Consider the following 72,089-nt stretch of genomic DNA (forward strand, 5'->3'; position numbering starts at 1 on the left):
CACTATTCTTATTCTTGTTTTATAAAGGAAATGAAATTTGTCATGCTGCTATACATCATTTACACTGCAGTACCATGTCCCATCTGTGTGTCAAGTACAAAACAAAAGCATTTTGTGAAAAATTGCTAAAGTAGTAATGATTTTTGTCCTCAACTCTTTGTTTTGCCTTTCAATAAAGAAGGCGACATGTGCCACAAATGATATATTATTGTTTAAGTACAACCCTAGTAACACAGTGCATAACCAAAACCATGTTTCACAGCAGAGGAACTATAGTTTACTGCCCCTATGGCTCTGATGAGAATATAATGTTCTACAGTTTATAAATGCTTTGAGGTCAACACATGATTTACTTCAGCTTGTTCATCCAATGAGCAGGAGGTCCAAAAATATATCAAGCTATTAGACAGCCCACTGGAAGCTTGGCGGAGGCTCTCAATGATGGAAAGCATGCCATGGAAGCCTCTCTGTCAACTGGAGATGAGATAATTAGATCCAGGTAATACATTGGAGCCCCATCAGGGAACAGGACAGCAAACATGTCATCTTTATGATTTTTTCTCATCCTCCCCAGTACCACTGGCCTGAGATAGTAAAAAGTGTGAAGGATTCATCAGTTTCCGGCAAAAGTATAGCAGCGGGATAATCAAGCTATCATCTCTCCATCATCCTCATTTTCCAGAGACCTGGTGTTCTGAATAAACAGCAAAACAACATCAACTGTAAACTGAGGAGCCATGCTAGTTAGCTCCAGCCTTTGTTTTATGTTCCAGGGCAATGCCACACAACACTGTTGGGCTGGAATCTTGTAATGCCAAAAAGAGCTTGAGAGCCTATACTTAAATTATAAAAAACATTTTGTTCAAAAGTGTCTTTCTACTAATTAGAGACCTGAGGTTCAACCTTTCTACTAAATATTCCCAAATGGAATATTCTGGTGGATCAGACCATGTATGACTGCTGGGGTAAAATAGTTTTATACAGTACATTCAACTAAAACGGTAACACCCTGGCCTTTTCACACATGCACATCGCTACGTACACATTTTTTTGGAGGACCCACTAGCTAAAACTTGAAAGTGGAGAGTCGCTTCAAGGAGGATCCCAGTGCATTAGAATAGCAATTCCTTTGCTTAAGAGATGTAACTGAAAAACACCCATCCACGTGTTAGAACAAAAAAAAAATGTGTTTCAGATTCAAGTCAACAACTTAGAAGATGCTTATGCTTTCCTTAGACACTCATGCACCCTTGAAAACTAGGTGAAAAAAAGAATTTTGAGAAATTGTGGTCAGAAATCAAAATAACTTTGAATACAGTGTACTCTGAATACATAATTGTTTCCATTTTCCAGGCTTTTTATATTCACAGAAAAACAAAAAGGAGTTTCAATCGTGATGGATCCAATGTTAAAAAATCACAGTCTTATATGTGCTCATCGATTATTGCTAACAACTTTTTAATATAGTTATAGAAATACATACACACACATTATATACAATAGAATTCCTTTTCCTAAAACCATATAGATGACTCATGTTTCATTTTCTTTCCTGGTAGCTGACATTTAGAAAAGTCTTTCTTCTCCCTTCTTCTTTCTTTCACTCTCAGATTACACATAGGTAAAGTGGGGAAAAGGAAAAGAAGAATCTCTTATCTCAACTGCAGGAGTCCTTCACTGCTGTCAGTGACACGGCCTCTCACTGGAGAAACTGATGGACTAACTTCATGGGCTTTATCCACATTTGCACTATAACATTTTACTTTTCCTGAATATTTATATTCTGTGAAGACACCAGGAGAGGAAAACAGGAGGTGGCTCTTGCATATTGGGAATTGATTAGCTCCATTTCATATTTCAGTCTTAAACAATCTTGCAACCTGAAGCCGTGAAAATCCACAATCATCATGATCGAGTGTACAGCTTAGTCATGTAGAAGTTTAAATGAAATTTCTAAGTAACCTTTTAAATAAATACATCCATGCCTCAGAAAACATTTACTGCCATGGCAAATACCCATCATTGCTTTTAGTTCCTTTTTCAGAAAATATTAAAAGAAAAAAAAGTTTTAATGGAAAGAAATTACTAATATTGCAAGCATGAAGTGAATTCTAAAGAGAATCACAAAACTCAGAACTCAGACAACACTACCTCTAGAAAAGCAGGCTGAATAAAACATCCTGAAAGTAGAATGAAGGATAAAAATGTATTTTCTCCAATTGCCATCTAAGTAAAATTGATTTTTCTATTCTTCCCCTTCATAAGTATGACATTGAGTATCTTCATGGAGCTCCAGGAACCTAAGAGAGCAGTTGTGGCAACCATCATTGATGTGACCAAAGGTGAGTAAATTTAAGCTACTGAAAACACTAAAAGAGGAAAAAATAATGTCTAGCAGAGAAAATACTAAGATTAAAAATGAAAAAGCATGGGTAGGCTAGATAAAATCAATATAACTTTTCCCAGGGTGTTCTTTTATAAACATTACTTTGGTTCTTCCTTGACCACAATATATATACAGAAAATAAAATGGCATTTTTATGACTCATAATCCCAATCTTTACCTCCATGAAGTTGTTCACAAAGACTCAGAAGCTGAATGGATTTAAAACTGGAACTACAATAGCAAATTCTACCCTTTTGCATCACACAGGGAGACACATAGCATTTAGGATTCACATCTATAAAAAGGAGAAGCTAATGGCAAAGCCACAAAATACTGCTACAGTTACAGGATCCAAATTTAAATTCTGCACTAGTAGTCATGAAGAAAGCTTAGCAATATAGCTCTCAGCTACATGGGACACTGGGAAAATTACAGAAAATGCATGTTTAAGACCTTCCTACACATGAAGAAAATGTAGAAATTATGTACATGTTAAGAGTATTCAAGAAACTGCAGGCTGGACAACAAAAGCCTTAAGATTGGGCTCCATTTAGCTTTGATAATAGGAAAATAATATAAATACCCTTTTAACCCCCCATTTTCTTTCTTATTTGCTACTATAAAGTACAATGTCTATCTCAAGCATCCTAGAATTAGGAAAAATAAATAATCACTGCAGACCAAACAGATTTGCAGGCAAGACATAAGAAAAAACTCAGTTAGAACAACTGAGGAGCAACAGCCACACAGGAAAACAAGACATAAAGAGTAGAAGCTGACTGATCTTATGACTTAAATTAAAGAAGAGGAAGATATCTAAGAATTTCCTAGCAATGAGCTCTGGAATACGTGCCAACTTTTACAGATGCCGAACAATGACAGAGGAAAAAAAAAAGAAAGCTGAACTGAAGCTGGAATACTGTAACGAAGCAGAATTAGGACTTAAGGCAACTGCATAGCAAAAAATAGGCTGGTTTAGGACAAGAGGAGGAAAATAAATCCAGAAGGTCTAGGAAAAAATACACAAATGAACACAGGAAAAAAAGGGATTTTAAAAACAGGCAGAGATCCGGCGTGTCAATGAAGGGCGTGATGAGTGGATGTTAGAAGCAAAAAATGGTGCAACTGGAGGAAATCTGGATACCCAGAGACAGAACCACAGAGAAGAAGAAACATATTCATAGTTATCATGACACACCATAAAAATCCCATATTTAAATTTTTTTGTGATTCCAAGTTGAAAAAAATAATTCAAAAACCAATTTGATTCAGCATCTTGATTTTTTTTTTTTTAATGATTTCTAATAACTAATTACTTGGAATTTCCATCTCAACACTTTGCAACAGTTTTATTTTCCAGTATGACTGAGGAGACAGGCACAGTCCCCCCTGTTGGACCATGGCCATGGCCCTATATGGGACTTGCTGTCTTCAACCTCAGCAAAAACAGGACTGGTGAAAGACTGCAAATTATGCAGGGACGCTTTGAAGTACACTTTCCATTTGTTCCAGTGAGCAGGGCCACTGCAGATCCAGCATTTTACCCACTGGAAGCAAGCTCTTCAGACAATGGGAGCATTCTGTGCAAGACTTGTTTTCACTCTGGAGGTATCTCATAAAAGTTCAACAATATTTAATTTCCTCACAACAGTTTGTTGCCTACCAGAGCACTATGTCCTTTTTGTAGTACTAAACACAATTTCTTTTTTTAAAAGGCTAAAGGAAACTCATCTAGAAACTTTCATCTTAACTTTAATTTAGAACTTTTCAAGAAACTTCTGATCGAGTTTCACCACCACCTGCAAAACAAAAAGAAAAAAAGCACCCGAACCTACCCAAAAGAACATCCAAACAAAAAAACATTTTTGATATGGTGTATACCATACCTCTTTGAATGCATCTCAACTAAATGGGAAAAACTGCCTATGTCACAAGTAGTCCAGGAAAAAAAACAGGTTAAAATATGAGGAGATGATATCCTTTAAGTGGCAAGGATTGTGTTGTTGGTAGTCTTTTGGAAAGATCTGTATGGGGAAAAAGTAATTTAGATGAAAAATGAGCACTTAGAAATTAGGATGCTGTCAGGTAAGATATCTGGAATCAGGTTGCAAAAAATTAGGTGGATGAGTTGTACTGTCAGTCACCAGTGATGTACAATATTAGTATTGGAATCCATAAAAAAGGTATATACTTCATGCAGAACCGATAATGTCACAAATGATCATTAATCTGCTAAACAGTCGGAAAGATTCCCTCAAAATAACAGATTTCATTTTTGAAAGAACAATGATAATAGAAGAAATCAAAGAAATAAGTGGATCATATTTATCTTATGCAATAATATTCTTTTAATGATAACAACTGAATCTTACAGTGTACTCTATATATAAATTTCATACAAGCTACCTTCAAGCACTCAGTAGATCAATTTAATTAAACCATAGTTTCTCAAAATTGTAGAATAAATTTTATTCTGTGCCATTACCACAGATTAATACAGATGCATTTCTGAAGTGAAGTATACAGACTGTAGAGTAGATCTTCCTATAAATGTAGAGGTTACTCAGTCAAAAATATTAATTTATTTCCTTTGTCTTTGTTGGTGCAATAAAGTGTAATAGTAAGTATACTTTTACACTGACATCTAGCAATGAGAGGGTCAAGTCAGTGTAATAAAGCTGGCAGACTAGCAAAAGTGTCTCTGCTTGTGTTATAAATATTACATAGCAGATATTTCCTGAATGAGAATGTGAAGGAATATTCCAGAAAAGGAATGCAAATTTACCATGAACATCAGAAAATTGAAACAGCCATGAGTTCAAATACCCATAAGTGTAAAAAGTAAATCAGGGAGGTGTCAACACTTTGACATTGCTATCCCAATGCAGTTCAGAATACAGCCAGGAAACAAGTAACATGCATATACAAAGTGCTTTCAAACATATATTTTTATCAAAACCTGTGAAGATTATTACAAGACAATTATTGTATTTCTGAACTATTTTTAAACTCTCACAAAAAATGCAGATTAGACACTTGATTAGTTTGCCACATTTACTTGAACTCTTTCCGACCCCCTAAGAATATTTTGTATGTGGCATACACCTTATGACACATCTGAAAGGAGATTATAAATATTATGGCATGATGGAAAGCATTATAAAGTAAAACTAAGCCTTTGGATTGTGTCTTTTTCTTGTTGTTGTTTGCTTAACAACATGCCACTGGATCAGAGTTCTTATGCTTCTGAATCATCTGGTACTCTCCATTAGTGGATAGGTTACCAAGCTAATGGTCTCAGAACACATAAACAAGAAAATCTCCAAACCAGATCTCATCTTCTAATCTCCAGCCACTTCTTTTTCCTAGCAGAAACTGGGTTTTGGCTGAACTAGCAGAGATTTGGGTGACTGCTGTCTTTGTCATTGAACTTCATTGAACGTGAATATCGTTCAAACCCAATATTTGTCAATACTGTATAATGACTGCACCTGTTTGACTCTCCACATTCAAGGTCTTTTGCACATAGGCTATAGCCCTGCTAACACTTCCCAACACAACTGTAATTTGGCACATGGCAAAGGAGAAGGTAATGCATTTGCTTATGGTCAGACTGCTAAAGTCTAGACCAGAGACAATGCACAAGTTTCCCCTTTTGAGTGGCATGGGATTTTTGCTCACATTTAATACTTTGATAGATCAAGTGTTAGAGTTCATTCCAGATGCAGTGTGCTGCTGAATACAAATCTTTGGCAGCAGCTCATGGCAAACTTTGCAGACATCTACAGCAAAAAGGAGCAGATGTATGCATGCTTTCTGGCTGCCAAGATCAGATGCCCAGGTAATGCTCAGCACCAAGTTCCAGTCCCAAACACCCACCACACCAATGCTGCAGCAGCAAGTTCCCTTTGCAGACACAGGAAGACACCAGCACACAAAGGAAGGGAGCCACTGCCTCTTCATCCGTTCTCACACTGTGGTCATCTCTCGATCCATCAAACAGCTGTGACCAGAATTGTGCCAGAAACTGCACCATGGTGTTCCTGTAACTCTGCTAATTCCCTATGCTCAGTTTAATTATATGAACTGCTCTGGATACTAATCAACACATCACATTATGATGATGCTGTTATAAATGTAATTATGAAAGCAACATGAATAATTTCATTAACTACATTTCAAGCTGTCTCCTTCTCTCCACTCCCTTTGTTGGCAACATACTATGAGTCTGCTCAGATCTTCTGGGAATTAGGCCACACACGTATGACATGTTTGTACTGAAAAGCACAATCCTGCAGACCTGAATCAAGGAAAAAGGAACTTAGATGTCTGTTGGGAGTTTTGCCAGAATTATGACTGCAGTCTTCAGGCCACTCTGTGCCAAGGACTCTGAAAATAAATGCTTCCTTACAGAAAATAATGTTTGATTTTAAAATCCAATTCCAGTACCCGAGTGGCAGGAAGCAAGTCTGCCAGTGGCCCTATAAACACAGTGTCAATAACTGCCCATTCTTCTTTCTGCTGCTCACTCTTTGTAATCCAGCAGTACTTGGCAGGCTACAACAGGGAGAATGGCCACACTTGCTCTGTGCTCTAGAAATAAAGAGAAAGCACCAGTCTCAGACAACACATAATTTAGGATTATGAAAGGAAAAGACAGAAGGTGAAGAGTTAAAAGGACAAACTGCAAAAAAAAAAAAAAAAAAAAAACAACACCCACCAAAAAATTACACCAAAATGCCACAGATGGTTTCAACAGTGCTGGTGGATCAGCTTTTAAAAAATGCCTCTCTGCTGCCTCCTATCCTGGTACCCAAACCAGCTTTTCCTTCTCCCTTCTTCCCACCTGTAAGCCCCCTCTTCTTCTCAAGCTGAAACTAAAAAGTTTCCACAGCCTCTTGCAAGGAAAACCAAGCCAGATGCCCACCCTCCAAGACTTCTGCTGTCCTTAGAAGCTTAGCCTTTGTCATCTTGATTCCTGTTTTAGAGTAGATGGCACAAGTGGAGACAAGCAGAGCTTCACCGGAGCAAGTGGCTTTAAATTATAGTTATAGAGTGGTAAGTAACCCCAGACTGACCACTGACATTTTGCCAGGTGTCCTCAGGCTGTCATCTTTGTGCATTATACAGCACATTGAACACTCAGGCCTGTCCCATTTCCCAGGCTCAGACTGCTCTAAAGCTCAGCTCTAGATCGCAGCGTGCCCCCACATGTCAAGAATGCAGAGGGTCTGGAGTGTGATCAGCCATGTAAACACAACCACGTCTGACAGGGCAACAGTGATGGACACTTAGCACCTGACTGATTCAAGTCCTGAGTATCCCAGTCATGGACCTGTTGGGGTGGTTTCAAATCCTGCAGAGACTATAGTTAAATAGAATCTCAAAATGTTCCCACAGAAGTGCTGCTTCTCTTTGCAACTGATGGAGTTTTGCCGAGCTAAAAAATAGGGTGAAGCTTCTTTATTAGCTTCATATATGGGACTTTAACATGTACATGCTATAGGAATTATGAATTAAGAAGCTAAAATAAATATATTTTTGAGATGAACAAAGAAAATCCATGAGAAAAGAGAAGGAATAGTTGACACAGGCTATTGTTCTGAGTAGTATAAGGATATTAACAAAAATTTTATCCAGAGATCCCACATGGGAAGTATACAGAAGGTGATTTCTGAAAAAAGAAAACCTATATTAAGCTCATGAACATTTTAAAATCCCTCCTTGCATTTATATCCAATATAATGACAATTTTCTGTATTAGGAATGACCTTAAAACAGGAAGCCTGAATTACACATATAGCTGGGGGATAAGATTCAGATGGATCCTACAGAAGCATGAACTTACAACTAAATTAAAACAAACACATCATTAAAAGTATGTAAACAGTCTCATTCATTGAAGTACTCCTTTTCTTGAAGGCAGCTTCAGTTTGGAGGTCACAGACAGTGAGATTAGCTTCCTGCTCACTGCCAAGCTGAAGGAAAAAAAAAAGGAGAAAACAGTTATAATTGTATTTTCTAATGAAATACATTATTTCAGAATCATGTAGGGAATTCAGACTGTATAGCTCTGATTCTCACTTCTTACAGATACACGTGGTGTTTAGCTTTTACATTACAAATCTTACTTTTATGATTTCTAACTAGGCATAAAATCACACAGTATGACCAAGGGGGTCAGTTTAAGCTCTCATCTTGGAAGTACACTACTATTTGTTTCCTCTGTAAATATTAAAATACTTTTAAAGAAAGTTAAGCACTGTGATTAAGTTGAAGGGAAGCAACAATTAAAATCTGTCAGTCCCAAGTATTTTCTACTCCTGTGTAATGAATAAAGAACTCATGGGTCTAATTCTCCACCTTATTTTAGTGAAACTGCAATGCTTTCAGTGGAGTTATTTTGAATGACAACCACAGTGAAAAAAAGCATTAGGACATATTCCCCTAATATACAGTCCCACTGGATTCAGCTTTACAGAAAAATAACAGAAAAGAAGAAAAAGGAAAAAAAAAAAGGAAAAAAATCAAGCAAAGTGAACAACCATGAGAATTCTGAAAAAAAATTTAGGAGACAAATATCACTCTCAAATTCTGCATTTTCTGGATGTTTCAGAGGAACTGTTCTGAAGAACTTGGAACGCACATAGAAAAAGAGCATGTGGTGTCTTGGAAACACAAAGGCAACAGAGAAGTCAAACTTTGCAAAACTTGGAAGATTCTACGCAGAAAGAAAGAACACAGAACTGTCTTATGCTTAAACAGTAGAAGCGAGCAGATTCTGTTAAAACTTGTATGAGTCCCCTTAACGTTTCTGAAGTGTTGTGCTTAATAAGGACTTTTTTAGTAATCTCTACCATAACCTGAAGGAAAAAGTCAAATTGCTGAAAAGTTCATGTGTGGAATTTCTGTTTTATATTGGTCTGTTGATTTTGGTTTTGTTTTTTATATGACAAACATGAAAACATCAATTTATTTCACTTGCTTATGTTCTGATCAAAGTCAGGCATGATTTCTGCATGTTAAATTCATAAAGACAGTTTAAATTGGACTTTACAAACTAGCAGGGACCGTGTTAGGTTTTGAAAACTATATTCCTCTTCTTAATTTCACTCTCATATATGTGACAGCTGGGGAAGAGCTCAAGTAATTTCAAGAGGACATCATTTTCTCTGGAAGAAATACAGAACCAGTGATGTGTACAGAGCAGCCTCATTTTTTATCTGACTACAAAGACCAGGATATAAGGGCTCTCAAAATGCATTATTTTAAATTTGGAAAAATCACACTGACAATGCAGACCATTTCAGTCATAACTAAAAAATTACATATTAGAAGAGCTCTAATAAATCAGTGACATTTTAAACCAAACCAATTTGTATTTAAGATATATCTAAAACTAAAGCCCTCCTCTAAGAACTGGAAATTGAACGGCTCAAAAGATCTTGAGCTCACAGAGTTTGCTTTTTAGGAGGAGGTATCAGACAGTGACATGTCATGCCATTGAGAGGTTTCCCCTGAAAACTTTGATGCAATCACATAATTTCCCTGAAACCTTCAGAAATAGAATATCTGAATTCAAGCAGACTCAGCTCATTCCCAGGATTTGTAACTAAAAAAGATGCACTTGAATGAATTGTTTTCTGGAATATAAATCGAAATTGAAATGTCAAAAATTTCACTGGCTGAACATAATGTCCCTGTTACACATGAGCCTTTTTTCTTCTCCGAGTTGTGGTCTCTTTCATGATCACACTGAGAGCAGGTGGTCAGCATAAATATGTAGAATGTTTTGTTGTTGAATGCAAAAAATATTGAGCACTAAAAATAATACATACATTGTTTATATTCTCCAGAGGAGCTCCCCAGGTTTCATTGCAGCTTTTGAAACTCCAGTCCACAGTGCAGAAATAGTGAAATTAAATATCCTTTTATAGAAGCTCCTTGTCACCTTCTGATGAACAAATACTGGAACACAACAATCTTGAACATTTCCCTAGTGTCAAAATAAATAAATAACAAATGTAAATTTGCTTCAAAGACAAGCAAGGCCCTTTGAGTATGTTTTTCCACCTATATTTTGGTATGCATGATACATCCCTCAGAGAATATTTAGACAATTGAAGGACTTTGGCAAATATATGCAAATATGTTCACACAAAAATTTGCCCAAGGGATGACTGTCCTAAAACCTCTTCACAAAAGTCTCTTTGTCAACCTGGGGTAGTAACAATGCCCTGTACGGAAGGTGATCTGTCACAAACTGCAAACAAACAAGTAGATGAAAACACACACAAAACAGTTTGCAAAAAAATCACAGGCTTTAAAATGTGTTTCCATAAGGGTTTCCTGACCAATTTCAAACTAAGATTCATTTCAAACTTCTCCTTCCCCCTCCAAAAAAGAGGGGTGGATTCACGAGATGCATTATTTACCACATCTGTCACCTTGCTGTCAACTCCTAACACTTTTTTCCCCACCGCTAACAAAAAGTTCAAAAGGGGAAGATCATCTGATTTTTCTTGACAATCCCTTTCCTATTTCCCAATCTGCAAGCATATATATTTGACATATTTAGCCCTGGCTGGTTTGTTCCAGGTTTGATACTTTTCAGAAGCTTACTGTATGTGTGTTACCATATATGTCTCAATATGTATTTTAGAAAAAAAGGAAAGAAAGGGGAAAAAATCATTCTGTTTCAAATAATGAGCATGTGCACCTTTTTGCCTCAGGCCTTCATACACAATTTAGCCAGAAAGCCAGGGCAGATCATGATTTAGCATTTGACATCTCTTGCCTTCAGGCCAGGGGAGACTAATACAGATTTCTGACTCTGAGCACACCATGGAAAAAAAAAGTGAGAGAGAGAGGCCTTTTATTGACTAAATGATAAAGAGGTTTGTAATGATAAATAACAGTCATTTTATTGTGGAATTCCCCAGAAAAGATGCATTCTGCAGTGTCTGAAGAAGCCTAAAAGCCGAAGCTCGTTCCCTGTGGATCCAAACCTGTTAAGCTCCAATCTTTCCAGGCAGAAATAGAGGTCGCAAATTGCATAGGACCTGCACTATTAAAACTGTATAAGCACGATACATAATCACTGCTGCATCCAGGACAGTTAGCACTAAGAGGATTAGCTGAAGGCTGCTTCTGGCTTTCTCCCCCTCAGCCTGCATCTAAAACAAGCCTGGTACACACCCAGACTGCTTGAGAATTTTCTGCCAGCTTTGATCGATAGTTTAATTGTAAACTTTGGGAGCAATAATGGATAATTCAGCTTGAACCGTCCATTATATGCGCTGTTGCAGAGGATGGAGCTTTCAAAATTAAACAAGAGTTGTGTAATATTATTACATTTGTACTGCTCACCTACAGTTAAATTCCATTTACAAATACTGTCTTGACAATGTATGGAGTTCAATAAACATAGGCCCAGGTGGGTTGAGTGGGGAAAGGAAAGAGGAAAGAAGCTGAAGCCAATTATTTGCCATCTATTCCAGCAAGATTTTTATTTAACCTCACATAATAAAACACATAGAAATGGAAACAGGAAGACAAGAGATAGAGACAGATTCAAGCACTGAACTTAGTTGTGGTTACCGTTTTGACCGCAGAATCGTGATGGAAATATGCCTAAATGTCTGTGGAGGTATTGTGGTACAGCAAAACCAGCAGAAAAATATCCCAAGAAAGTGGGAAACATGCACTGCTCACCAGGTAGTCTGTGTTGGCATAATCAATTTTTTAATAGTACTTGCACCAGTTGGTTGAGCTAGACTGGAGATATTCATGCTATCATATGGGTCATTTTCTAAAACACGAGAAGACACAGCAGCATTCTGTGGGGAGAAATCATCCTGTCTTGAAAGATGAATAGACAAAATGGCCAGGAATTCGGCTATCAAGCTTTCTGGCAAACACAGTCTACCGTACTACACGTGCAAACACTTCCATACAATTCTAAAATGAGAAGTGAGGACGAGAAGCTTGTAAGAACATGGATTTTGAAATAAAAGCAGCAGTTTTGCAGGCACAAACTAAATTCTGTTTACAGAAACAAGCATTTTTCTAGTTTTATTAATAAATGAGTTGCTTGAACAAAATTCGCTGAAAAATTACAACATGAGGTTAGAAAAGTAGCTCATGCTACCAACTTTCCAATGAATTTAGGAACTCATGTCAAATTTACTCCATAAACCATTGCACACTTAATTTGAATTAAATGAATTCACTAATCATAAAAACACCTACGAGTTAGGAAAGAGTGTCAAGGTCACAGCGAGCTTTTCCCACTCCTCATCAAGGCCACTGATATCCACCAAAAGTGTCCACAAGTCCATCTTAGTTTTCACAGCCAAACTCTCATGTTTTGTGCTAATGACTGGGACTCATGGCCAGAAATATTTTGCCTTGGATTCCTCTGTTTTTGAGAAGGTGACATCCATAGTTAACTGTGTACTACATTAAAAAGTCAGCTAAAGCTCTTCCTACATGCTCTCTCATGCCTGACTAGCATGCAATTAAATGCACAGTATTCCTACTGCTTTTCTTATTACCCAGCTTATCATCTTGACAGAAAAATGCCCAGCATGAAGAAAAGGAGCAAAAAAGAAAAGGGGTTTTTTTGTTTGCTCGCAAACCCAAAGCTCCACTGGAAAAATTAGGCAAGTAGAAAACAAACTGGACAATTAAACCAGTGCAACTTGCAAACCAGGAAGCTGCTGGACTTGGCAGATTAAGCCAGGTAGCACCAATCTCTGCAGCACAACAGCACCTGTGTGTAAGCCATTCCCATAGAAATGCTCTAACTTTCATGGCTCAGTTATCTTCAAAGAAATCTTCATCTCATTCCACTCCTTTTCTTTTACAGCAAAGACACATTTTTCCATTTGCAATAAGTTCTTTGTAAAATGATGCAGATGTTGGAGTCATAAAGTATCGACACATTTTTAGCCTTTAACTGTGGTTTTTCCTCTTGGGAAATGAGGCAAATAAAAGTTTTCCTTGCTGATCATTGGTTTATAATGCCACCAGATTGCTGTCAGCTCCAACAAAGAACTCCTTGCACCAACAAAGACTCCCTCAGGCTGTAGGAAGAGACCAGAGTTTGCAAATGCAATCTGCATTCCAGAGAGTCAGGGAATTACCTATGGCTCTAACACTGTATGCTTAGAGAGAATCAAACTTCCATCCACCATCAGAAACAGTGTGGCCAGCAGGGCCAGGGCAGTGATTTTCTCTCTGGACTTGGCACTGGGGAGGCTGCATTTCAACTCCTGTGTTCAGTCTTGGGCCCCTCTACAAGAAGGACGTTGAGGTGCTGGAGCAGCTCCAGAGAAGGATAACAAAGCTGGTGAAGGGTCTGGGGACCAATGAGGAGTGGCTTAAGGAGCCGGGAATGTTTAGCCTGGAGAAAAGGAGGCTCAGGAGGAACCTTATTGCCCTCTACAACCACCTGAAAGGAGGTTGTAGCCAGGTGTAGGTCGGTCTCTTCTCTCAAGTTACAAGGGATAGAACAAGAGGAAATAGCCTGAAGTTGAATCAGAGCAAATGGCCTGAAGTTTAGATTGGATATTAGGAAAAACTTCTTCACTGTAAGGGTTGACAGACATTGGGACAGACTGACGAGGGAAGTGGTGGAATCCCTGGAAGTGTTCAAAAAAACATTTAGATGAGGCGCGCATTTTTTGCCAAATCTTTAATCTGATCTGTCAAATATGAGGAGAATGTTACAGTAAGAGTTATCAACTACAAGCACAAGGCAGCTTACAAGTAATGCTGCTTGGTAAAGGAGGTTTCAGCTTTAAAATCGTGAATGGACTGAAGCTATTGACATAGAACTGGTTTATTCAGGATATTGAGGCTAAAACTGAAATACTAGGAAAATCAACAAAGTCCAACATGTCTTCCAGCTTTCGTGGGTCCTTCACATAAAAAGAAATTAAGGCAAAGCTCTGCGTGTGAAAATAAGGTGGAATTTGTTAGTCTAGATACCGTGGTGATTGACAGAGTTTATCAAGTTGTGCACTGTGGTCACAAGCCACCAACCTGTGCTCAGCAATCACAGGTTCAAGGGTAAGTAGTCAGTGTCCCTCAGAGTTGAGACAATGTTACCCCAAGTATAGGTTTAATAAAAGTTGCCGATTTCCTCCTCCTTTCCTGAGAAACAGGTTAAGAACAATGTATTTGTTTGAAGGGAAAAAAAAGTTAAAAAGTAAGCTGTTCACATAAAGCTAAATCCTTTTGGTTGGGTAATTTACAGTACAGTTTGGCCTTTAGTAATCATTTGCTTTGCTTAAAATGGAGAGACCAAAAATCACATAACCCAACTGAAATATCACAATTCGCTTTAATGTCTCTCCCTCCCTTTTCCATTTCCCAGGGTCACCCACCAGACTATCTGTCCCATTTCCCCAATTTTTTAATTCTTGAATACCAAATTCCTGAAAATTATTTCTATCCAAAAGCTCGACTGAAGTGTAACAAAAAGACATGCAAAACCAAACCGCTGCAGATAAGCTCATTCTGTCAAGGGGCAGCGCTGTTGTTGCCCAAAGCTCTGGGTTAGTTTATGCAGAATGAGCTCTCATCCTTCAGACCCTTTGTCTCTCTCTTGCATTTGACATACAGTGAATGTCCACAGCCCTCTCTCACTCAGAGCTGGATATTGGAACAGTTATGAAAACATTTAAGAGGCACAAGAGTTCTGTTCTTTCTCAGCAGATTCATGTGAAAAGAACTAAACTAGCATTTCCCAATTCCTTTGGCTCTCAATAGCATTTTTTCTTGAGACTAATTTCATCCTGGTATATCTGATCAAAGATTTTAAAAAATACACATTTTTGGTGAAGATACAGTATTCATGTGGGCATCCAGCCATTTCTTTCAGAAAGACAAAAGTACTTTTATGCAAGCTCTTTAGTTTTCTATTTGTAGAAAAACTTCTTGGCAGATGCTGGTTAATTGATATGCACATTTCCAAGGTCACTTTTTACAGCAAAATAAATATTTCTCTCTGTTCCCTTTCTAAATGCCTGTATTTTCCTCATGCTGATATCTATGACAACAGGACTGTGTGTTTGAAGCACGGGGTCACACTCAATTTTTCGCAAGCATACACTTTTCCTTGAAAGAAGTTTGTGCTATCTACCAAGCAGTGCACTCTGATGGCACACAAGGCAGCAAGAACAGCTTGGGAAGAAAGAGTGGCAGAAACATTGTGCAAAGAACTCCAGTTTGGGAAAGGCTTCACTTGTTGGCAACAAGGTTTATAACCACAAGAAAACCATCACCAAGAAATTTCTGACACACTGCTTAGTAGGATCCTGCTCTATAGCCCCCAGCTCTGGCTAAGCTCCACTGCCATTATAAACCCACGATAAAACTCCTCTTGATTTTAACAGGATGAGTTATGCCAGTTATATTGCTTGCTTTTAAGCCCCCTCACACAGTGTCCTTATACCCAGATCAGATACACACAATCAGCTGGGTTTATTTAGTTACTTGCTGTCCTGGAAGATTTTGCAGCTGACTGTGGCCTGTGATTTACTAGGAGAGGTTCAGCTCTGTTGTCTCCATCACCTCTGAGCAGCTCCTGCTTCCAATCACTTGGTGGTGCTGCAGGAGAACCAGAAAGGGCATCTCCAAATCTGCCCATAGGGAACATATTGTTCCCTCTTTTCTGGAAATGATTAATGAAAAGAGTAGTCTGGAAATATGTTTTAGTCAGTCAGGGAGACAACTGACCAAACACTTCACCTATGTTCCAGTGCTCCATACTAGCTCCGTGGTTTTTAGCACCCATTGGTAAACAAGAGAATAAGTCCTTCAAGGCCATGGAGTGCTGACATCCACGTTCAGCATGAGCAAAAAACCCAGATGCCTTTTAAAATTAAATGGGCACTATCTTTGGGATTAAAACATCATTTACTGCCACCTGTACTGTAGTAATAGGATCAACCTGGTTGTAATGACAAGAGGCAATCCATGCCATAACCATCTTACAAAAGAAGGTGGGCAGTAGAAGAAACAAATATCAGTATACAAAAGATTTATTTCCAACATGAACTGCAAGAAGGGAGGTCACTACCACAGTTCTGATGATTCTGATTTCTCAGGAATTCAGAAAAGGCTCTTTAGCAGAGGCAGCAATGACACATTGCTTTGGATTTGTGTGGCCAGGTTTTGGTGGCAGCAGAGCTCCAGGGATGGCTTCTGAAAGAAGCTACCAGAAGCTTCCCCCAAGTCTGATGGAGCCATTGCCAGCCAGATCCAAGACAGATCCATCACTGACCAAGGCTGAGCGCATCAGCAACAGTGGTTGTATTGCTGGGATAATGTGTTTAAGAAGGAGAAGAAGTTGCCACACAAGAACAATTGCAGCTGGAGAGAGGCATGAGAATATGCGAGAGAAACAGCCCTGCAGACGCCAAGGCTGGTGAAGCAGGAGGGGGAAGGACGTGCTCCAGGTGCCAGAGCAGAGATTCCTCTGCTGCTGCCCCAGGAGGTTCACAGTGGAGCAGAGATCCACCTGCAGCCCACGCCAGAGCAGGTGGATGCCCAAAGGAGGCCGTGAGCCCATGGGAAGCACACACTGGATCAGGCTCCTGGCAGGACCTGTAGCCCCACGTAGAGAGGAGCCCACCCTGGAGCAGGTTTGCTGGCAGGACCTGTGACCCTGCGGGAGACCCACGCTGGAGCAGGCTGCTCCTGAAGGACTGCGCCCCACGGACGGGACCCTCGGTGGGGCAGTTCATAAAGAACTGCAGCCTGCGGGAAGGACTCACCTTGCAGAAATCCATGGAGGACTGTCTTCCATGGGAGGGACCCCTGGCTAGAGCAGGGGAGGAATGTGAAGCGCCCTCCCTCTGAGGAGGAAGGACTGGTGGGGACAATGTGTGATGAACTGATAACAGTCCCAGTTCCCCTTCCCCCTACATTACTGTGGGGAGAAGGTAGAGAATTTTTGAGTGAAGTTGAACCTGGAAAGGGTAAGGGAAGGTGGTTTTGAGATTTAGTGTTTAATTCTCATTATCCTACTCTGACTGGTTTGGCAATAAATTAAACTAATTTTCCCCTTGATTGGCAATAAATAAAACTTATTTTCCCTAGATCAAGTCTGTTTTGCCTGTGACAGTAATTGGTGAGTGCTCTCTCCCTGCCCTTATCTCAATCCAGGAGCCTTTTGCTATATTTTCTCTCCCCTGTCCAGCTGAGGAGGGCAGTGATACAGCAGCTCCGGTGGGCACCTGGGTCAGCCCACATATAAGTTAACATAAGTTAAAAGTAAGCACAATTATGATTCAGGGTACACCAAATTTCCACCAGGTCCTGCCTATCACTTAAAGAAAAGTCCTAGGGAAATTCAGATAAACAGAACACTTATAAATGTTTTGTAAAATTTTGTAGAGATGAAAATGCAGTTGCATACCGTGTAGTATACAGGAATATAGGACTACAGGAGGATAAAAAATCATATATATAGGCTATCCTCTATTATTTTGTGTGAGTGTAGGTAGATTTCCGTTAAAATGTGGGTGCTTAATTTCTAAGACATTAGTTTTGGTACAGGTGATGTTCAAGTCTTGGCTAATCACAGTGGGAGAAAAATCCTCACAGCAGATTCTTGACATCTTCTACCTTAAAATAGTGTGGTCACTACTCTCAGGAAAGCTGACCAGACACCTCTGCTAGCAGGCTCTGTGCACGCAGGAGTCAGAATTCCAGTTTTAATACTGAAACCTGCAATATGTTCTCATCCTCACTAAGGCAAATTTTCCTTGCATGATGCTTTTATGAAGATCAGCAACTTGAGGAAACAAACATTGCTCTAAGCTTTGGCAATGGCTTGTCCAAAACCCTTCAGCAAAGAACCAGTCACAAAAAACAAGACAATAATTCCCTTGTGCTGACATCCACTTGCGGTCCTTGCTGTAGCAGCAATTCACCTTCGCAGTGTTAAACACATTTCCATCTGTAGGCTGCCAAAAACCAGCATTTACTTTGAGCAGAAATGAACAGACTTTTGAGCACAACAGAACTTTTTTTTCCTTTTCTGTGTGGGTGTTTCTTTACTTGAAAGAAAGCTGTATGAAAGACAAGGAAAGTGTCTTTGATGTGTATGTGCCATTTTAAAATAAAGGCTTCCTCTCACATACTCAGAATTTTACCAAGAAGTAGCAATTACAGGATTATCTGTGACTTCAAACATGAATTCTTTGGATGCTGTTCTTGCCTTGCTTTGTTACATTAATAATTATGTTTTAAGCTGTCTGGGATTTTTTTTCATATTTACAAACTATAGTTTGGTAATAAATGTGCAATCTCAGGATTGCTCACCAAAAGGGGAGCTTGCTTTCTGTCTTGTTATAACAAGTTTCAGCAGGTAGCTAATTAACATAAAAGAAATCTTTCTTCAGTCCCTTTACAGGAAGAAAGAGGGTAGACATGCTATGAACTTCTGAATGAGGTTTTGGGGTTTGGCTTTCGTAAGACCTGATGAAGTAAGTGTGCTTATTCCTCCATAAAATTTGCATTTGAAATTTGGAAAAGCTCTCTTCAAGGCATCCAGAAAATCATGCAAGCACTGATCATCAGGCCAACTACCAGCTGTTATCAGCACTCATGCTTTGCTCAAGAAGATGGGAATTTTTGTTCAAATAGCTGACTAAGTCTAACAATAACCCCAGTCAAGGCATTTAGAAGAGCTGGTGGCACAGACACTGCTGGGGAATGGAGCTGTGCCAGGTGGTGACCTGCACCAAGGGACAGAACAGGCAGTCTCTGCAAAACCACAGTCAAACATTACAGAAAAGGACTCAACAATTGCCTCCTGAGGTGCCCTAAATACACATCAGGATAATAACATTCACCAAGGCCAAGACCTAGAAAAATGTTTCAGTACTGGAATTTAACACAGAAGAAATTTTGTCACTCCTGGGATTCCTTGGGAAGCCCCAGGAGAGGAGACACACAAATACAAATATCTATAAATCAAACTGGAGTCCAAAGGCTGCAAAGGTTGTTTAAAGTCACCTCAGCTTTCTTTTATGCACCTTGGTCTGTAAGTTCATCTTTCAAAGAATTTTACTGTTACAATAAACTCACACACAGTTTGGCTGAAAAAAAAATATGGGGGTTGGAACAGGAAGTAATTGAACATGTCAAAGAGTAGCTGGGGGTTTTTTTCTGACAGAGCTATTTCAGAAATGCTAAGGGTTTCACTGTCTGAAATGTAAAAACCATTCTGCTTCAATATTTTCTAGAGAAAATTGGTTTTCCCAGAAGGACAGTTTTTATTTTAAAATTCACCTATGACTTCAAAAAAATTAAATATTTAAAAACGAACAAACAAAGAAAAAATCAAAAACCCCACATTTATACAGCATGATGGAACAATTCAATATATGCTGGCCAAAGCACAGTGACTGATTGGACACATTCTTCCTTTTAATTTTTTTTTTTTTAGTGAGAACTGAAAACATTCTGTGCTGGTTCAACCCATGAAAAACAACACATCCTTTATTCACAGCAACAGTCATAACACCTGTGCAAGCCACAGAAATAGTACTGTTCTCTTCTTGAGGAAGCTGAGCACACAATAGGCCAGTGACTTACCTAAGATCACATAAGAAGTCAATATTATTGCAGAGAATTATTCCCTTCCCCTTTCCTTGTTAGTGAAAAGTATTAACAGGGGCATCAGAAAAAACTGTCATCTCATCCTGCCAGTCTCTGCAAACAAAAAGCCTAAGTGAAACAGGAGTTGGAGGTAGATCCTACCAAAGCCATCTTGCATCTACCACACTTAGAATTTCATTCTGAGAGTGCAGGTTTTTTGTGGCTTTTGATTTCTAAAATCTGTGAAAGCATTGAGCATATCAGAACACTCAGCAACACTTCACATCAGACTGAAGCCTCCCATGCTTTGGTTTTTCCTTTAGAGTTTCCCAAAGCCATATTCTGTCTAAAATACTTCATGAGAATTTATGCTCGGTTACTTGAAATGCACACCACCAACATCAGACAGAATTTCTTTACTCTTCAATGGCAGCTGCCAGGTGATCCTGTAAAAACAGTTCTGAGCAGAACAGGAAGATCAGGGTATTGAGGACTCCTTGGGATTGCACGTGCACTCAGGAGTTTCAGTGCATTGAAGACACACAGCTCTGTCTCTCTGCTCTAGTTCACCCTGCATGTTAAATCTTTGCCCTGCAGGAATACCAGAAAGATATTTACAGAAGGAGGTCTCTGAACTATTTCATCCTATATCTAGGGAAAAATGGAAACCCTACTGCTGGGTGAAACAGTGCTTATACAGTTGATTTGCCATGATTGCTGCTTTTGCTGCTAAACAGCACAGCTTTGTTGTTGCCCCATGAGCACCAGGCTTGTAGGGACCTGGCATATACAAACCCCAACTTAATTCCAGATTGTGCATCTTCTACCACCCTGAGATTTTAGTTCCTTCCTGGACTCCTGCATTTCACTACTATTTCGTAAAGAAGGAGGAACAAAAACTACCTTATCTAATCAGATTGAAGGACATCTTTTATTCTCCATGAAGAAGCATGACCACGATGCCTCAGAAGTAGTTTGAGTCTTTTATATTTACATTTTCAGTTTGAGCAAGCGGAAAATAATAGGTTTAGCTTTTGTAATTCCCTACATACCTCCCAAAAACACTCCAGTTCTATTATGACCACAGAATCCTTGCTTTCCAAATACAGGCATGTGTTAGATAAGCCTGGGTAGAAACAGGACTAAAATGAGACCACAACATTCATTTTTATCTTTGACTCTTGGCACTGAAATGTGGGTCTAGAGAGATGCCACAAAGCCATTTTGAAAATAGTTTCCAGAGGACAAAGCTAAAATCTGTGTTTCATCCCACTTTGTCCTGCAGATAAAGATTTGTCCTAAAGTGTTTACAGATTGTAGAGAAAGCAGACATGCATTTTGCCCAAATATGCATGAAAAGATGATGGCAGACTGAGGAGCTGATCCTGTTGTTCCAGTGTGCCATACAGATTAACACAGAACACTCTCTGCATTTTTATTTGCATAAATATTTTGCCTGTCCTGTTGAGGTGACCCGGAGTAAGCAAAGGCCACAAAATGTGCTTTTTTCAGTGGGAGAGCATCTCTTGAGAAAATAACAACGTTTGCACTGCCAAAGATTGCGATAAAAAAGAACTCACTCAAACAAAAAGACTCCTACACTACTCTAGTACTGTTGGTACTCTTTTATAACAAGAGTTCTCTTGTGCAGAAATAGGAGACTGTCCTGTCACACATCCCAGGAACTGTGCACGATGCCTGTCTAGTTTAACATCCCAAAGACAACCACATGTAAGGAAGATGATATTGCACATCCCTGAATACTATGAAGGACTGCAGTGAAGACCAAGACCCAAATTACTGCTAACAAATCTGCTCCAGGAATGGCAGCCAGTGGTCAGAGGGAGGCGAAGCACCACTGACCTTGCCAGCACCTCTGCACAGAGTTGCACCAGTTGTAAAGCATCACAGGGGAAATGCCTGAGGTGAGTAGAGCTGCTCAAAGTACTTTGCAAAATGCAAAGTGTTATCATGGCCAGAACTTCCTGCAAAGCCACATTTCCGTTTTCTATTTTGCCAGAGCTGGGCTCAGGTACTCTACTCTAAACCAGACATGTGCACACAAGAAAGCTTTAAACAATTTACTTTTTGTAATATAAAAAAAAGTCTAAGCCTAAGAATAACTATGAAACTAATTTCTGTTGTAGCTCCATCCTAATTATTGCCTGCCTGCTTGTTGTCTGACTCTATGCAGCAAAGAATATGTAATGCAAGACATACTTGATGCATGTTTTTAGAATGTTGAAGAATTATGTTCATGGGTTTCAAAATCAGTTTTTATAGGCAGCATCCTGCACTCTTTCATGACAACTGCTATAGTTCATCAGTAGTGTGTCAGACCTCCTGTCACACTCAAATGAATTGACAAAAAATCCCATTACAAAATGCAGAAAAGAAGTGCAGTTTCTGCCTGCAATCATATTTTGTAAGTATTAAATCCAGACTATGCAAAGCAAATTGTCAGCAATAAATTCAATACAGAAATTTAATGGTTGTAACAGACTGCATTTGTGTTTCAATTATGAATAATATTTTCCTAATTAATTCATAATTGTATACCACAGCTTCCCTTTTTCACTTTTCAGTGTTAAGCAGTAGCTCCATCTATCCTCACCCATGGCATATCAGTGAAAGAAACATAAGAACTGCATACTGAATCATATTTGCACTTTGAGAAGTTATGGAACATTGTCTGAAACACACGTCTCAGGACCCAGAAACACCACCAGGCCTACTGATTGAGATTTAGCCATAAATACTGAACATAAGATAACACAAGAAAGCAAGAGGACACTTTGCTAAAACAGCCTATTTGTTCCAACATTTAATAGTAGTATTTTTTTGTTTTGAGACTGCAAGAGCCTTCTATTACTACAAATAAGCCTTTTCCAGCAAACATCTTAGTGGAAAGAAAAGAAAAATCCTATAACTTCACATGGTAGCCAAAGTACACTGCAAGACTTACAGACACAGCCTTGATAAAATTCCCGTCAGAGGCCTGCAGATTCAGGCAAAAACATTTAATGATGGAGACCACAGGAATCAGGGACTAAAAAGATGTACTAGAGTACAAGAGCCAAGTCCCCCACAGACATGTCACAAGAAAGTGGGTGACCCACAATTTATCAATATGGAAAAGTTGTCAAAGATTATGTCACAACAGGAAACAACAGTGGGGTGAGGGGGCAAATCATTTAGAACATAAGTCAGAAACAGCCAACATTGAACGTAAAGTTGAGAGAGAGATTCCCACTTCAGGATTAGGTGGTCTCAAGATGTTCACACACCCAGCTCTAAATCAAAGCAAAGGCTCTTAAGTGACTTACAATTGTCCAAGTTACTAGCAAAAATGTGGTAGAGGATACTAATATCTTAGAAAAGATTAAAAAATACTTAGCAGGTAGCGTAGTAAAAATAAGCAACAATAATAGACAGTAAGTAGGAAATCATGTGAATGTACTCACATGGTATCAAGCTATGATTATACACGGTACATAGAACAGTATCGACCTGTTCAATAACTAATTAGTCCTTACTGGGCAATGGTTAACTCATACTAATCATTTTATCAAATTTTCTTTATATGAAATGTGAATGCAAAAGTGCTGGTGGCAATCCTGGACATGAGAATAACTCAGTTAACAGGCTGACACAAAAATCCAAGGAAGATCTATGAAACAGGGAGTTGAGCATAAATTCTATGATGTAAGCCTATGAGTTTTCAATGCATTAGGATTGGTCAGCAGGGTCAAATTTTCTTTTTTTTCATTAAAAAAAAAATATTTGAAGAAGCTTCAGACCTAAAGAAAAAGTTCCAGCTAAACTCAAGATGTAAACAAAGTAATAGATTACAGGAACATCTTCCTGTGATTTAGAGATTAGTTACCAGTTTCCAGTTTAGGAAGAAACAGAACATGGGTCCAACAAAATAAACAAAGAAAATACATTACAGAAGCGAGTAAGGTAACAGAGAGGTGGGAAAATGTACTAAGTTATGTTAGCTAGCCAAAGCTAAAGAAGATTATTAGGGGATTTAAAAGGACCCAAAAACTCTAGGGCACCGTGTATTTGAAATTCAACACAGAAAAGGAATATTAATTTCTTTGGAAAGGAAAAAATTCTTTGTTTCGCACATGCAAAAGTAGCTACTGCATTGAAAAATAAAAGAAACCTAGAACACTGCAACAATAAAAGGAAAACAATTTGCACAGCTGTGTGAAGGCATCTTAATCTTGACCACCTGCCTACATGAAAACTTACTACAGGTTCCATTTATGGAATAGCAACAATGAAATAGTAACTTTTGAAAATTATTACATTTCTTTGCTTCTAACAGTAACTTCATTGTGATAAACTCCATCTTAAATAAAACATAGCAGTTAAAGAAAGGGCACAGAACTTAGTAGTGGTACTGAAAAACTTCCCCAGGAGTAGAAATAAGGAAGTTTAACACTATTCCATTGAAAGAAACACTGACAAGAGTCAATGTAATGGGGAAAAGGATGAGTACAAAGAGGCAGTTGACAGTGTAGCTACTGGCTTAGGGTAACTGTGACTCCCTTTCCACCAGTCTCAGGGAAATTCAATCTTCACTCCCAGTTTGTTCACACACAGGTGCTGGAGTCTGTTCTGCAGACATGAGCATGTGCAGCTGCAGCACGAGAAGTTTTATTCTTCCCTCTCTACCACCAACCCTTCCCAATACTTGGGGTTCACTGATGTGATATATGACTGCTGACAATCCTAAATGGATAGTTTTCCATCTTTATCATTGCATTTTTGGGACAGTGTTTTATGAACAAACAGGCTTCTTTCATGTATACCATCCTCTGAAATACCTGAGCACACAGCGATTGACAGAAAAGACGTGGATATCTGTTTAGGTAATTATTTTTTTATCTATTTCATAAACAGCATAACTGTTATTAAGAAAATATTTATTGGCTATTGTTCAGAAAATATTATCTTTTAGTCTTCTACTATTATTTGAAACAATTCCCAAATTCATTAAGGTATCCTTATCCACAAAAACATTGAGGATTCAGAAATTCGGGAATTTCTGAACTAGCATGATGTAAGGACCACAAGACCTGGGTCACAAACAAAGTCTTTTACTTCCAAACCAAGCTTCTATTACTGTGGGCACCGATTCAAACATTGCCTTAACAGGCAAGAAATGATGAGTGAGTTAACAGCACAGAATTGCCATGCTGAAAGACAAGGGGAACTGTTCAGTGCAGGTGCAAAATTCCAGGGGCTCGAGGCACATAATGTCAGTTCTCATAAGTAATCATCTTCCAACACTGCTTATTATTTCAGGTGCTCCTCACTCTTTGCATGGAAAACAGCTGTCATTATTTCGTCATCTGACCACTTTGGAGAGCTCTGTAGGATTTAGACAATGCTTTTAAAAAATTGCATGGATTATTGAATTAAACCAAATTGATTTGTTGGCTTGAAGAAGGGGCGAGAAAAAGAGCCTTATTGCCATTACTCAGTAAGTTTCTTACAGATTGTTCACTAAACAAAAATTACAGGCTTTGTTTGCATGTTGTGTGACAAACTTGAAACTACAAGTGTTTACATGTGCTGCACGCATACACTTTGGGGTTTTAATAGCTGGTTGACAAGAGATTAAAGGCAGAAATATGGCATTTTATTAAAGCAAACATATCAGTATGCCTACCATGATAAAATGATCTAGTTTTCTTCAGACACAAAAGTTTCTGTTGAGTGATACCTTTGAAATTCCTTGAGGGCACCCTATTATTCACTTTCCTCAGCAGAGAGCAGCTGCAAATGGTCTCCAATTTTCAAAGAGTATTGCCTGGTCATTCTTTACTGTCAAAATGAAGAAGAGCATAAAAGTTAAGTCAATAAAGTAATATGAAATGCTTAATATAAAAATTCAAGAATGAATTATTAACCATTAAAAACTTACAGTAGCTATTTCAGCCAGGAAAAAAAATTAACATTTCCCTTGAAACCTATTAACATTCCTTGTAAACAATATTCTTTCTTGAAATATATGACCTTTCCTAATGCTCTCCATACACATGGCATTTTTCTTACATCCACTTTACCTTCACTGATATGCAGCTGAATTCCTCGGGAGAGGGTGTTTAGAGCCCCTTCCTCTGATGCACTGAAAAAAATGTATCCTTTGATTGCATTCCCCTTCACAAATACACCTAACCTTCAGCTTTAGATCTTAAAATCCTTTCCTCATCTGAGAGTCCTGTGGCCTGTTGTGGTTGTGACATGCCTCCACCATTCCAGCCACAGTCAAGCGTCGAGCATAAAATCGATCTCACTCATTTGAGCCACTGGTAGCTACATGTATGTACAGCAGGTGAAATGACACTACCCTGATGCATGTACCTGAACAGTACATTTTAAAGTCACACAATTATCTCAATTTCTTCTTCAAATGCTTACACTGAGCACGGCTCGTACAACCTTCTGCACAGGAAATATGATCCAATTTTTAGGAAGACAGCAATTCTCTCATTTCTGGGATTTCTTAGCCTCCAGCTTTTCCCTGAAAGTGCTGAATGTGTGAACTACGTATTGTGCAGGTGACCCTGAGGAAAAAATGACATGGAAAATGCCCATATTTTGCATTTGAGACTGACAGATGTATTGGTCTAAAACTACCAAAAGACAACTTTAGGAGTACACGTGCAGGGTTAGAACCTGAGATTCCACAGGTTCCACAATCACAGTGCAAGCCAAAGCAGTGTTAAGGTAATTTGTAGCTTGCTGGAAGCAGTTACATTATTAGAAAGTGTTTGTGACAAAAATGATTCAAACAGTGATGGAATTGGTAGGTGCACAGTAGAGGTGAGCATCCATGATGCATGAAGTCCCAATATTCAGTCTCCAGTTGAAAAATGTGAAAGAAAGGGCTGGCTTCCTATGGGTCACTCATGTACTGCCACTGGGGCTATGATCTTCATTTTCTCTTTCTTACTTCTCCTTCATCTTCTCCTTCTAATTTATGGGATTTATGGAAACAGACCAACAGGCCAACATTTTGTGCAAGGCAGCACATCACAGTAACAGTGACTCCAGCAGACTTCTGGATTTCATGTCTACTGGACTTTGCAAGTGGTGTCTGACACAAAAAAACACACTTGCAGATCACTTCAGTTAGATCACCACCAGATGTGTGGGGGAGGCAACACTAGAGAAACACTGATTAGGAAAGTCAAGGTAACCACGGCTTGGAAAAATGAAACCAAAAATAATAAATAATACCACCAGTAAATTAAAATCCTTCCATTAGGAAAATACTCTCTAAAAAGCACAGCAGATCTCACCTCAGATAATGCAGATGACACAGACATCCACTTGTAGTTGCAGCAGTTCTAGAAGGACAAGTAATACAGGTTGTAGGGAGTTAATAGTATGCATCATTCAAGAGGATAACTTCATTATGGCTTTAGGCACAGGCGTCTTAATACAGATATGGACATATCCAAATAAAATTTCAGGGCCCTTCAAGGCGGGCTGAACAGGGCTCTGAGCAACTGGGTCTAGTAGAAGGTCATGGCAGGGGGGTTGTAACTAGATGATCTTTAAGGTCCCTTCCAACCCAAAACACTCTGTGATTCTATGATTCTAAGTTTTCTGGTTATCTGGGAAACTGGAATTCCCACTTCACTAGCTGTCTGTGAAATAGACACAGAATCTGTGAGAAAAAAAAAAATACATAAACCAGGGGTCATAAGTCACACCTCAAAATGTAGTATTTGGAAAATTGCACTAAAACATGGGACTCTGTCATTACTGCATGGACTGAACCCACACCAAAATAATCACAAGGCTAATTTACATATATCCGTAAAGAGCTTGAACAACTTCCCTGAAGTGCTGTTCAAATGTATCTTCAAATAAAGGGAAGATGCATCTACATTTTTCACTGCACAACTAAAGGTGGCCAAAGGAATATCATCTCACACCAGGTCTACAGAAGTCAGTGAACTGAAGCGAACCCCGCATTAACAGGCTAAAGCAAGGCCTTGTTTCCATGTTACAAACCTTAATGCAAACTGTTAATAATTACATGCTAAATAGATCTTTCAAGATCACAACTTAGAAAACAAAAAGCTGCAAACATTAGTGATAGATATTGCATTTGAAGTCACATTTAAAACAAGGATGGTAAAATCTGCATCGTAACTGGTGAATCCTTTGATCTAGTGCTGCAGTTACTGCATTTACTCTAATAATCTTGGAAAAACACACTTTACATATACTCTGATTTCAAATAGAAATAGTAGCAACATTGGATATTAAAAGCCTCAAAAGACTTTTCCACAAAGCAAGGAAAAAATTCAGTGGGGTGTTGAATTTAATATGAGCATTTTAATCAAAGTAGTCTTAATTCAAAGAAACAAAAGTGAGGATTGCTCAGACCGGCTTGCACAAACCTATTGAAAGTCTTGTATCTCTGCTTAAACTAACATACTTTGTTAAGTCCCACTGAAATTTTCAGCTCTTAGATGAAAAAAATAAGTCTTAGTTTCTTCATTTTCCTGACAGGAATCTCAGTTTTCATTGTCTGGCATCATTAAAGAGTGCCACTCCCTCCAAAGAATGATTAAGACCACATAGTTTAGACCCTTATTTCTGGTTCCCCTGATAAATTTCTTTATCAGCTGGCCTTAGTGAGAACCGCAATGACCGGTCATAGGCCACTCAATCATTCCAGATTTCTTGTTGCAGTAAGAAATTAAACTCACCTGTGAAGTAGACACCCAATTAAAGTGGGATTGCATCATATGTATAGTAAAAGAGTGAGCAGCTCAGACATATGTACTGCTTAAACTTCACAAAATTTAGTAAAGCTTTAAAGTTGGACGTCATTGAAACCACTGCACACAGATGGGCACTTGCAAGAGAGGAAGGAAGCCCCAAAAATAAGACACAGGATGTGGTAGGCAGCAAATAGACAAAACACTCTAATAGAAAGCAAGACAGGTTTAGAAGTGGTGTGTGGTAATAATAAATTACATATAGTCTTGAAATGGAATGGAATAAGTATTGGAAAAGTTTAAAGGCAAAACAGAGATTGAGGATCAGATACATCTGAATAAAAATAGATGTGGATGATGCAGACCTGTACATTTGAGCTCACTGTCCAACGACCCTCTTATATAGACAGTGGTTATCTAGCCATGAAATAGCAGCACAATTCCAGAAAAACACATCTTGTCTTGGTTCTTACTGTAATTTTTTCTCCTTATACAGTATAGTAGAAGTGCAAGCACACTGTTACGACAAAATAAGTGTGCTCAAAAGTTGCTTTCATACCTTATCTTCTTGAAGACGTTCTAAACACCATCTACACTGAATAAAATGTAAGACCAGAAGTTGCTGTTAATCAACCTTTTCTGAAAACTTCTAACTCAGACTTCCTTCTCCCAGAAGAAATGCATTGGTCAGGCATGAGTACCCAGGATCATTTTGATTGTTTTAAATGCAGGGGTTTTTTCTAGATGAAGCTTCTGTGAGTTCTAGCTAAAAACTAAATTACATCCCTTAAAACTTATTATTGGCATCTAATTTGTGCTCATGAATTAAATTCCTACAGGTCATTTTCCTTATAAAGGAGCATTATAGAAATAGAAGAAAAATGTTAAAGGTCTGCTGTGGCATATTTTTATGATTTCCTGTGATAAACAGCAGAAACCTTCTATACTTGAATCATGTTCCACTGCCAATCAGGCCACGTCCATCAGTGAAAACAGCAGCACTAATTTGACTGTTATCTAAACAAAAATGGAGTTGTCACAGAACAGAGCATTTATTATCATTAGGCATTTACTGCAAGCAAACTACACTCCCCAGTTCACTCCCTGTATAGTTACTGTTGTTTGGCAGGTGGCCACCATCAAGACTGGTGAGAGTATGAACAGCTCCAGCACATTTGGGCATTCTACTTTACTCTTTTTGATGACACACCTTTATATTGCTTTGCCTCATAGACATGTACTATTGGGTGTAATTCTAAAACCCCAAACCTAAGAGCACTGAGTGAACTTTTCTCAATTTTAAACCAGTCTCATGGGTTTAGAGGATATGGTCGGACACATGAATTCAGCAGGTGTAGCACCAGTAGGGACACTGCACTGCAGCAGATGCTACAGATGTCAAGGCACTCCTGCATAACTAATAGCAGAAGCCCCATAAGAATTTTTTAGGATGCTAGTAAAATTTTCCTAAAACATTTTTGTAGCTGAGACAGTACAGTTCAACCTTGATGAGTTCCATTTTAGCTTGTCTTCCTCTATGTATTCATTTGTGATTTATATTCTTTGCCTCTGCAATGAATTATGGAGCCCAGTTCAGGAGGAACAGGACTGTACTCAGTGGAAAGTCACAGTTCTAACATACACTTGAGATGAGAAGCAAATCTCTAAGACACAGAAAACACCAGATCCTGAATCACACTAACCTTAAGCACAGCCTATTGCATTCCATTTTTATGGTACCTCCCCACCACAGCAGAAGCACTCATAATGTGAGAGAGTTTCTACAAAATGAAATAATCTCAGGAGAAGGCACGATTCTACTCATTGACATTTTATTCTAAGCTTTCTTCAATCAGCCTCATAAAGCATAGGATAAACTCCTTCTTTCCCACGAATATTCCATTCACAGCCTTTTGTAGAAAATCATTGAGAGCCGTCCTGATAGAGGGTGACATCTTGATCTCACATTGACACATAACATTGCATCCCATCTTCTCGTATCATAAATGAAAAGAGAGGCTGCATTCCACAGTCTCTGAATTCTTTCAAGACAGCTCAGCAATCTACGAGTGAAAGGTAGGATAAATTATTACAGGAGACTTCTCAGCATGGCTGTTCTAAATCAAATGCTGTCAAATAATTTTTAACTTTCTTTGATCTGCACTCAGTCTCTGTGTTCTTTGCTGACCTATAGCACAGACTCTCCTTGACTTCCACTCCTTTCTTTTTCAGTCTCTTTGCTCATAAACTTTTATTTTCCCTTTTTTTATCATGTACATGTAGAAATATATAGAAAAAAAAACCTAGATCCAATGGCTTGGTGACTTCTATTTTATAGTTGCTTGGAAAAAAACCCACCAACCTAGTAAGTGTGGTAGGAACCTAAAAAGAAATGAGAAAAAGACAGGAAGTTAAATAATCTTGCAAGAAGGAAAAATACAATATTTTGGGCTGAAAAAGTATTCTCCCTAAGGTGTTTTATGGTTATAAGAGGCACATCACACAAACTCTGTATCTGCTGGCTCCTACAATATATTTTGTAGGAGTAACAACTACAACTTAAAAAGCTGGACAGAGAGGAGAATTGGGCAGGCAGGAAAATTAAAAAAAAAAAAAAAAAAGAGTATTAGTGAAGAAAACTAAATGAGAGCTAAAGGGGAAGCAATATAGACAGAGTAAGACAAATTAAAAAGGAAATTATGTGGATTAAGAAATAGCATAGTAAAATTAAACACATGAATCCACAGTAAATGCTGATAGCATTGATTGTGATTGCTACTGAAATGGCACCTAGGGACTCCAGTGCAGGGTCTCGTTGCATTACCTTCTGCATTGCATTGTATGAACAAACTCCAGGCATGAAAGACACTCAGCTGTCTTGCCAGGGTGTACTAGATGAATGTGTGGACAGAGATAAAGAGAGAGGACACAAGGTAACAGTAGGTCAAGACACCATCAGTCTGAAATGTCACACTCTTCTGTTTATTTTGAGGAGAAATATGGAGCCTAGTCCATATGCCCTGAACAGAACTACTGTTCAGCTTTGCACTTCTTATACCTGAGCAGTTTCACACGTACTCTGAGACCCGGGAAAAGCAAACGTACTTAATTCCCTTACCAGTTCCTAAACACCTCTTTTGTAACACCTGGATTTTCAAGTGCCTCATCTGTGGTAGCAGAGCACCGTCACTGCTATGCACTGACTCTTGATTAACTGAAGCCATGAGAATTTTTTGGTTTGGGACATGCCCTCTTCTCCAGTTCTCAAAAAGTGCAACGCAAAATATCAGAACTAGAACAGTTCTTTGTTTTGCACTAGAGCAGGTAGAACATACAAGCAAGAATTTTTCCAACCTCCTTAAAAGTCTCCACTGGCAAAGACTGCATAACCTGCCATTCCAGGAATTAACTTAGTTACAGCTAGAGTGTCCCTCCTAATACCAGTCATTTTTGTTGATAAATGAACAAACTGTTTCCTCTCATGACTTTGCTGGTCCTGGAGATGTGTCCTTGATACATCAGAAAACTTCTTTGAGTCTCTGCAAATTTCTTTTTTTCTGGAAAACAAGAGAAACTCCATTTTTTAAAAAGGTTTTCCTTGGTGAGTTCTACATCACAATCCTTTTCTTTTTTTGTGCACTACCTGTTAGACTTCTCTTGAACACCCCACAGCCTGTCCATATTTATTCCTAAAATATAATTCCCAGAACTGGGCAAAAGCTCTTCCAATTGAATGACAAAGATGGTACAGGTATCTGACCTTATATTAAAGTGTGTTATAAAAGTTCATGCTTGTTACTAAACACAGGCATGAACTATCCCAATTAAATTCTGTTTAAATGCCAACTCAACTACAGAGCATCCTCAACAGCACCTCACCCTGCTACTGAAACCATGTTCCGAACTCTCATTGCTCACTGCTCTTAGTACCAATTTAACTCCATCATGAAGTTACAGGAAATTTGCAGGACAGGCAGAGATGGCAACTCTAATTTCTTTTTAACAAACAATCATACATGAGAGCCATGACAAAGGAGGAATAGCTGCTATTTTACATTAAAGAGGGTGGTTGGATGCAGATACACCCTAATAGCTTGACTGAAAAGTTACTAAAAAGGACAGAATTTGGAAGTTGGGTTGTTTTCAATGGCCAGTGCATAACAGAGTCTCAAAGAGACCTGGACAACATCAGCTATGAGAACATACTGTGAACTGTACCTCTAAGAATTGCTCATACCCTTTTGTTACATGAACAAGCATCTTGAGGCTCCAGTCAGCAAAGAACACAGAAATCTTTAGGAAGTGTTTTCATAGTCCAGACTTACTTCCTTTCACAGTTTTCATCCCTTCCAACTTGCCCCAGGAAAGTTACAGCTACTGTTAAAGCAATGAAGTTACCATTGTTCAGCTTTGCACTGTTTAAACCTGAGCAGTTACTGGAGTTCATATTTTGTTTTCCATATTTCTCCTCTTATGCATTCAAATTCAAATTGACAAATGTCTTTGTATATAATTTTAAACCCTCCCCATCTCTAATGCATCAGTATCTTGTTACATTGCCTTTGATTTCATTGCTTGCAATGCTACTATCAGCAGCATGGAATTGCCAAGGCACTAAGCAGCCCAATTTTTCTTTAATTTCTCAGAAAATTGACAGCTTTATGAACTCTCTCTTTACCTATGCCCCACAAACATGTCAGGCTGTGGAAAACCATTCTAATTAAATCCCGAGGGATTGCAATGGAAGATTATAGCATCTTGGCAGGTTATTAAAAAACAGTTGTTCATATATACACAAATATCTGTACTAGAAGCTAGCATTTGACAGAACAGCCAAGAAATTAACCCCACTGGCAACTCCAAATAATGCTCACCAAAAAAGCCCAAAATAACAACAACAAAAACCACCACCACCAAAAAAAAGGCAACAAACCACTGAAAACCAACACTAGCCCATAAACCACGAACAAAAGAACCCAAGCCAACCAAAAAAGCCAAGGAAGAACAACCAAGTTAATTAAAATGGAATTGGGTAGGGATAAAGGGGGGAGGTGCCTTTGTATTTGATTCCTTTCCAAAAGCTGCTAATTCAAACTGTCATCTGCAATCATCACCTTTCATCCTTGATTACAAGCATCTGATATAAAAGAAGGAAGAAAAACACTTGTAAGGTCCATAGACATGGCCCTGCTGACTCCACAGCCTTGAAGTAAGTATATTAGGGCGGATGGATAACGCAAATCATTTGAGTCAGCATAATACTCCTCCTGTCTGCTCTGATCATCCAAGGGAATACATACGAACTTCTGATGGTAAAATGTTTGTTAGAGGTCAGTGTGTGTCCTTCCCAACAACTTCCTCAAATAATGATGCCTTTGAGAGTAATGCTTGCCGCCCCTGCTCTTGCACCTGAAAGAAGTTGTCCAAGCTCTCACCTCAGCAACAGATATTCAGGATTTAAATACCGAGGAATTTCTGGGAGGCTGTACAGAAATTTTATTTTGTAACCTGTGTCTGACTTTTTACAAATGAACAGTTTGCACTGTGAAAGCAACTTCCAAAATGCTGTTTTGTTGAGAGAGCCTCTTGAGCCACAGTTACAACACGCAACTCTCGTCTCTCCCCTAGGCCTGCTATCTTCAAGGAGAGCAGCCTTGTTACCTGAGAGGAGGAAGGGAAAGGGAACAAATTGAATGTTATTGCACCAAAGATAGCTATGAAGAAACAAGTATAGCATCACTGAGCCAGCTGTGTAATGGGTTTTGCAACTAACTGGACTTCTGAGGAGTTATAAATTATTTTAGTATTTACTTTTTTGAAACATGTTCTGGTGTCAGCAAATATAATCTGTCATGCAAATGTTTAGTACATCACTACTTAGATTTTCTGGTGTTCCACGTTTATGTGAAAAGAATTTCAATCAACATCAAGTATGAGAAATATCCAAGAGTTAAAAATCCTCAAAGACTGACACACAAAGATGCACTGATTTCACGGTCTCTGAGATGACAGAGAATCACACTCAGAGAACTCCAAGTTTTTATCCGAAGAAAACTATTTTAGTTGCACTTTACATAAAAGGAGCTTTAAAATAAACCTGCTACTCCAACGGTACATGTGTGAAACACCAAAAAATCTGTGTATCAAACTGAAAGCCAAATGAATAAAGAACTTACACAGAGGTACCTGAGTATAGCACCAGATTGACTCAAGTCAACAAACTCAGAATTAAATATATCTGGTGTCATCTTTTTGTTGATGAAAATCACAGTGCTACCAATGACAGTGAAGAATCAAGTAAAGATAAGAATTAAAAGTTACATTTTTGGAGTGTGTAGGACCTGAGAGATGACTTTTTCTCCCTGCCATTTACTTGATTTATTCACTCATATAAAATACATAAGATATACCACACCTTGTCTGTTACTCTGCTAGGAAATTATTACGTAATTTAAAAAAATACAAAAACCTTCTCCAGTGTTCACAAGGTACATTAAAGGTACAGGATGGCTACTGGCTACATTCCTGCCTTACGGGACATCAGAGCTTTATTGTTCTGCCACTATAAGGAAATATATTAACAGATAATGACAAGTAGAATAAATATTGAAATTTGAACCCTGATAAGGTTTTTTTTTTGGATAGGTGAATTTATATTCTAAATCACCTAACAGCTTTCAACAAAGTGCCAATCTTCCTGTTATTGGTTTAATTTAAAAAGGGGATTACTTTCTTACTCTTATTGGAAAAAGTATGACAGAGTATCTGTTTGACTGTGAGCAAGGACACTTTCAATGTGATAGGGACATTTTCCTCCACAAATTAATACATTTAATTTTGAAAGCTATTCTATCAGCCTATAGTTTTTATTCATGGTTTGTCTTGTGTCATGCTCATAAACTTCATGATAAAAATGCACAGATCAAACTATTTGAAGAGAGAAAAACCAAGACAGAAACCATGCTTGTTCTCCATTAAAAAAAAAATAAATAAAAGCTAACCTGCTTTCTACTTACACAAGTTCATTTTATTCAAGATGAAATGGAGTTTTTACATTTTTAGATAAATAATTTCATTTTTAGGCTACTCACAGTTAAGTGGTAAAAGTCTATAGCTACCATAAATGGTAAAATGGTGAAAGTCTATAGCTGAAGAAGAAAATTGAGAGGTGGGCAAATGCTAGACAAGGATCATGGTTACATCAAGTCACACAGTGGGGACGTCACAGGATGAACATCCAAGGGAGGAAGTACCACTTACAAAGGTAAGTCCTCACCTCTACCTACCTGAAACAATGCCAGAATCAGACACCTGAAACTCCTTTATCCTTTTGTAGCATCTCAGGTCTTCCTCTGAACAAATCAGCCACCAATTCACTGTATAGAATATGATTTTACTTGGAAGACACCTAATTTATATCTTCACATACTATCAAAAAAAGAAGACTACAGTCTTCTGAGAAAAAAAATGGGAAAGAGTAAAACAAAAATATCCAGTATTACCTACTCACTTTCTTATTTTATATTTACAAATTCGAAAGGGGCGGAATAGTTGACTTTGGAGTAACTGCACATAACAACTAACAAATAAGGCACTGACTGTATTGACTGCAGGATCCCTTCTTTTTCAGGGGAGAAAAAAAATCTTCAAAAATAATGAAGCCACTTATGTCTGAGTTCTATAAAAACACCCATCTTTCTCCAAAACTCAGTGCTAGCTGAGATAAATCTGCCTTCCCTGCTTTCTAATGGCTAGGTTTTGTTTACTGGAAAGGTGTGTGGGGGGAAGTGATTTTGATTTATGTTCCTGCAATCACAGGATGGAGAAAAAAAAGTCTTGAACCACAATCCCCAGTTCTCAAAATGAATCCTTTGCTGGTTATAGTTGAGTGGAGACAGATTTACCACAGTCTCAAAAAAAAAGATTGCTTTTCAGAAAAATATTTACCAAAAATGCATGTTAAACTCATTTCTTGCTCTCCACTACAGGAAAGAAAACAAAAATGGGAAAGACATAACATTAAGTATGAAATAATTCAGCTTTCTGCCTTGTTGTATATCAAATCAAAGCTTAATATTTAAGAGTTAAGTCAGGACTTTTATGAAGACACCAAGGCAACAGAGTGGCATGAAACCTTGAGCAGCATACTGAGCTAATTTGTAAAAAAATACAGACTTCTTGCATAATAAGGTGTACCTCCATCACCTGGTTGTCAGCGTACCTCTCACAACAATATTAAAGGAAAGGAGAGTATAATTTAAGAGAGAGAAAAGGTGTTTGAAGCACAGAAGTGATCTTTAGTTTTACCAAAGGTGAATGCACAACCAGAGATGAAGTCAGAATTACTTTAGACTTTTTTTGGCAGTAACACACATTTATAATTAATACTACTATAAATTAATAATTATGATTGGTTCTCTGAAAGCTCTAAAATCAGGTTCAATCCTTCCTAAAGACCAGTGGTGACTGAACCTCTCCATGTTCATTGAAGAAGGCTAAGGAAGTTAAGTTAGCCTTTGCCAGAGGCTAGCAGTGTGAACATGAACAGTTCTTTTCCCTCTTTAATATTCATTTATACAAGTCAAATTCTGATCCCATTTATAATAACATAAATCTAGAATGACTCCCTTGCAGTCACTGGAGTGAGTTTAGATTTACTGCAGACTCTGTAAATAAGAACAGAATTTAGCCCATACACATTTAATTATCTTGTCTAACAGACTATATCTCTTGATGAAAGGAAAAAAAAAAAAAACCAAACTGCCTCAGACTTGGGAATGAGCAATAAAAAAGGTAGCACTGACCAGCTTCTGCACCAGCAGGAAGGACCCCAGGAAAGTAGGTAAGTACAACCTAAGGGACAAACCTATTTCTTTATGTTTTCCTGGAGATCTTAAATTCTGTCAAAAGTATATTCAGCTCTGATAAATCGTAAATATACTGTAGGCTTGCTCCATTTCCTAGGTGTGTTGCTGATTGTTAGTAATTTACACTCAAGATATAGCAACGATTTGCCATTGGCTTGGGGGAAATTGTTTTGCTGCCTATGATTTATAGCTATGATTTGCTTAAGAGTTTTATGAGGCAGTTTCTCCTGAATATGCCCTCAGTGAAAGGCCCCCAAGCAGACGCAGCTTACAGAGACCCTCAGACAGTATCTTATTTCTCCTTCACCCAAATAACAGGAGACTGTTCAAATTTTGTATTACTTTCACCCTTCTTTCTCTTGCTCAAAAAAAAAAAAAAAAGCACACCATGAGGCAAGGCAATATTGATACTCTATTGACTGAACACTAGGTTTTCATGGATTTCATGCTATGTAGCACATGTAGCACATGCCTGTCTCGGAATGATATATCACAGCATTCTCAGTGACAATGACATATCAGTTAATCTGGGCAAGGTATAGTACTTGATATCTCTATGATACAAGTGATATCTGGTTACGTCTGCATCTCATGGGAAGGCATGTAGACCTTACAAAGCAGGAAGGTCTGACGATGGGGGAAAAGTGCCAAAATCTCATTTCTGAATACTGGAAGCAACTGTTAAGAAGAGTCCATTTACTTTGTCAAAAATATGCCCAAGAGGATGATCTGTGGGCTGTTACTGCTGCGTACCTGACTAGGGAATACCATATCTCATCAGTCATGTTTTGAACCTAACTCATCAGAGGGCTCAGAACAGCTCTCAGTACTATGACCTTTTTCTGTAAACTATTTCCCTCCCTTTTTTTCTTTGTCACATATTTTCTCCAAAAGTTCTAATCAGTTTTTGAAAATACATATGGCCAAAAAGTTGTCTGGATTTTCACAGATGTTCTATATTTTATTTAATTAGCAGATTCCCTTATGCTATTGATTACTTTTTATTGCTGTTGCATTAGAACTTCTGAAATAATGGGATCCCGTTATTGTGCTGGAACTTGGAAAACATAGAACAGACTAATTTATTACAGCTTAGATGTAGTTGCATGTTAAACTTCCCAAGGTCAACACCAGAAACGCAGAAACCAACCTAACAGTTGCTTATTCCATTTCAACACTTAAGTGGATTTAGAAGTTACAAGTAATTTGTTCCAAAATTATTTGTCCAGATCCCTGTCTTGCACGTATGTTCTCAAAACATTCCATAGTGACTAGTGACACTCAGTGGCTCATTAAAATCCTCTCCAGTGACCCAAATAATCACGTTATGAAGGCCAGATGATGTCTAAGTGTGTCACACTGGAATGCCAAAACCTAAAGTACTTAAAATCAGAACTGTAAGCAAGAGGATGACTACACACTGAATGTTTCTCTTGTTTTGTTAGGTCATAAGCTAGACATATAAACCAACCAGGTTGCAGATAAAATATCATGCATGTTTTCTGGCAGAAACGAGGAATCTTAAGGATATTACTTGTCAAGCAGTATCTCAAGTACGTGTTTGGCATCCTACTTTTCTCAACACTACCATTCTGTTTTGTAACCTGAGGTGTGTCACTTCCTCCAGACCCACTTAGTCTTATCTTGCCAGCATACAGGCAGCAGCATGGACCTGAAACATCCAGCAGAGAAGGAAGCATTTGCCTAATTCAGATAGCCTCAGGAGAGAAGTTCACAGGCTGGACCATGCACCACCCTACATGAGCTATTCAGCACCTTCTCAGAGTTTTGCTTTAGTTTCTGCTTGTAGTTCAGATTTCATGTTTAAACAGAAGGAATGTTGATTTACTTATTAAACACAAATTTCTGTAACTTCAACGCTACGCAGTCTTTGATCACATATCATTCCCTTAAACTTCTAAATATAAAAACTTTTCCAGCTGAAAATATCAACTCTTCTTTTATTTCTGAGATAACAGAGACATTGGGAACTGTCTAAAGCCCATCTTTCCACTTTGATCTTAGTAGCTGAGCATCATCGTTCTGATGGTTGGCAGAGCTGTGTGGGAGCACAGTGTTCAAAAGACCACTGGACACTCGTTTTGTTGCTATGCAGTAAAATTACTTGCTTTTATTCACTTATTGCCATGAAGGCTAAGGGAAAGTAGAGATCTGACATTTGTCAGTAATGCAATTTGTACTGTGCAAAACAAACCAAACAAACACAAAAATCTCTTCTCATGACCACAGAAAAAACAGGGGAATACAGGAAGATGGAACATTCTGCAGTGGTCACCCAGCTCATGAACAAGGGCCATAGCTCAAGTCCACATTGCAAATATTGACTTTTCTTTTCAATACTTTGGCAAGGCACACCACAGCAAGTTGCTGCACTTGCTCAGCTGAGAATGGGCAGACAGCATAAAAGGTAATGTGGTATCTGCCAGAAAAATCTTAGGGTGTAGATTTAAAAGAATCAAAGCAGATGAGGTTTAGGAATAGCTGTGAATACCAATGTTGTCTGCTACTGTAGATGAATGCAAGAGAGGGATGAACTTATGCTGAGACTACATATAGGTTCAGAAATTTATAAATTTCTGAACGCACTTATAAATATGTGCGTCATTCGCTTGTGTAAATCCTATTTACAGTAATGGTTTAAGGAACTCCCCTTTTCCTTAGAGGAAATACTGCTTTACTAGAGAGCAAGAATTTATTTTTCATCGTGCCATCTCAATAGTATAAAATGGGTACTCCCAATTATAACTTAACACTGTTTCTAAAAATATTTGCATAAATAGCAGTTTGACAGATCAAGTGTAAATGAAGAGCTGTTGGGCACATCAAGACACACAGTGCCACATGCCTGGGTTAATCCACATGCTCATAGCCAGAAGAAAAAAACAGAGATGAGAGTATGTTCCAGTAAATATTGATGCTATCAGCTCTGAATGTCAATTATATGTATTTCCCTTTAAATAATTTATAATCAGTGGTAAACCACAAGTCACCTCCAGCTACCATCCATAAAGTATAGTTTTCTACACTCGGTATGCAACAAATTCATTTTGAAGCATGTCTGAACTTTTTTGTCATGAGCATCAGACTGAATGCCTGTAATAAAAATGACAGGTAAATAAGAATAAATGGTTTAACGTTAGCAAGAAATAGGGCTCTGCTGTTTCACCTCCGATGACAGAATCACAAGTTTAGCTCTCCCCTGAAGTTAAATGCAATGTTCTCTCGCATCAAACCTTTAACGCCTCTTTTTTTTTTTCCAAGATTGCGGCAGCCCAAATGCAATTTGAGCGAATTCACGAAACGCACTTTGTAAACAGATATTTATTGCCTGCAAGATAAATAGTCAAAATACATCAGATTTATTGATGCCTTGGGAATACGGTATTATGGCAATTTAGAAAGGAACTGTGAGCAAAACCACTGCAGGAACTGACTGTGGATCGGTCTGCGCTGAGAGCGGGAAAAGCAACAACACAGGAAATATACAGGACACATAGTGCTTAGGATAACATGGCTAAACCAAATGCACTGCAGTTTTTGTAGCAAACATTTTCAACAGGAACATGTACATCAAGTGCCTAGAATTTATTTTTAAAAAAAAAAAAGTATTTTATACATTAAGGGAGAAAGAAATACTTTTGCAAAGAGGAGGGGAATAATCCATTCTACTTGTGCACTTTGGCAGGGAAAGTAGTGAGATACTTATATTTCAGCAAGTGAGATTTAGATACCAGTGAAAACTTTCTAATAGTAGGAACAGTTAAGCTTTAAAATAGACTGCCTGGAGTGATTGTGGAATCTCCAGTTCAAGGTTTTCATTGGGATATTGGACAAATATCTGTCAAAACTAATACAGATAAACTTGATTCTGCTTCTTGATACTTCTTCTCAGCCTTATTTTTCATTATTCTATGAAACATTTGCAAATTGCTTTTTTAAAATCATCGTTAGAATTGTATGTCACATTTAAAATAACACATGGAAACTCTAATGCTGCAGAATGAAAACAACTTGGATTTATTTTATATATTTTTAACTGCCTCTAAGACCACACAAGAAGTAGTACCCTTATTGATTATACTACATATCACTGAAGTGCAGAAGGCTCTAACCTGTGAGTTGTGAAGCAGGTGTCCTAACGGTGAACCTATGGTGTCCGAATACAACAGGGCCGATACGATGACCAAGATTTTTTGATATTAAGAGGTCTGGGACACTCCTAACAGTGAAGGAGTGGTATGCTGCTGTGTGAGCTTGATCTTGTCACTGATACAAGACTTTAGAAGAGCATGTGAGCTATATTTTGCCCATATGTGTATATATAGATACACTGTATATACACAATATATACACATTGTACACAAGTGCAGAAAGCACACTGTAACAACACTGTAGAAATTCCTATCCACTCACCTCACTTACAACATACCTAACATCAGGAACTGTCCTCTCCCTGGCTTGTCTAGTCTGTATAAAATCTTGTCTCAGATTTCCTTGATTCTTCCAATCCACCATACCGCATTCAGCATGTAAGTATACACCTACCTGTTGTTCATTTGACTACTATTTTACTTCTAAAAAATGCTTTAAACATTGTCCCTGTAAGATAATGTCCTTAAGAATATTACGTACAAATGTTCATTTTAAACTAGATATATCTTCTTTACTGCCAGGTTGCAAAGACCTCTTGTTTTAACAAGCACCCCAATAAACATTTATCTAGGTCCCATGGGTGTATATTACAGGTTGCCAGTGCTTCTGAAAATGCCTGAGGTTTTTCAATAACTATTTACAATATTCTCTGACCCATTTTAATTTTTTTTCCTGAGTTTCCTAGAGCATGGTGTCTCCATTTTTAAATTTTAGAGGGATTAGATACATTTAGTATCTTATGGAGCATCAACTAAACCTCAGTGCCTAACAAAAAATCCTTACCAGTTATATTCAACCCCCCTTCTTGTGGGCCAACAAACATGATGTGGAAGAAGCATCTTAACAGCATAATTGAGCCAGTGTGAACTCAAGCTGGTTGGTATCCTTATTGTAAAAGCTGTTCCTACCCTGCTCACCACTAAGCTAGGTGTCCTCTTACCAATTATTCCTTTATTTGAAATTTTTACATGACAGCAAGAGCTGGAAAACTCTCATGTTGCATTTTGGAGGTACACTCTACACAGAAAAGAATTTGTGATAAAGAGTCATTTCAGTACAAATAATACTGAACTGTTCACTGCACACAACAGGGACACATGAAGAGAGTATGCACAGCCTAACTTTGGGCAGCACAGTCAGCTAGGCCAGTCGTCAGCAGAAAGAAATCATTCACTTCATGGGACCACAAAGCAGGCTCCTGCCCAAGATGCTTTGAACTGTCCTCTGGGGCAGTTTCTTTTTCTACCAATTAGAGAGGAACCCAGGGCTAACTAACTAATAGTTTACTACCTCAGTACACCATATAATGGGTCTAATTTTCATTCAGATTTTTACAACAGGTTAGAGATGAAAAGTTATCAACAGCCATGGCTTCCTAGAAGACATTTCCTTCTCTTTCTTCTGCTTGACTCTGAAAATCATTTCCACTCTTGTAACACCTGATGTGTGCAGGCTCCCCAGGACAGACAAATCCATGTGTAAGCAGACTGTTTGTTTCGAATTAGAGAAAAACTTCCTTGAGTCATTCTTCATAAACCAAACAGATGACATTAAAGGAAATAGTGGATAATCTCCTTTGGCTTAAAAAGGGTAATGAACAAGTGCCAAATAGATTTTCACTGATAATACAAACTGATTTGAAACAGGCTGGCTGCGCTCTGGCCTGCAGTGTTCTGGTTGGTGTTCACTGCTGTGTACTTAATTTATGGACCATCTCCTAATGCCTAGAAACTGCTCTTCATGGGAAAAATATCTATGCCTACTTTATATCTATATATACCTAAGAATCCTTTAATGAGAAGCAATTCAGAGAGGCTTGTATCCACAGGGGTGGTTTAGAGAACTCCTCCAAAACTTTCTGCAGCTCAGGACTTCTGACTTGCCCTGTCAGATGCTCATTCTGTTCAGGTAATGTTTGCAGCCCTTCAGTACTGCCTCACCAACAGCCCTTCCTGTGCACCTGGAAGGCGCTTTCTACCTGTGAGCAGAAGCTGACTTACATCATCCAGCTTTCCACAGCCAGCCTGATAAGCTCCCTGAACTGGCTCAGAGCTGGAGCTCAGAGATTCAGAGCAGCAGCACAACTTTTGGGAAATCAAACCAAAAACCCGGCAGTGTAAAGATACCCCTACAATGTCCCGCAGCTTAGATGATACAACTCATCAGGAAACAGGGATTTATAAGTGATTTTTTTAAATGGAGTTTTTATTTTAGTTTACAATGAGCAAACAAATTAAGAGTCTGCAAATCCACTGGGTTAAAACAATAATCTTGCCACATAGCCATCCAACTTGAAAGTGATCTCCAATTGTTTGGGTTTGGGTTTTTGGTTCTTTTTAAAGACCCAAGACTCAACCCCTGACCTCCCCCCAGTATCTTTAAAGATAAAGATATCAGTAAAGATAGAAGAGAGTAAAATTTGGAATGTAAACCAAAAAATAAATTAATAAATAAAGAGAGTAACACCATGTTCCCTCTACTCCTCAAGTCCTGACCTGGCTAGCCCGTCTCCTGGCTAGCCAAAGCAACTGCCCAGGTATTCCAATACAGGGAAAAATCCTGTTCTGCATAAGGAGTCCCTTCACAGACAAAATTTTGAAGACGGAATTTGTGATTTAAGGGAAGTGAAGACAGAAATTTAATTTTTTAATCATTTCTAGCTTCTCTCTTCACAATGTCACTTTAAGACCCTTTCGTTTGCTTCAGTATCATTCACCTTGAGGTGGAACCAGAGCAGGAAGCTGAAATGCCAAATGACTGGAAGAAAAACTGTGCTTGTGGTACTCCTGACCACACCAAATGCAAAGAGCACAAAGAGCTCATTTTCTTAATTCTCCCAAACCCATTTCCACTCCAAAGAGCCATAGAAAAGCCTCAGATAAACATCCAGATCTTTGATTGTTTATGCAAACTGAACACTTCACAGGTTTTTGGAGACTAGCCCATCACTAAAAGGAATAAGAAAAGCTTTCCATACCCGGAATCCGAGAGCTTTTGTCTCCTTCACGGCCATGATCAAATACCATTTTTTTTTCCTCTCTTATTTTCAGATTTCCTCCAACAGACAGAAAAACAGACAAGTGCACTCTATGATTCAGGTAAGGGTTTTTTTAAGAATTTACAGATTAATATAAACAAAACCAAATTATAAGTGCAGACCAAACAAGTCACACAAGGAGCCCAACGCTATAGGTCAAATTCCATTCCTGCAACAATTTTACCCAAAACAGATGTATAACTAACCTTACAAAAACATGTGAGTCCCTATTTTGGCTGCTGGTTAAGAACCTCCTGTGCAGTCTATTCCTGTCAGGGACAGAAGTAAGATATTCCAGACAAAAAAAGTGACCCTCAGAAGCATAAATACAAAACTTATTAACTGCCTCTAATTCTCTAAGCACACAGGGACAGTGAACATTATTGGTTAGGGATATTCAGCACTTAAAATAATTGGTTTTCCTCTAGCACAGCTCCCCATCCCCACTAGCCTTAAATGGAGAATGATGCAAAGATTCAAGCCCAGGATTATTTTTCCACAATGCACTAGATTTTCTAGACTACTCTCAACTCCCAGATGATGCATGTGTCTCAGAATACAGTAAAAGACATTTTAAAGTTCTGATTCCTGCAAAAGTTACTAAGTGAAAACCTGAAATTTCAAAAACTATAAACTGGGAAGACCTGTAATAGATAAAACCAAAAAAAAAAAAAAAGAAGAAAAACACCAAACAACAAACGAGTGAAAAAGAGTTTATTATGGGCTTGTCTTCAAAGTATCACAGGATATCTTCTGTCCCACCCTACTCTCACATCATCAGCTGACTAAGAGGTGAGTTTCACTGACAGGCTTCACAAAAAACACCCAAATCCACAACACAGGCAGGCAGAGAGAATCCTCCCCCAGGGGGCAAATTCCTTCCTCTGGGCAGGGGCTGATAAAAGCATTAAGAGGCCCAAGAAAGTTCTGTGCTGTGAGTGCTTTTGGTGTATAGTCCCAGGCTGGTCCAGAGGAAAAGTTTAGAATATCTCTGAAGTTCTGTTAATGTTTTTATACCTCCACACTTTCCCCATGGAAACTGAAGACAGCAATTGATAGGAAATAGAGGGAGTGCAAAGTATCTCATGGATGCCTGTTAACAAAGGTCCCAGGTCTTGTCTCTCTCAGAAATATATAAGGAGAAAATCCTGCATCACAGCTAAGACCTCTGTTTTATCTCAAAATTAGACAACCTGGAGTTAAGGGCTAATGTGGCTTTTAGGCAAAACAAGTTGAAAGGCAGTTGTCCCAGCTCAATATGTATTGAACTGGAGAATAAAGATCAGTGAAGCATGAAAGGTATAGCATAAGAGTAGCCATGAACCTAATTACTTGAGTAATTGAATGAGAATATACCCCACCCTAATTATAAGGAATAACATTTTTAAAGTAAACTAGCTATAAGATGTCAATATATGATAATCAAAAATATGCAGCATAGCTCTTGGATTTTGTGGGATCAATACCTCTCCTTCTAGTGGCATTCTAAATTGCTTCCTTTGCATGGATCTCTATATCATCATTTAACAACCTGCACCTAGTCCCACTAAAGAAAAAAGAAATCTGAATTGACTGATGTTCATGATTCACTCTGCCAGAGTGGCACTTGGTACCCTCCTGTCCTCCCAAGGCGTGGATCTTGCTGCAAATCCAGGTGCACACAGGCGTCTCATGAGACAGGGTTCTTAGCCTCTTCTGTGGGGTTCTGTGATCTTCCTTCAGGAAGGAAGATCTTGCATCCCTATTGTTACTGCTGACAGTGGAATTTCTGTTAAAGATGAGCTTTTGTTTGTTAAAAATGAAATAATTTTTTTTTAAAAACTGTTTCTCTTGTACTGACTTTGTTCAAGGCCTATTACACACACAGCATCTTTACAGCCATGCAGCAGAACCATACAGGTGAGACAAACCCGTCTCCAGAGCCTGGGCTGTCAGTTCAGACTTCTTTCCTTCTTTCCCTCCTCATGTTTTTATGTTTACTTTATTTGTGAGTGCAAGAAAGGACAAGTAGGTGGAGGGTTTAGCTTGGATTGGTCAGAATCTGCAAGGGTCAGAGGTTTCAGATTTTCTCCTAATCGATTTGTGTGTGCCGAGTTTCATAAGGGACAAAATGTTTTATGCTTTCTCCAAGTGGCGCAAAAGCACAAGCCTGGTTTCCTCGAGTAACAAAGATTGTTTCTGAGCAGCTTTTCCCGAGGCACCGAGTGATGTAAAGGATGATTGGCAGAGTGCGTGGCTCTGAATAAATGAATAGCACACATATGTTCTTTTTTCTCTCTTTTCCTTTTCCCCGCTCTCCTCCGAGAGGCTTTTCAGCCCCGTTTCGGAGCGTGCACTTGCAGAGCAGCACCTGCGTTTTGCTGGCTTCTTTCGAGAGACCTGGCGGGCTGACACTCCCACGGCGAAGGGCTCGCTTAATAAATGCTTCTGAGGCAAAAAGCCATTTTTTTGGGGCTCGTTTCCGGCCCGGGGGGTCGGCGGGCGCCATCCGCACGCCCACACTGCCACCTGCCGGCACCGGCCGAGCACATCCCTCTCCTCCCGGCACACGGGCGAGCAAAAAAAATAAATAAAAAAGGGAAAATGAAGTTACCCTTGTTGCTTTAATAGGTGGAAATCTTCGTAGTAGTACCCCGAAAAGAGACAACTGTCCCAGCACATCTGGCCAGAAGTTGTTTTTTGCTGAACGGTGTTGGTGACCCAACTTGCTGACTGCATCCAGTTGAGACAGCCCGGCATCCTGCTTTGTGCCCAGCCCTAATGAGCTCCGGCACTTCACATTGGGTTTAGCAAATAGATGGCTACCAAATAGTCATTTCCAGTTATTGTCAAACGTGGTTGGAGACCATATTTACTTTTTAAAGACAATTATTGATCTGCAGTTGCACAGCGGCCATCCATTTCATTTATCCCCTACACCACTGTGTCACAAGTTCCCAGTTTAATGGAATTAGATCATTTGGGCAACTCAAAGTTCCACATGAGTTACTTTAACTCCTCTACTGCCACACTGCCCTTCCCATGCCATGACTTACTAATACTCCTACAAAAGCTGCCAGATCCTAGCACTGTTCTGAAGTAGTGGTGCCTTTTCAGACACCAGAAGTCCAGAGGTAATTGTACCTTAGCTCCTGATCTTGGAACAATGACGCATGAATCAAACCATGAAGAAAAACAAAAAAAATTTTTTTTTTAAATCCCAAACAAAAACAAAGATCAGAAGATCTCTCACCATCTCGTTGCCACAGTCACATTCAAGACTTGTGCACAGAGTTGAAGAACCATAATTGAAAAAGAGCACTTGAATTATCATTGAAAAAAATGGCCATGGTTTGAAAATAGAATTTTATTTTAAACATGTTAACTGATCTTGTTTTTTGTGAGCCTTTCTGTGAGGAAAATTTCCTCCATGCAAGTGTTTACAGTAAACAAATTTGAGGCCCAGTACTCTAGTTGGTTGATGAAAAAACAGAGTGGTATTCCACAGTGAATTAAATTCTTTTTGTAAGGAAAAGGAAAATTCTACCTTCCTTTTGGGATGAATACCATAGAATAATGCTATGTTTCTGGCCAAAAAGTCTTAACAAAGAACCCGCTGAAAAAACATACATCAAATTATTCTGACAAGTCCAGTAGACCTTCAAGGCTTACAGAATATACAACTCATTGCATTTAAGCTGTCAGATACAAAAATAACATCAATACCATGTAATTCAGGTGACCAATCATGCAGCCAAAGTATCTTAGCATTTCACAGGATGACAACGGGGACAAATCAGATAATGATTCATGGGCTAAAATATGTTTTATCTTTACAGTTAAAGCAGCACAGTGGGAAAAAAAAAAAACAACAAAACATAAAATAGATAAAATAGCCCTCCACAAAAATCCCCCCAGAAAAAAAAATTGCAGGAGAAACATTCTAAACATTCTTGAACCAGCTCTAACTATGACTTTTGTGGCTGTTCCTGTGTCAGAAAACAATGCTAGTGGTTCTTCAAATGATTTGTGTTCAGGTAAAACACCTCCATCAGTAAAATTCTCACTGACCTCAGCCTATCATCCCTAGCTACAGGGACATCAGAACTACCCATGCCCAAAAGAGATTTCTGTATCAACTCCAGGTTCTTTCTGTATCAACTCCAGGTTCTTTACACTGTACCCTGCATTCAGTGCCTCCAGAACTGGACTTAGAGGATATTAAGCTGGAGGAATTTCATTTCCAACTCATTCTGAAGATCCCTGTAATTCTATTAGATGCTCTACAGCAGTCCACCTCACCCAGCAGCTCAATAAGAGAGAATTTTAAAAAAAACCGGTAAACTGTGCAGGTTTTTACTTGTCCTACTTGCTGAGTAGTAATGCAGTTATCCAGGGAGGTTCTCTCTGCACCCTCAAGTTTTGGAACTCCTGTGCAGTCACATCAAAGTAGCAGCCTTGCCACAGCAGCTCCTCTGCTCACACATGGAATAAAGGGCTCACAGCTATTACAGTAACATTTACTGTCCTCACAGCCATTACATACCCTGGAGCCAAGCAAGCAGACCAGACGAAATATCTCCTTTCTGTAATCACATGAACTTATGTGCCCTCAAATTCCCAAAAAAAAAAAAAAAAAAAAAAAAAAAAAAGGCTAAAAACACAACTCAAAATTAATCACCACCACCATAACTGTTCAAAACTAAACTCTCACTCCAAAAATTCTCACCATAACTTCTGCTGGTTAAATCCCATGAGGGTAATCAGTATTTCTTACTCGCTTTTAACACGCTACTCTTCAATTTCATGAGCTAACACATGTGAGTTTGAACTATGGATAGAAATAACTAGGGCAGAGAAGGTAAGCAATTCCATGTATTTGCAATAGCAATGTTCTGGGAGTTTCACTGTCTGAAAGTGAGTTGGTGTACAAACAGAGCATAATAAATGCAGAGATCTCTTGAAGATCACTATATAAGAAAGTCCCTAATAAATGGTAGACAAACCCTGGGCTCTCAGTAATATGACTGCTCTGAATCTCAAATCCATTTTGGTTACACGATACCAAAAATTATTCTTTTCTTGAGCAGGCCTAACAATATCAGTAAAATTACATGGATTTTTTTTCCATATGAGACCTTCAAAAAATCTGTGAATCATTTCAATTTTTATCCTATAAAACTGTCTCAAGTATTTGAAACTAAAAGTTTCATTTCCGTGCTAAATGTTTTAAATGAAGAAAAGGTTAGCAATATTTTCACTTTACCAGAGCTATCCTGTCTGTTCCAAGACCATAGCATATTGGAAAATGGACTATTTAGCAACTGATCTACATTTATTCTTAATTAAAATTTAAGTGAAAATAATCAGTGAATATTTTAATGAGAAAAGAATATGGGTCATTTTTGAAATCTAGGTAACAAAAAAAACTTTCTCCCAAAAATAAAGGGGAACAATGAGTTTGTCAATTAAATTTACCTATTAGTTGGGTTTTCTTTTTTCAAACAGCTTCAGTAGAAGTAAAATTACTCATCAGAAAATCTGAGTATTATATTGCCAACATTTAACTGAACAAGCCTGTATTCTGTTAATTTCCCCAATCATCTGAAATGACCTCATATTTCAGTTGACAGAAAAAAATGTTTGTTCTTAAGGTTCCATAAAATGTTTGGGCAATTTGTGTTTCTACACTGCTCGCTGAAAATTTCACCAAACTCTTTGCACTGCAGAAATCAGCAAACTAACATTTTCAAGTCCCAGAATACTGAAGCTTTACAGGGGCAGTGCTCACTCCTGCATGGGAAATGGGAGTCCTCAGAAGCAGCCATTAATATTTGTAGGCAACAGGTTCAAAATTATTGGTATAAAGGGAATATTCCATGTCAGTTACTTTTCAAAGCCAAAACCTGCTATAATTTACCTGGGCAACACCCCTGCAATACACACACAATCAGTGAATGACATAGCCTGTTTGGGGCAGAGCCTCTGCTCCTGCTGCTCAAGACCATTGCAGGAAAAACGGGGCTCATCTGGAGATTTCCCTGTTCTTCACCTTAGGTTCCCTGACTGCCAGAACTGCAGAGATGAAGGAAAAAAGAACACGGGGTTCTCCAGTGTTATGGCTCAGGATTCTGAGATAAGGTGCCTTACTACTAAAGACAAGGTGTTCACATCATTTGCACCATTACTTAATTTGGCCCAGGTACTTGTTTTCATCACTATTGGGTCAAATTGGACCCCACATCAGAAATATTTGATTGCTCTTTGGTGATCCTCCTTTTAAAAGGGCACTGTAAAAATTAGCAGCAATTATTTTCATCTCATAACTATGAATGATTCTTTTAACAGATTCATAACAAAATTTAACACAGAACATATTCCAAAGCACAACTCATATCAAAAGTGCTCAGTAGCAAATGAGCATACTGTCTCATTAAGCCTGACTTTCCTTTGCTAAGAAACACAGCACTGTAAACTTCTCTACAAAATACTCCTTCTGAGAGCCTTCTAACAAAAAAGTCCACATGAAATTATTCTTCAGAACTAAAATTTAACAGGGATCAACAGTATTATCCCCACTGTTGTTTTTTAGCAGTATCAAAAAAATAAAAAAATCAACCCCATATCTTGAAGAAACACAGTTAATAGGAAAAAAAGTTTCATGATCTTGGAAGAACAATATTTCTGCAGACATAATTAGATGCCAAATTCACAGTACACAGACATTAATAATATTCATAGCTATATAAAAGTGTGACACCCCTTGGAAATCAACAAGATTTTGGCTTATGCACAAAGTCAGACCTCTAAATACTTGTAACCAATCTGATTTACTCATTTACACCAGTGAAAGATCTGAAATCAGTGATATTATAAAATTCGAAGCACAGATAAGGCTAGCTGGAGCATCACAAGTTCAGGTACTTGTTTTACATTCTTAATTCAACCCTGCTTCAACCCTGAAGTCATGAATGCATCAGACTTAATTATTTTAAGAGATAGTTAAAATGTTGATAACCCCTTGCTTACAGAGGATAGACCAAAACCATGAACTTTGAAGAGCGCCCCAAAAGCTAGAGGGAAATGAAAATAATTGATTTCAATCACAAATTTATAATTAGTACTGTTACTTACAGACTGTGGCTGCTGGTACAGTTGGGCTACTACACACCTAAGTGAGATGGCATCCTCTCCCTTCCTAATGAAATATGCTGCCCCGTGTCTGTGACTAAACTGCAGGTCCTCTCCCTTTTTTCACCATGGTCTGGGTCCAAAGTATGCATCCTTAGCATACTTTAACTGGCCCTCAAGTGTGAGGCATCCTTGCATGGATTTCCCTTAGAAAATAGCCCAAGTGGTAGCTGAAGACAGCTTATTGCAAGCTGTGGTAAATATGCTGGCCTGCATAATCAATGTATCTATCAAGATTAAAGCCCCAACAATAACTGTCTCTGCTGCAAAGTTTAGACAACTTTTTCTGTAAGTAACTGAATAAAACTAATGGGGTCTGGATTCCTGTGAACTTGTACTTGTTGAATCATCTAATGGAACCCAGAAGAACACCATAGTGCATTTGTGATGTCTTTCTCTTTTGCAGATTCCCAAGAGTCCAATATGTGAGCTCAGCTTGCAGTCACTTTGTCAGCACAGCTGCCAGCATCAACTTCCTCTTCTTCCATACAGTCCTGAAGCCCATGGACCCTTCATTCCTTCAGAACTGCTACTCTTCTGAAAACTTTAGCTGAAGATTTCCAAGAGTTTGGATGTCATGAGGGTGGCCAAGAAGAAGGATAAACATAGGCAGAGACAGACACAATGACCACCTCGACTTCCTCCCTAGGAAACCAAGCTAAAAGAGAAAACACATTTTCAGAATTATGCGCTGAGCTTCTTTCTGTCAAGTGGGTGGCTCTTAGTTTTAATGTAAAACACTAACTGAATTAAACCTGCTTTGATTAAATACAGCTAATTTTGAAACGTGTGTTGGAGCACTGCAGTGCTTCTGAGTGCAGAGTTTTTAAGACACTGACAAGAACGTACTGAATTTTTTTTCCAATCTATTTCAATTACACTTTTATAATGGCAGAATAATGGCAAGATTAGTCTGTTTTATCATGATTAAATCTTGATTAACATATTAAATAACCATTGTACACTAATTAACTCTATTAAATACAATGTCCAATACATTGTTCTACTTCTGTAGACTTCCAATGAAAAAGTAACTATCATTAGTATGGTTATTTCTTATACAGTGTTTTTAGGATCTAACACAGAGTTTCACTATGGACTAAATACCTAAAGGTATGATTTTGATAAGCTGTTTGGGAAGACTTTATTTTGAAAGAAATTTCCAGATAAGTTACAATATGAACAGAGAAAAATACATTATTTAAGAGAGCATTTCCAAACATGCCCTATGCAATCTGAACACTGAGGATATAAAATTTAAATCTATACTCTTGTAAGGACAGCATGAAGTTGAATTTAAGATAACTTTCCAGTTCAATTATGTGAAGTGGCATTACAGTATTTTACAGGATGCACAAATGCAAAGCCATTACCAAGGATTTGTCATTATTTCACAACTGTGAACAACTCTAGGCAAGGCTTTTAACCAGCAGTTAAAAACTCCCTTGTGTCTACATCTTGCAGTAACTTTTTATTCCACTGGAAACACTTTAAACATCTAGTTTCCTCTGTCAAGAGCACTCACAGGAACTCAGACATCTGCAGTCTGATTTCCTTGTATAACAAACATCCTCTCAAAATACAAAATGAGAGCAGCCGTCACTGTAAGCCAACACATTTATGCCAGGTTTTCAGCCAACTCTTAAATACAGTTCGGGGGTTTTGTGCACAAAAACATATGGAATGAACTGACATGAATAAAAAATAGATTTTTAAAATCTGCCTATCCGCTTCATGAGACATTTCAAACGTGCAATGGGTGATGATGCAAAGTGCTCAAACTCAGACTTGTCTAACTCTGGGCACTGAGCTGAGGCACGTCCACTTTCTTAAAGGTCACTGAAGGGACTCATGCACCTCCACACACCAGTTTAGAGACTATGTGTAAAAACAAAACAGAAGTCCCTGCTGTGATAGAAATGAGCAATAGTTGCATATGTTGCTTCCAATAAAAGGCACAACTACTTCAAGAAGCATAAATGCACAGCTGGGATTTGTCCACCCCAGTATTGTGTCTTTTCCTGCTTCTCTTGGTTCAAATCCTGTAACGTAACAAAAAATACATTGTAAGACAGCAAGTAGACTTCAGCTTGGTGCTATGTAGCACCTTTCCAGATAAGTGCATCCACACAAGAGAAACTTAATGATGAGCAGAAGCCAACACTGTGCCAGGAAGCTGTAAGGTTCCAGCTCTTAGGCACCAGGAGCCAGGAGCTGGGGGTGATAACACAGCTGGCAAGGTAGGGTTTCACCAGGCAGGTGGCACATGCCATTGCCCTCAAGTAAAGCAAGGGCCATGGATGGTGGCCAGGTTCAAAGTGGAGATCAAGAAGCAATTTTGAGGTGATGAGGCAGGTCTGAGGTCAAGCTAGGAAGTCAGATCAAGTCCTGTGGGGTAGCCAGGACAAGACAAAGCCCTGTGGTCTCTGGGAAAGGTCCATGGTGACAAGTCAAGTCCAACGTCAAACCAAGGAATCAGTCCATGTGCCTCAGTTCAGATCAACAGGGCCCTTGGCCAGGCACAGACATAGCTGTGGCTGAGCTGGGGAAAGACACAGTAATAGCTCAGGCAGATGCTGAAGATCCAGGGATGGTTTTAAACAGAACTGCAGAGCCCACAGGTAGAGGATATGGTGTGAAAACCCAAATGCCAGTGTTTCACATGTTGCGAGGACAGCATTTTGTCTCTCCCCAGAAATGATGCACCAGACATCATCTGCCCATCACTTCTCCATCTGCCCAGAGTCCTGAGCACAAGAGAGACAGAGGTGCCAACAGCAGGCAGGTCACCCATGCCTTATAGCAGAGGATTGCCCTCAAGAACAGTCCTGCACCCCCAAAAGTCCCAACCAGCACTAACACAGCTCTGTCTTATCAACCGGGTGCATCCAAGGGGAGGGTCTCCCCCTTGTCACACCATCACACAGACCTGTGCTCACCCTGAGACCAGATGCCTCCACGCCTTTCCTCCATTCATGTAATCCAGGAAAAACTGTTGCACACATTGGGACTCCAGGACACTGAGAGGTCTGCACATGTAGGTTGCAATTATGTTGAATATTTTCATATAGCTAGACAGAAATGTAAATATCAGCAACAAATATCTTTGTCAGATTTCCAAAGAATGAACAATTCTTTGTATGTACTCATTCACGATTGTTTCTGAACATGATCTCTGCCTTCAGGCTGTAGGACAATGCCTTTTTAGTGGTCTCCATCAAACTTTGTTTGAAATTATGTTAGTAATTGGCAGAATTTTTTAATCAGACCACCAAATGACAACCTTAATGCACAGGATATACAGTCATTGGCTTTTACTTTGAATTTCTTTTATTGTCTAGAGTAAAAGAATCAGCAAGAAGAGGAACTGGTTACTACAAAAGCATGATAACTACTTCAATCCCTTGCTAGAAACATACAGTAATTAATCAATTAATGCAGATCACATACATCAAGGAAAAGATACGGTATATAGGATGAAGTCAGCATAATCCTTTTGTGTAGTTTTATGAATGATCTTGTAACTCACTCAAGTTACTTCAGATTTACAGGAATATATAAGCAGACAGTTGAATCAGAACTAAATGAAAGAGCTGGTTCATGTTAATAACATTTAAAAAAAAAAAAAGAAGTAATGGTTTCTGGTGGAGTTAAGAGATTTTGATTTTCACCGTGAAATAAAAATGCAACATGACTTTCCACAGTCAGAGTTGAATCAGAAAAGCAAACTTATTCAGCAAGAGCCCTTAAAAATTAATTATGTATTCATGCTCATGTCGCTTTAGCACGTGTTTACAATTAACCATTACCTTGAATGCATTCAGGAATAAGAAACAAATTCTTCTGAATTTAAGAATAAGTTAAAATGGTCACAAAAACGTTTGATCTCTTAACACTCTTTTTTAAATTGAGCTGTATCATAAAGGACATTTTGGACTAATTAACTTAACTACTTAACTACTGCTTCTGAAAGGGAAGTACTTTCAGACCCTCTGATGAACCATTTCATGTATTACCATTCCTTGCCATCATTTGCATTTCCAGTACCCAAGTCTTTGTTATTTCTTCATCAGAATGTTTGTGCATATATGTATATATGCACATTATACAAAAAAATTTATTGTTGTCTGCAGCTGTATAAAGTTTAAGAAAAATTAGCTCAGCTCAAAAGTCTTTTTTTAATTCTCTCATTCTTTATAGATACTTATTAATGTTTCAACTCACAATCTGGAAGAAAAAGAAGCCAAAAAAAGCCATATATTGAACTTAATTTTAAAAGGAAGTTATTCATGGGAAATTTGAGGGAATAAACCCCCTTTTGATAACAGCTTATGTTTTATATTAAAGTGTGTGTTCACCAGATAAGCTCCCCTATCCACAGGTTTAACTGTAAGTCCATGAAAATAAGTTATTTGATTCCTTGAAAACAATTCAACTGAATCAATTTCTAGTTATCTTTGGTCATGTTCTTTAAATTAAAAGAAACAAAAATTTTATTATTCTATAACTGGCTTTTCATCTGAAGAAAGTATCATGCATTTATAATTTTGAACACTGCTTAACTTCATATTTTTATCTGAAGACTTCCCCTGATGTTGTGTGCAGTTGTGCAGCATTGATTTCAGAATAAGCTTCTGAGTCAAGGTGTGATCAGTTATATAGACAGGCTCACTGCACTTTCTTATATCTGAAATATCCCTGGAGGCTTTTACAATTTCTCAATGTCATGGATTTTAATCTTTATGGAGTGAAATCCAAAATTATCAAACTCAAAGTATCTCTCACTTCAAGTACAGTACATGGTAATCACAAGAACCCCATAATCCAAAATACAAGATGCATATAGAGACTAGTCCACAGTCTATTGAGGTCAAAGTCCATCCTAAATTATATTATTCCAAGATCATGAGTTCATTCATTTGCTATGAATCTACTCTCAACATTCCTTCTTGGAAGGCAAAAAAAATATATTCCATAACAAAAACAAGATAATTAGATCTCAAGCATATTTCATCTTAATGTGTAATATTTCCTTAGAAGTCATAATAATACAAAATAAATTAAATCCCACATATATAATGAAGCCGAATCAATTTTTTAATGTCTCTGAATGCAATCATAAGTGAAATCTTTATGTTTTTAATACCAAAAGAGGAATTAAGACCTGCTTAGACTGGAAAAACAAATGTTGACTAAAATGTTGGTAAGAATTTTAATACAAAACTTGTGAACTCATGCCTCCTGGACACCCACGAAAACATCCCCTGTAGCTCAAACTGACTCAAAGTTCTGTGACTCAAAGCATTTCTGCAGCAATGAGATTAAATTATTAACCTGAACTGAGTTGCAAAACACAAGCACCTGTGCAGTTTGACCCTAATCACACTGCTTTTAGACTGGAACTAGATCTTACCTTGCTGACACCATCACAGAAAATGACCGAAAATAAAAAGGTTAAAAAATCCCAAACTGATATTAACAATAAGAAAGTTAAAACTTGTTGAACTCTCCAGAGCTTGTGAGGGAGGGTGAGACAGGGAGATACAAGTGCTTCAATAAATCATAATGGATTCATATTTAGTTAAGTTGACACTGCTGCTAAGCCACCGGATTGGGATTCAGGTCTGGGCTTCACTGCTGCCTGTGTCATAGACACATAATGTGATTTTAGATGACCCGCCATTATCTTAGTTCATTTAGATATGGGCATACATATTTACAAGAGATTAATTAGGTGCTTACGTGAGGCAGGTGCTTAAAGCACCTTCCTCAGTCAGTGCAAATCTTACTCTGTCTCCAATACTACAGCATAAAATGGGAATAAAGGCATCTTGCATACACATTTTCCTCTTTGTATTTTCCACATTTCAAGGGCCCTTACCGATTCCCTTGTCCCCCGTTCTCTTTGTACATCACCTAGCACAAAAACTCAGGATTATTATAAAGCCTGGGGACCTTTAAATAGAGTGATATACCAGTAAGTACTTAGTACACTCTCAATAAAGTCTCTACCAGAACAATTTCTCACGGTTAGCAACAACCTTTGGTGAAAGACAACATGTCAGTGTACTCTCAGGGAATTTGGACAGTTTTCTAATTAATTTCTGAACATTTGTAGCACAAACCAAGCATCCATAAATTATGCTTAGAGTATTTGGAACACTTCCAACCTCATTTACTTCTCTTCTACCTCTTCTTTCGCTAGAAGAGTCAGATATGTTTAAAATCATACAACAAAAATATTTCTTTTTAGAACACTTGCAGCAATTACCATTTTTATAAAGCTTTCTATTTTATGCTTAGGGTTTGTCCTCAGCTGATCTTGTTTCAGGTCAAGAAGTGACCCAACAAATGCAAGAAGCAGATACTCTAGACTTCCTTCTCAAGTGTAGCTCAATATAAGGCATGTTAATGGTAAAGTCTCTTGAGAGCATTTATGAGACAGAAACACTTGAAGGAATTATTCATACACTTGTTTACTTTAGTACTTATAGCATTACCCTGAAAATGAGCTCTTCACCACATGAAATCCACTGTACCTATAAAATGTTACATCGAAAGCAAACCAATCAAATAAACAGTGCAGGACTATTTCAGATTATCTACTTGCACTGTGGCACAATCCTACTTAGGTCTGTCAGTTTAATTCAGGACTTAAGTGAAAGGTCTCGGTAAGAGACTCATTCGAAGTCCACATTGCATAGCTCACAGCATATCGACAAGACTTCTCCTTTCACAGTGCTGTAGGAAGTAAGGCCAAGGTTGTCCTGCTGTGGGTCCCAAGCACATCAGTTTTCTCAAATGACCCATTTTATTTGCAGATTTGAGAGTTAAGGGGGAGCACCAGGTACTTTCTGGAAAATTACTTCATCTAATTGTCAGGTATTTCATTAAGAAAAACACCACCAAGACAAACTCTCCTCCCACAGCTGGTTGTGGGGGTTTCCTTCCTAAAACTCAGAGGTCGTCTGCCCTGACAGCCACAATTATGTAAAGTGCTGCAGTATAAAGCAAAGACTGAAGCAGTCAAATCAAACAACCAGATCCATCTAACACAACACCACTCATTTCAATTCCACATCTTTACTATGGTCTAATGCTGCCTTCACACTACACCTCCTACACAGCAAGCACTTTCCCTAGCTCAGTTACCAGGCTCGGTGTATAGACCCTGTAAAAGTCATTATGGCAATGTAATTTCCAGTACTTGCATTGTCACTATAGCAAAATCTCACAGGGATCAGACCCACTTATGGTCTTAACTAAAACTAGCCATCTGACTTAATTAACGTTTAGAATTCATCAAACCTTGCAGGGCTCATACTGGGCTCTGGGGCAGCTTGGCAGTGCTCACTCCTGCTGGGTCTACATCTCTGGTAGCAGCATTTTTCCACTGGATGACACACTTGGTGTTAAAGCATAGGAAGAATGAAACTAAAAAAAAAATCAGTTTCACAATATCTCCACGTTATACAATGCACCAGACAGCACAGGCAGAACAGGAGGCAGAAATAGTAAGAGCAGCAGGAACTAAGAGAAACTCACATTACCCATATATATTTGCTCCATAAGTTGTAACCCAACAACAGTTGTATCTTTGTTAAATACCTTTCTGTGCAATACAAATTCTGAATGTGTTTTCGTTTCTCTCTATATATGCACATTGATATTAAAAGCAGCAAAAAGATTTGTTTCTGTGAAGGTACCAGAGATGATGGAAAAGTTTTCCATAATTAGGAGTGATGTCAATAGGGAAACAGACTTCCATTTGGGCCATCCAAAACATCTAGATTTTTCAAGACCAAAGTTCTATGCTCAGAGCATCGAACACTGATGGACAGACAGCTGCTACTCATGGTCTTGACTGCTTCAGGTGGGTCTGGGGCAGACCTGTGGAACTAGGTCTCTTTATAACCTCTTTTTCCTTTGTGCCCTCATAGCACACAGTCTTCACACAAGCCTGCTTTGCATTTCTTCCTTCTTTGTACCCAAGTGGCAAGTTACCAAGTAATACTCAAGTAACCACCAGAGACACAGCATTCTTTCAGTGACCTTAATGTGTGATGGCTTGATTAATTAAACTTTATGAAGTGTTTTATTTTTCTGCTCTATGTGAAAATGTGGTTGAATGTAAAAAACCTGTTCGTTAAGAACTATCATGAGATTAAATACTTCCAAAATGTTTAAACACAATGATATTGAGAAAAGAAAGTGTCAACTGTATAAATATACTTTTCCAATGTGCAAGGTGCAATATAAAGGCAAACTTCAAATATTTAGCATGAATTTCCACTACAATTTGAGTTTTTACCTTCCTAAAGCTTCAAAAATTATTTTGTACTTTGATGTTCTCTGTTCCTCAGGGAACTAATTTAATTTATTATTATTATTATTTATTATTATTATTATTATGCAAAGCACCTTAAGTCCTACATTTGGTGATATTTGAAGACTCTAATATTGTTAAGACACAAAGCCTGTACATTCTTTTCACTGCTTACCAGTGGCTGCAGGCACTGAGAAGGAGCAATTCAAGTGCATGAGAAAGACAAAAATATGAAATTTCAACACAAGTCTTTGCTGAGAAACTATTCATTTCCTACAGGACAAACAACATATTTGGGGGCAGTGAAAATATGACAACTCTATCTATCAATCCAACCAAGTTTATCGTGAGGTTTAAGCATTTCTTAACTGTCAACCTATAACACGGACCAAGAAATAATAAACTACATTCTGAACCGTCTGCCAAAAGCGCACAGGGAAAAAAAAAAGATACAAAAGATGACTTCCAAACCATAAATAATATTTTTGCAGTCATACTTGCATCCTTATTCCTGAAACCAATTTAGAAAACAATTGGACAGGGCACCCTGGGAATAAAGAATCATTTGCCATTAGACTTTAATGTGTGATTACTTAGCAATGTAATTGAAAGCATGACTGTAGCTCATTGCCAGCTTTCTATTGCCAGGAGATTACATCGTAAATGATACAGAGCATTTAATGTCATTTTTTTTTTATTCCATACTTTTTGTGACAAGAAGTTTTGCTTAATATTTGAATTTGTTTTTCTTTCTCAAATACTGCAGGATCAAGGGTTTGTGGGAAGGAGCTGCGGTGAAGGAGAGGTAATAGGTCTCATTTCATCATTAACATGAGAAAACATAAGATGCTACCTAATTGCCATGATTGCATTGGCAGATTTGTGGTGGAGGCCAATGTCTGAATTTGGGCATATAAAACTAACACAGTGATGTACCTTTAGGACTCTATTTTTGGCTCTGATTCTGTGAATTAGAGTAAAATCCAAGAACTAACAGTGCAGCCTATATCTGTTGGAGCAACTTCCTAGAAATGTGTTGTTATACTGACTGTACCTCCTGGAGACCTGACCCAAATCATCGTACTCTACAAAGCCTCATGGTGTTTAAACGCTTGATCTTCAACCAAGGTAGCCCAAAGCCGGGTGGGCTTTTGGAGGAGTTGTGTCCTTTTACACCTGCAGAGACCCTAGACCTTCATTAAGAAGCTGCACTGACAGCTAAAGAAGAGCTACAGAAATTCAGGGCTCCCCTTTGCACAGAAAGCATTGACTCAGCAGAGTTTCCCTCACTTGTCTTTACACCCTTTCCGTCCAAGCGTCCTGTGACTTTAACAACTCTCACAACAAAAGTTCCAAAGGCTTTGCTGGTAAGGGGAGCTTGTTCTCCCAGATCATGGCTAACATGGCTAAGGCATCCTGACTATGTAACTCCTTCCTTCTCAGAGCCCATCTAGTTTGCAAAAATGACTCTCAAGAGAAAATAATTTAAAAATTCACAGGTTTTGGAACCCTGAGATTTTTGCCCAGATAGACTGGGGTACAAACCATGCCTTGCTGGTCCTTGTATAAAGAACCTATGTCACCCCATCCACATGAGCCCCATGTCCAAGGAATTTGCCCAGCCCAGCAGTCCCTCTATACATACACCATAAACAAACACCATCAGACAAGTTCAGTAGAACCGTGCTGCCACAGAGCAATCATCAAATACTATAGCATTCATATTTGATTGTTTGACGCCTTCAGATCGCCTAAGACATACATTTCACATTTTAAGGCCAGGGGTTTCTGGGATTTAAAGCCCACTCTGACAAGAGAATTCAAGAGGGAGTTGTGAGGAGTTGAAATCCACAGTGATTTCCTCTCCCTTGCAGCCCATTCTCACACGTTTTTCATCAATGAGCAGGGAATGGAGCTTGAGTAAGGATTCTGGCATTTGGCTCACAGGCTTTGTTTTGTCTTTATCCTATTTTGCTGAATGTCAGATGACCACTGAGGCAATACAGAACTCCAAGAAGAGCAAATGTTTCAGAATAGGAATTATCATTCACGGGCAACAGTCTCTCTCCTCTGTCACACCACTAGTACTGAAACCAAGAAGGAAAGAATACAACATTAACTGCAAGGTGGGAAGCCTTCCTTCCAGAGGCTGATTCTGTGCTAGCTTTCCCTCCAGTAGAAAACATGACTGCATCTTGAGAGGGGCCCTTCAACTACAACATGCAATTAATTTTTCAAGAAAAACTTTTTATTACAAGAGTTCTTATAAAAATCATTTGCTTCCCAGCTGCTTTTACATAGTTTCTTAAACTGTTTTCACAGTTTGAGTGATTGGAACAAACCAGATTACTTCCCTCTAATTTGTCCTAGTGACCTACTGTATACATTGATAAAGGGGTATTTTTTTCTGCCTATAGCTCTGTTTTCACTGAAGAAAGCTATGCCAGTTGCATTAAAATACTTTTAACCTATTCAATTCATGACAGTAGAAGTACCAGAGCCTTCTGGGCTTTGTAATGTAATAGCATCCCTTTATCACGTTGAATAGTTTATTGGAACCAGCTTGTACAGATGATTTAGTTCACCATAGTGAGGCCACAACTGCAGGGCTCCAATCTCTGTTTGGGGACTCTTCTGTAATTTTCAATGTTTCTAGTTTGGCCTTCAAATGGGTTTTCTTTTTGGGGCGTTTTCTGGTTGTGTTTTTTAATGGCATTAGAGGTTTTGTGTGGTTTCTGTGGGTTTTTTTCTCTTTGCTTCCTTTTAACTAATTTTTTCATATAAATTCAGTCAAAATTTTCATATTTTGCCCTCTTTCTATATATATTCTTAAGATAAGACCTGATTCAGATAACATGCATTTTGTGAACACATGATGGCCACTCATTTTCATCAAAACAGGAATTGGTTTTGTCCAACACAAGGCAGAAGCATTTGCTAGCTCTATTTTATATAGAAATACTAATGTAAGAAATATTACTAGGACAAGTGTCCTCACTCTGTAGAAAAGGACAACCATATCAGAGATCTGAGACTGCACATGGACTGGGTCAGCTAACGAACCTGATGACTTCATGTAGCAGCCACCACCAATCACGTGCACCTAGCATGGCTCCTAGCATAAGTCTGTGAATTTTAACCTACTTTTTGCTATGACAGGCACAAATGAAATATGACGACACACTTGTCCCAAAAAATCACTTTTCGCGTGCTCAGAGTAGTAGATGGCCAAACTATGCAAATAGCCTGTTGATCATCAAGCAGTACTAAAGTGTCCGGAGTTGTCTGGAACAAGCAGACTACGAGCACCGCCAATAGAATGTGCATCTGTGAGCAAAATCCACTTCACCTTTACACTATCATTTGGGCTTAAACTATGACACTTTGGCAGAAGAGAGCATTCCTTCCAGGGCATTTAATGGAATCCGGGCACATGATAATCTGCTGCTGATCTCATAATACGATTCTGTGTTTGGGTATATTAACAGTCACATAGATAAAAGACTCTCTTTCAGCCTACAGATGAGTATGCAAAAAACATAACTTTCTACAATTTTTGTTATTACATTTACATATGAAAGCATTTTAATTGCATTACAAATCAAGATTTACCATGAATATATAGAAAACATCCAAGCAGTCTCTGTGTTGCTTCGAAAATTTTTCCTAAATGGTAGGCTTTCACAAACTCTAGTCCAAGGTTTGCACTGGTACCAAAGTGAGATTCTTACCTCAAAAATATGTAGCTGCCTCCTCTGCCTTGAGCTGCTAAGCAGCATGGATTTGACTCAGTTTCATTTGCCTTTGAAGATTTCCTAAAAACACTTGCCTAGTGCACTTCTCCATCTCCTTAGTAATTTTGATAAGGGGAAGGCAAAATATAGGGAATTTTGCATCGTTTATGTAAAGACATTCCATGATAAGAAAGGGGGTTGGGGGGTGGAAGAAGGTAATTTTGAGTCTGCTATTTTTTCCCCTCCAGAAGAAAATTTGGCAGTAGAAAAGTCTGAGACCAAACTTATAAGGCTTGCTAAGCACTGCAAAAGAAAGGAGGAGTGAAGATGAGATGAAGGAGAAGACACTAATTGGTGGTGACTTTCCAGATGCGTGCTGGCGGAAAAAAGAGAAGTCCTGCAATGAAAGGACAAAAAGCAACAGTTACAAATAGCAACAAATGAAATTCCAATTGTATATGTTTAAAAATATTGCCCACAATAAGCATGGCTAAGCACTGAAACAGTTGCCCAGAGAGACAGAGAACTTTGCACCTTGAGAATTTCCAGATCCTTTTCTAAGTGCCTGAACATCCTTATCCAAAACTGAACTGGGGAAGCTCAGCAGCCTTGAGCAAGCAAGACTAAATGACCTCCATAAATTCCTTCCAATCTGAATTTTACTACGATTCTTCTATTCCATGTCTACACACTCTCAGAGGAAGGGTGATAGTAGGGGTATATGGTTACAGGCTCTATAGTCACTGATACAAAAGTTAGTGGGTACTGTCACCAATACACAGTGTCTACTGTGGCTGAGAAAATTGAAGAAGTTCAGCCAAAGACACCAAATGACAGACCCCCAAGAGAAAAAATTATTTCTGCTGTCTGGTGTACAATAATTATGTCCTGATGCAGAACCAGAAGAAATCTACATTGCTCTTGGAGAAGATATTGTTCTGTGTCTTAGAAAATGCAATCACAGCAGGTACAGAGATGGACATTCACTAAATCCAGAAGATGAAAAAAGAATCCATCATGTGTACATTAAAGAATTTCAACAGCTGTCCTTTTTTATGAGAATATTCGCCTCACAGTATTGTCACATCAACAAAGCTTGCAGTGTCTACTGTACAAGTACCAGTTGTGATCATCAGATACCCAGATCAGAGCTAATTCATTCTGAACTCCTGCCATTCTCTTCCTCTACTTGACTTCTCTGGATCAGAGGATGCAAATTGCCCTGGATTCCATCAAATTTGAGTAGTTTGTCTAATATGGACAAATTTCTTCTGGTGACATCCTGGTAATTGAGACCACAAAACACATTATTCTATTGGGCTCCCATCACATATGAATCCAGGTTCACAGAATTAGAAGGCAAAGACACAGTTCCAGTTGACCACAGAGCCTCCAGTATGTAAATTAGATTTGGCTAGTTCTGTGCAACAGAGCTATCAAGTAAACTGGTGAAACATACCATAAGAAACCAGATACAACAGCCTGAAGTAAACTACAGTTGGTTTGTCAAACTTTATAAATACAGTTATGCTGACTGAAAAAAATTATCCCTGCCAGTTAGTCCAATTTGGGGAATTACTGGGAAATGTTAGCTCATGACTCAAAAGTTCTGCCATAGTTACAACACATGGAACGTATTAAGTGAATACTCCAAAATTCTTGTGGGATTCATTTTTTGTTATAGGTCATGACAGGATTTTTTATTTTCTCTCTTACAGCTTTTTGTCTTTTACTACCCATATCACTGTACACCAAGTATAGACTGGTCCTGGAGAACTCTAACCCCTCTTTCTAAACTACAATGCATCAAACACCGCAACCTTCCCCAGTTCAACACCTATAAACCCACCAAAACCTCAGCCATACTACTTTGTGCTGATTTATTTCTCCCACATCTGAAGCGAATCAGTACTTGGCTGTCTATGGAAAACAGTCTTACTGCAAAGAACACATCACTAATTAAGCACTGGCTGATTTTAATTATCTTGACAGCTACAGAGAGGCAAAGTAATCTCCTACAGTACTGGCATAGATGTTCATAGCCCAATATGGTTTATCTATATCCACCTAGCCCCATTGAACTCTACAGAAATTGCTCTCACTGAAGAGAGATTCCCTCAATTTTAAGATACAGTCAAGATGCCCAGAATATTTTGGATTATCAAAGAGCCTTCTGGCACATTTAAAATAAGAACAGCAACATTAGTTTCATCACCATCACTAAACGCGATAGTGGGAAATTACATCTAGGAGCTGGAACTGCATCAAAAAGAAATTCCTGTACAGCATCACTGTATACTCTTAAACCACTGCTAGCTTTTGCCCCAGAGACAGGATATACTTCAATGATGTGTGAAGTAATCTCTGTATACTTTGCACTTAGCTTTACAATTCTCTTTGTCATTCCTCAAGATAAAATGGCACTAGCCAGAGGAAAGAGGACATTTCAAGAGTAGGGTGGTTTGTGTTGGTTTTTCAGTTTTGTTTCGTTGGGGTTTTTACCTCTATTTTTTGGTCCATGCGTCCAGTTGGTGGAAACTAGTATCTAGTCTTCCTTCTCTAAACAGCCTTCTATGGAGTTGACTGCTATGGATAAATGCTCCTCATCCTGGTATCTGCCAGCAGTACATAGACAGAGGTTTTCCCCATTATCATAGAAAATTCTCTGAGTAAGGTTAGACTGGATATTGGTAGCTTCCTCTCTGCAGTTCCACTCCCAAAGCATTAGAGGAGTCATCCCCGTAATTGTTAAACAATGGAATAATTTCCTAAAACTGTAGCAGCAACACTTTGATGGACACTGTAGAAGCAAACTAGCATAATGTGGTTTTTATTTTTTGAAGTTCTGTTACATGTACTGCAATAAAATATCCTAATGAGATCTCTGGAGACATATATCCTATTGAGGAACATGTGCTGAACAAACCACACCAAATAGTATTCCTTCAGTATGCTGGAAAAAAGGGAAAACATTTTTCATTCATTCACCACTCCAGTTCAATGCTCTATCAACTGGCTGCTATTGGCATGTCTGCTCTGGTAAATTTTGCCTCTACTTGTTCCTGATACCTCTGCTACATAAAAAGCTCAAGCACAAATTTAAAACAAAGTAAATATCTAGGTTTCACACCAGATTGGTCTAACACACTTACTTCGAGCACAATTATCACCTTTTATGATTTGGTTTAATCTCCTCAGGAAGAGGTCTAAGGTTGGCCAAAATCCTATGAGCTACATACAAGGCACTGGGTACATTCAGAGACCAGCATTTCTATAGCTGATAAAATATTTCCACACAGCCAAAACCACCACATATTGCTGAAACCACGCTTAATGTTAATCCATTTTACAGTAAACTAACAAATGATACAGATGTCTTCCTTCATCACACCAGTGTTAAGTGTGTGATTAATTCATATGAATTTAAAAGTAACTTCTAAAACACCTTGGTTAGCTCTAACTTTTAGCCAGTAAGTCTCTTCAGAATATAGTTGCCTATGGAGCTATATAGATCCACACTATGTGGAGACTTTCTCTCAGGAAGCTTGGTAGACCTCAAAAATTAAGATCAAAACCTTATATTTGATCTGGGGTATCCACAAAACCAGTATTACGAGTGGCTAACTCTTAGGACTATCTCCCTTTGAGATGGATAGACACCATTTTTTGGTCAGGGTGTCTCTTTAGCGTCCTACTGATGGCATCAAATGATGACTAAAATCATCAAATTTCAAATCATCCCTAGCGCCGCACTGCACAAGGTGATGAGCAGCCATGATGCAGCAGAGGTGATACAATGCAATATCTGTCAAAGCAACATTTTTCCAGCCCCTATTGACGCTGCTTCATTAAAGTAATTCTCTCCTACTGACATTACTGCAACAGTGGCAACCATAGAGAGCTAACATTTGCCAAAAAAAAAAAAATCACAAAGTCACCAGTAGACACAATGCAAAAATAATTCACAAAACGTTAAATACTTCTGTCCATCAAGAACCTGCACCCTTTTGACAAGGACCTTATTTGAAAAATACTTGATGGTCATGATTTGAGTTTGAAAAATGGCATCTTTTTTTCTTTCCCTTCTAACTGTGTATATGCATGTATCAACATCGATGCATCTGTTTCAGAAGAAAATACAATTAGGAATCCCTGTGGAAAGCTGCCTTCAGTTGTGTCTTCACAATTTATGTCTTTGATATAGATTTTAGTGACACAAACAGTATTATTGATGTTACCATCTACAACAGAGACCAAGTAAAATATTTTAAATAATGAAAAATGCTTGAAGATTCTTTCTTGTATGCCATAACCAGAAAATCAGCATTAAATTGAGAAACTCCTCTCACTTCAGATACTCCTCTGCAATTAAAGTGTACTGTCTCTAAATGGAAGAAAAGAATCAGTCAAGAATAATCAAGTCTCTAACAGGTTTTGGAAAGGTACAGAGCTGCTGTAAAGATTCAATTATGTATTTTTTTTAAATAAAATGGAATCACTTAAACCTGATAGTGCATGCTGACAAGCTACAGCAGATTGACAGAATAGTTTGGACAGACTATCAATCCAAAGCTGTTGAGGTGAACATTGTCGTTAGTAGAGCAGGCAAAAATAATTTAGGAGACACTAGGATTTCACATAGAATCTGATCAGAAGTTTTCCAGTACGATTTTTTAAAAATAAAACTTCTCTTCAAAAAGGTAAACTGTCAAAACAAGCAAGCTTCTTTGAAGGGAAGGAAAGGTTAAAATTATAGTTTCATTATTGACTTTTTTTAATATAGTATCCTGTGAATTTTCCTTTCAGAGTGAGGAACTGAAAGGGGTGAAACACTGCAGTGATTTGGGAATTTGATAGAAGTGCACTACTTCAGAAGTGGAAATAAAAGACAGCTGTTCCTACCCATCCTGGCCCAGGACACTTGGACATCCTCTTCCTATCTTCCCTGCTGTCAAAAGTGCAGTGAGGGCAACAATACACTTGCACCAGCTTCAGTGTGCCAAGTCACAGGCAAAGAGAAAAGTAGGTAAGCAAGAAAACAAACAAAAAAATCAAGAGCACCAACTGCCTCAGGGAGGAAAGGAAAATTAGGCTATTGTTGTTATGAACTGTTCCTAAAGATACTTCAAAAATGTGCTTAAGGGTGTGGCATAAATCCTTATTAGGCAAGAAAATGAATGCCATAATCCTCTGAACACTGCTTCTTGGCTACAAACATTTAAAACCAAAACACATTTTTTTCACATTTTTATCTGCTTCTTACCTGGCCTAATATACCAATAGTTAATGAGAAATTAAAGATCTGTGCCTTTGGTTGTTGTTGCTAATTAAAGAACAAAGTAGAATATTTTCATCTGCATCCATGATTTAAACAGTAGTTGAGCTTAAATAGGAATTATCTAAGGATTGCAGGGTTTGTCCCACTATGTTACCTATAATTACTCTTAACCTACATAAGTAAGATAACAGTATCCCCAAAGTAAATGAGATGTCAGCCTTCAGCTTGTTTCAACAGCCTGCTCAACCCATTGAAGGTACCGAAAATCTCCACTGACTTCAATGGACTTTGGATCAAACCCATAAGTCTTTAAAGTATTTTGGATTAAAGTGGATTTTGGCAGTTCTCCAAAGAGAAAAATACTTAAGAGCAGCAGAGGGGTTCCTGGGAATTGTTAGATGAGAGGTTTTCCTATAGCAACAGTCTTTCTTTACAGTATAAGTGTACCAAGCCTGGCATTCATTGAAAAAAAAAGCAGTCCATTATAGGAATCTATTTGTTTTAGCATAAGTATTGTGCCTATTTAAGTGTCTGGGTATTTATCTTTAGGGGCGAGAAAAGCTTTATGGATAGCTAAACACACTCTTAATGCAGGTTAAAGTATCTTCTCTTTAATGTTTTTAAGGTTTAACTTTAATGTATGGCATTATTACTTTGTCGAAGAGAAATTAAACATAGTGCAGTGGAATCTAATGGCACATGATGTATCTAATCAAAGCTTAAGAGAGAGAATAATGCTTTATGGATAAGAGCTGCCACTCAAATTGCAGCATTTTGTATTCCTTTAAATGAATAGATGTTAAGATAATCACCATTTCATGACTGATATCTTAGTATTGTATTAACAGTCACACATATATGCAGGTCACAGCTTCAGGGCTTGTGTTCCCCACCTCTGCTCCCCCTGGACTGTTCCAAGTTCTGGAGAGAAAAGTGAAAAAAGCACCGTGTGATTTGTAAGCCTTGAAATAAGAAAATTTCTTTCATTTGTTTTTATCATTCAATCTACATAATGATTTTCAACAGGCCAGCTTCTAGATGCTGTACGGTGCTTACCTCTCACTGACAGCAAGTGGTGGAGATCCAGTGAACGTCAATATTGTCAGTTATTTCACTGGAATGAGCTGTAGGAGCATTGGATTGGATGACATTTTCCAGGCCACCAAGGCTATCCCAGCTGCTAAGTCAGGCAACTGAAGCCCAGGCATGGCCATTACATTGCTACTATCAACTTTTTTCATTCCAACTTCTAAAGGATTTAGAAGGTTTTGGGTTTGTTGGTGTGGTATTTGTGTTGATTTTTTTTCACTCCCACTCTGCCTATCAGAGAGATGTTCCAGAACCTAAGTTCTCGTATAGAACAGAAACGTCTTTCTAATTTCCATTCTATTGAATTTTTTGCTGTTTTATATCCATTTATTCTTATGCCAGTGTTGTTCATTCTTCCTTCCTGGCTTTTATTTCCTGACATATAAAGACAGCACTGATATCTCCCCCCAGAGCTTTAGGCATAAAAGGGTGATTGTGCAGTAAAGTCTAGAGCTGAGCAGCAGAAGATACATCCACTGCTGAGCTGTTCATCTTTCCTTAGGGTGGTGGTGTGCCAGCTTCAATTAGCCAACTTAGTTATATACAAGAATACAAATCAGTCCTTGTCTAAAGATGTTACATTTTATATTGTCTATATTCCTTTAAAACCTACTAGCTTCACATCCTTTTTATTTTGCAGCTTTGGGCGTTTTTAGGGGCAACAACTGACAAATTTCTACAAGAAAATATTAGTGTCCATGTGATCACAGAACATTTAAAGATGAAACTAAAATGTAGAAATTTCTCTATGAGAGAAGAAAGCAATGGAGAAAATTGACATTTTTTGTTTTATTTCTTACCAGAGATGAACAATTTCACTTTTCTATTGGTCAGTACAGCTGTGACTGAGGAGTTTCTGCTTCATCAGCTACCCAGCCTGGCTAATCAAGTGAACAAGGACCATTTCCATGTTTCTGACTTTCAGAGGTTATGTCATACTTACTGATATGTAGAAATTAACATGAATAGCTAGAAATTAACATGAACAAAGGAGAAAGTGACACAGTTCCAGCAAACACACCAAAAAACTAACAGAAGAAAAATCCCCAGCTGCACGCCTCTTCAGGTGAGGTTAAATGCAAAAGAAACTGTAATCAAAGTCAGAGGAATTCTACTCATCATCTACTAAAAATAGTATAATCATCCAAAGATCTAAGGCCTTCATGTTCTGAAAAGCAGGACACAAAACATGCTAAATCAAAGATTGTTTCCTTGGAGCACACATTTTAAAGTATTACCTTTAAGGAGGCTAAAAAGTAAGTTTCTTATTCCACTCCATTAAGAGATCCTCCCACTGGGCTGCCATCCAATTGCGATTGATACCCCTTATAGTTCAACACCTTGACCTTCTTGACACAAAAGTCTCTTGGTAATTCTGTTTTAAGAGATGCACAGATGAAAGAGACCAGGCAAAAAAGAAGTGGGAGGGAATTGTACACTAAGCATCAAATGTCACTTTATTGAATCTGGCGAAAGTGTAAAGTTTCCACTTCTTTCCTCAAGCCTACATTGCAGCTGGAATGAACAAAAATGAGGATGTACCACTTTTTTAAGAACTCAGTACTTGCGTGATGCCTGCCAACACTGTCTGGAAAGGCAGTAGTCAATCTGCTGAGGTGTGCTTCCCTAAACAAACAAACAAAAACCAGAA

General features: G+C 38.4%; 1 long non-coding RNA gene across 1 annotated transcript; it reads left to right on the forward strand.

Moving 5' to 3' along the window:
- Positions 1-21,624: 21,624 nt before the first annotated feature.
- Positions 21,625-56,505, forward strand: LOC121674656. The gene is made up of 3 exons (XR_006019742.1): positions 21,625-21,930; positions 44,855-44,902; positions 52,418-56,505. It is a non-coding gene; the product is annotated as an uncharacterized LOC121674656 (long non-coding RNA).
- The last annotated feature ends 15,584 nt before the right edge of the window (positions 56,506-72,089 follow it).

Source organism: Corvus kubaryi, unplaced genomic scaffold (assembly GCF_017639235.1).
Source record: "Corvus kubaryi isolate FWS band 111438036 unplaced genomic scaffold, C.kubaryi_AGA036_p1.0 69, whole genome shotgun sequence".
Taxonomy (NCBI): domain Eukaryota; kingdom Metazoa; phylum Chordata; class Aves; order Passeriformes; family Corvidae; genus Corvus; species Corvus kubaryi.